Source organism: Nicotiana attenuata, unplaced genomic scaffold (genome assembly GCF_001879085.1).
Source record: "Nicotiana attenuata strain UT unplaced genomic scaffold, NIATTr2, whole genome shotgun sequence".
NCBI lineage: Eukaryota > Viridiplantae > Streptophyta > Magnoliopsida > Solanales > Solanaceae > Nicotiana > Nicotiana attenuata.
Window position 1 is genome coordinate 36626 of NW_017672198.1, and position 72089 is coordinate 108714.

The window sequence follows — 72089 nt, forward strand, 5'->3', positions numbered from 1 at the left end:
ATTTAAGTGGGCTAATGGATTGGGAAGAATGGGCTAAGGGTAATTTGATTGGACCATGTCTTTTGGGTTTGAACTTAGGCTAAAAAGACCAAATACTGCAATGTATCTATAAAAACATAAAAATCACTCTAAATTAAAATAAACTAATATAACACTAAATACTACGAGTGAAACTAATATTTTTTTTTTCAAATGTTATAATACTATAAATATAAATATACTAATTGACTTTAACCTAAAGATGAAAATATTTATTTATTTATTTATTTTGTAATTTTTATTTTTTGTGATAAAATAAAGTAAAGAAGTCAAAAATAGTTGAAATAGCTATATTAAGCCTAAATTAAATATTTAGTGCTAAAATATAAAAAATCTTGGGGAGGGTCAAAAATCACATGTCTACAACATATAAATAAGTGGAGCATGGATTAAATAAGACTAATGTATCTCTATGATATACCGGAACAATACCTGTAATGACAGAGTCAGATTCATTGCCCCCGTCCGAGCAGGAGGAGCATATTATCTAGCCTGGTCTCCCCCTCTAGGGAGACCTCTACCTGCCCGACCTCCACCTCGAGCTGGCTGAGCAGGTGGAGTGGTAGCTAGTGCTGAAACCACAGCTTGAGGATCCGGTGGGGCATGCGGTGCCTGAGTAGTCTGTGGAGGTGCACCCTTCCTAAGTCTGGGACAATCCCTCATCATATGCCGAATGTCACCATACTCAAAATAGGCTGTCGAAGAACGTTTCTATTACGGCTGGCTCGGGGCTAATCGACTGGACTGACCGTTGAATGCACCCCATACAGGAGGTGCACTAGACAATGGCGGTGCATAATAGGGAGCCTAGGGCCTACGAGTGGTCGGAATACTGTGGCAGCTGGAAGTGCTAAATGAACAGGGCGACTCACATAGCCCCTCCCCTAACGAGCTGCAGCTGGGGCACGAGTACCACTATAAGTGCCAGACTCTCGAGACCTCTTGGTCTCTCTCTCCTCTCTCTCCCGAGTCAGGATACCCTCGAAACTCTTGGGCCATCTCCAACTCTTGTATGCGATGTCCATCTCCAACTCTTGGGCCATGCTAAATCTGATCTTGGGGTTGAGTCCCTCGATAAATCATTGGTACTACTCTCTAACAGTAGCAACCAAGGCTGGTGCAAGCCTAGCCAAATCACTGAACTAGACCGCATACTCTGACACGGTCATAGAACCCTAGCGCAACCGCTCAAACTCTGCGCGCCATGCATCTCTGAGACTCTGAGGAACATACTCCCTCAAGAACATATCTGAGAACTGAGTCCAAGTGAGTGAAGCTGCCTCGGTCGGACTACCCAACTCATATGCATGCCACCACTGATAAGTTGATCCCCTAAGCTGGAACGTAGTGAAAGAAAACCCACTAGACTCTGCTACACCCATAGTACGGAGGATACAGTGGCACTCCTCAAGAAAACCCTGGCATCCTCTGACGCCAAGCCATTGAAAGTAGGAGGGTGGTATTTCTTGTACCTCTCAAGCCTGCGCTGCTCCCCCTCAGAAACAGCTGCCCTAACCTCGGGCTAGACTGGTACCGACTGTACTGGTATGACCTATGGAACCTAGTCGACCAGAACTCGCTGCTCTGGGGTGCGGGTGGCAGGAGTCTGTGCTCCTCCCCCAGCCTGAGATGTGGTAGCAGCAAGTGGGATCAACCCTGCCTGAGCTAAAGTGTCGAACATGCTCAGAAATCGGGCGAGGGTCTCCTGAAGAGCTGGTGCAATAACAGGCGTCTCAGTTGCCTGCGCTCCAACGGGAGCTACAGATGGATCCTCTGTAGCAGCTCATGCGGGTGCTCTCGCTACACCACGTGGACGTCCTCGACCTCTACCCCGGCCCCGGCCTCTCGTGGCTCTAGCAGAGGGCGCGGGTGTCTGGTCATCTGATTTGGCTGTACGTGTCCTTACCATCTGTGAGATAATAGAAAAATAGAAGTTTAGAATCCTGAAGTCAACAATTTCCCATGACAAGGAATCAAAGAAGTGAAATTTTTCCTAACAGTTTCATAGCCTCCCGAAGATAAGTACAGACGTCTCCGTACTGATTTGCGAGACTCTACTAAACCTTCTTGTAACTCATAACACCTATGAATCTAGAGCTCTGATACGAACTTCTCACGACCCAAGTTCCCATCCATAGGATGTCATGATGTCACCTAGACTCTAAGACTAGGTAAGCCTAACAAATATGCAGAAATAACTGAAATAATGACTAAAATCTCAACATATATATATATATATATATATATAACACTATCTCTCGGCGTGTACAAATAAAATTTGCAACATAGAGTATAAACAAATCCCAAAACCCGATAGATATAAGTCACAAGCTATAAATGGGAAACACTAAATATCTCTATACATAAGAGTCAAATGAGGATAAGGAGAAACAACATAATATGGATAGACGGGGACTTTGAGGTCTGCGGACGCTGGCAGATATACCTTGAAGTCTCCACGTACGGGCTAACTCACAGATATTTGGTCTGGTAGGAAGTACCTGGATCTGCACAAAATGTTATGCAGAAGCATAGTATGAGTACACCACAACGGTACCCAATAAGTGCCAAGCCTAACCTCGGTAGAGTAGTGACGAGGTCAGGTCAGGGCCCTACTGGAAAACAAGAAATAAGGCAGAAGATAAAACCGATACAATAGAAGGGCATGGAATGAAACAATAAGAATGTACGGAAAGCAACAACACGGAAATCAAGAAGAGAAATACAACACGTAAGGAAAGCAAATATCTTATAAGTTAAGGAAACATCAACTGCACGACAGAAACCTCGTGCCAAATAACACTTTGTACGGCAGAAACCTTGTGCTACAATAACAATCCGCATGGTAGAAACCTCGTGCTAAATAATACTCCGCACGGTAGAAACCTCGTGCCATAATAACAGCCCGCACGGCAGAAACCTCGGGCCACAATAACAGTCCGCACGGTAGAAATCTCGTGCCACAATAACAATCCGCACGGCAGAAACCTCGTGCCATAATAACAATCCACGCGGCAGAAACCTCATTCCACAATAATAATCCGCACGGCAGAAACCTCGTGCCATAACCAAACAATCATCTCAACAAAAATCACGGAAACCAAAACATAACAACTGAAAAAAAGATATTTCAAGGATGGAAATTTCGAGTAAGGAATCACACAGTTCAATAATGAATATGGAATCAAGAAAGCAGGTAATTCAGCTAAGCATGTAGAACAAATTGCAAATAAGAGATAAGGCAGGTAGACATGTCAAATTAGGCTAAACATGATGGCTACATGTGCTAAAATAACTCAATTAAGGCATAAAAAGGAAACTACTTAGCGAAAACTAGAATTTTCATCATTTAGCCCGTGTATGCACTCGTCACCTCGCGTACATGGCACTCACATAGCACAAATTATCACAACAGTACCAAATCCTAAAGGAATTTCCCCCACACAAGGTTAGACAAGTCACGTACCCCAAATCTCGCTCAATCAATCAATAAGAATGCCTTTACCTCGACTTTCCGACTCCGAATGGCTCAAATCTAGCCAAAAGCAATTACATACTATAAATACAACTACAAGAAACTAATTCAAATAATGAAATTATTAATTTAGCAAAGAATTAGAAAATCACCCCAAAAAGTCAACCCGGTTCCGCATCTCGGAATCGAGTAAAATTCACAAAATTCGAACACCCATTCAACCACGAGTCCACCCATACCAAAATTTCTCAAATCTGATACCAAAATCTCAATCAAAACCTCAAAATTCGGTCTAAGAACTTTCCTCCATTTTCTCCCAATTTTCCACCCCAAATCACTAATTAAATGATGAAATCAAAGACATAAACATGGAATTTAACCAAAACTAAGTAAGAATCATTTATCCCAATCAACTCCTTGAAAATTCCTTCACGAATCGACCAAATTCGAGCTCTCCAGATCCAAAAATGGATAATGAAATCAAACCCTCGAACTTAGGCCTTTTCGGTCCAGCGATTTTGCATTTGCGAACCCACAGCCGCAACTGCGGCCCCGCACCTGCGAAATTTCCATCGCAGGTGTGGACTTCACTTAAGTCCATTGAGTCCGCTTCTGCGAGCAAAGGGCCGCACCTGCGACAAAATGTGTCACATATGCGACCCCACTCGCTCCTGCGCATCTCCCCACCACAGAAGTGAAGCCGCTTCTGCGAAACCTTTTCCGCACCTGCGAGTCTGCTCCTGCTGCCACCGCAGGTGCGATGACACCAGAAGCTGGGAGCTTTCACTATTGCATAAGTCCAAAAATGATCTGATATCGATTTGAATCGCCCCCGAGGCCCCCGGGACCTCAACCAATTATACCAACATGTCCTAAAACATCATACGAACTTATTCAAGCCTTCAAAGCACATCAAGCAATGCTAAAACCATGAATTGCCTATCGATTCAAGCCCAATGAACTTTCGAACTTCTAACTTCTACATTCGATGCCGAAACCTCTCAAACCATGTCCGATTGACCTCAAATTTTGTACACGTCATAATTGACATTACGGACCTACTCCAACTTCCAGAATGGGAATCCTCCACTCCCCGTCAAACTTCCAAAAATTCCACCAATTTCTAACTTTTGCCAATTAACGCCGAAATGACCTACATACCTCCAAATCAACATCCGGACACGCTCCTAAGACCAAAATTATCATATAGAGCTATTGGAACTGACGAAACTCCATTCCAGAGTCGTCTTCATACAAGTCAAACTACGGTCAACTCTGACAACTTAAACATCAAACTTAGGGACTATGTGTCTCATTTCACTCCGAAACTCTCCTGAACCCGACACCAAGAACACTGGCAAGTCAAGTAACCACAAAATGAAATATAGAAAGCAACAAATAGGGGATTGGGGCTCATCTCTCAAAACGACCGGTCGAATTGTTACACTAATGTGCGAGGATGTGAGGAAGAAGGCAGTAAATAAAAGGGTTTAATGTGTTATTAATGGGTTTTAAAAATATAGGTCTTTTTTTTTTTAATTTGGTGGCTTTCCAATAAGTGGAGGGTATTTTTAAAAAGTCTGGCTAATGATAAAGGTAGATGTGACCCAAAAGTATAACAGAGAGTTGTAACAACTCGGACGATCATTTAGTGTAATTGCGCTCTGTTACCCTTTTTATGCTTCACATAAGTGTGTTTATGATTTTATGACTCTGTTACCCCTTTTTATGCTTCACATAAGTGTGTTTATGATTTTATGACTTGCAGGGTCGGTTATTTTTGTTCCGGGAAGCTTTTGAATTGATTTGGACCCTTTGATTTTTGACTTAGAAGCTTAAATTGAAATATTGGCCAAATTTTAACTTTTGTGAAAACGACCCCGGAACTGTGTTTTGATGGCTCTAATATCTTCGCATCGTGATTTTGGACTTGGGCGTATGCCCGGATTTGATTTTGAAAGTTTGTAGTTCGATTTTTGTTGTTTTGTCGAAATTTGGCAATTTAAAGTTAAAAAGTTTGACAGTAGGTTGACTTTTAGCTATCAAGATCAGAATTTGATTTTGGGACTTGGAATAGGCCCGCTATGGTGCTTAGAACTTGTCAGTAAAATTTAGTATTATTTGGAGTTGATTCGATAGGATTCAGACGTTTAGTTGTAATTCTAGAACATTTGAACTTTACTTTGAAATTCATGCGTTTTAGTATTCGTTTCGTAATTTTAGATGTCATTTTGTATTTTTATCGCGCGAGCGAGCGAGTTCGTATGATGTTCTTAAACTTGTGTGGATATTTAGTTTGGAGCCCCGAGGGCTCAGATGAGTTTCAGACATGTTTCAGAAGGTTTTAAACTAAAAATGAGTTTCTGGTGTTGCTGGTGCCCAGTTATCGCAATTGCGAGCACTAGACTCGCATTTGCAAAGGTGATAGTAGGGACTCAAATGTCGCAATTGCGACTTCCCCTTTGCATTTGCGAAGTCTGCCGGCTTTTGACTTAGTTCGCATTTTTAAACATTTGTTCGATTTTGCGAGGTTTCCAACTTTGCAATTGCAAAGCCTTTCGTCGCAATTGCGATGATGTTGAGGCTGTCAAGATTTGCAAATGTGAGCCCTGGTCCGCAATTGCGAGGGCTTGCAAATGTGAACCCTGTGTCGCAAATGCATCAACTGCAGCTGGTACAAAGGGCTGGGAGATGGAATTTTTCAAAATACTCTCTCATTTTTTAATCATAGACTCAGTGGGAGGCGATTTGGAGAGGGATTGTTTATCTACAAACATTGGGTAAGTTCTAATCTATTTCTAATCATATTCTATCAATATATCTTAGATTTTAACATCAAAATCATGTGAACCAAAGTGAAAATTTGTGAAACCTTGTCAAGTTTTTGAAAAATAAGAATTTGAGTTTTGAGAGTTGATTTGGACACGGATTTTAAAACTAATCACATATATGAACACATGAGGTCATGGGTAGTCGGAATCTACCATTGGACCCGGGTTTTGACCAGACGAGCCCCGGGTTAACTTTTAATGACTTTTGATAAAAAGTGTAAAGATCTTAGCTTTCAAATTGTAATTGATTTCTCTCGCATTGTTTGATGATATTAAGCCGATTTTGGTAAGATTTTGATCCATGTGGAGGTGAATTTTTGGGGAAAAGCTATTTCCGAGGGCTAGATTAGCCTAGTAAGCCAAGCATCTTGCCTAACTTTGTGGGGGGGGAACTACCCCTTAGGATTTGGGCTTGATTGTGTCATTTGTGCTATGTGAAAGCCGTGTACGCAAGGTGACGAGTGGGTACACGGTTGTACGTGGTATTTGACCGATTTAGGCTACATAGACTCTTTTCATGCTTTAATTGAAATGTCATATCATGTTTTAAATTTTCATAGTCAATCTATTCTTACTTGTGTTAGTCTATACTTACATGCCTTAAATGACGTGTTTAACACTTGTTCTACATCCTAAATGATAAATTGCTCTCATGCCTTAGTTGAACTTGTTGCCTCTTTTATTGTCACATGTTATCTCTTCATTGTTGATTATCATTATTTGAAGTTATTGTTCATGTTATCCCTTTCATTGTTGATTTACATTATTTTAAGTCATTGTTACACGTTATCTCTCCCATTGTGGGTTATTCTTCTTTTAATATTGTGGTTACACATTATCTTTCTCATTGTTTAGTTATTGGTGTTGAAGTTGTGGAAGCTGTATAACATGGAGGCAAAGTTGTTAATAGTTGAGATACCTTTCTTGTTGAGAATTTTACATTCGTTGTTATTTTTGATATTCTTGTACACGATATGGTGGGGCCATGGACTGTTATTGTGGAAACATTGATATTGTTGTTTGTTGGCAAGTTATGATATATGGGCACTTGTGGTGCGAGTTATTATTGTAATGTGATATTGACGTGCATGCGGTGGTATAAGGCTAGGGGTTAATGTGCATGCGGAGGTAAAAGCTGGGACTAAGGTGCGTGCTGCTTGTAAGGGAATTACGTGAAGCCACACGGCGTCATGAGGTGCGCTAAAGTGCGTGTAGCTATTTTTGAAAAACCATTTTCAAAACTATTTAAATGTAAGGCTCACGTGGCAGTATAAGGAAAGATTGTGATTGAGATTGTGAATTGTGAATATGAGGCGGTGCCTCGGTTGTGATTCTCATTGTACACGAAGCGGTACCTCGTTGTGATTCTTATTGTTCATCTCATGTTGCTAAGAGTTTTGGTGGGAACATTTCTTGTTGTTTCGTTCTTCCTTGTTTTATCAGTTGTTTTCTGTATATGAACACTGTGGTTCTTTTTAATTGATTCCTTTATGTTACTTCCATGCTTACAATTCCGGTATTAGTTCAAGCTATTAACTTGTTTCGTATCAGTTATTTTTCCGCTTTCCATTATTTATCCTTATTATGTTTTCATAATGTCTAATTATATCCTAGTAGGTGTCTTGACCTACCTCGTCACTACTCTACCGATGTTAGGCTTGACACTTACTGGGTTTCGTTATGGTGTTCTCATACTACGCTTTTGCACATATCTTTTTTGCATATCCAGGTACGTTTGCTCGTGCCGGACGTTAGTGATTGTCTGTTGGCTTCTTTACGAAGACTTCAAGGTATTTGTACCCGGCGTCCGCAGGCCTTGGAGTCACATTGACTTATCTTTACTTCCTGTTGTATTTTCTTTCATAGTTTTACTCTGTAGAGCTTATGAATCAGTTCCACCGGTTTTGGGAAGGTATTTGTTGAGATTCTGTTTCAGGAGATTTTATGAGTTTAATTGACTTGTTTTAGTATTTTGATTAATTATTTCTGTGAAAATATTATTGAATGTTAGGCTTACCTAGTCTAGAGACTAGGTGCCATCATAATATCCTACAGAGGGAATTTGGGGTCGTGACAAGTTGGTATTAGAGCTCCAGGTTCGTAGGTCTTATGAGTCATAAGCAGGTTTAGTAGAGTTTTGCGAATCGGTACGGAGATGTCTGTACTTATCTTTGAGAGGCTACAGAACTTTTAGGAAAATTTCACTTCTTTGATTCCTTATCGTGCGAATTGGTTGACTTCAAAAACTGAATCTTTGACTTTCTATTATCTCACAAATGGTGAGGACACGCACTGCTAGATCCAACGATCAGACACTCGGGCTCCTGCTAGAGCCGCGAGAGGCCGGATTCATGGCATAGGCCGAGGAGGGGCACGTGGTGCAGCTAGAGAACTTGCTAGAGCTGCGGCATAGGAGCCGCCGTAGCTCTAGTTGGGGGCATACACACGAGGCACCTGTTGCCACCCCTACACTTCAGGAGACCATCGCACAATTTTTGAGAATGTTCGGTACTTTTGCTCAGGCGGGGTTGATTTCACTTGCACCAGCCACATCTCAGGCTGGGGAGGAGCTCAAACTCCCGTGGCCCGTACACCAGAGCATCGAATCCATATTGATCAGGTCCTAGAGGTTATACAAATACTGTCAGTTGTTCCAGTTCAACCCGCGGTTAGGGTAGCAGCATCTGAGGAGGAGGAGCTTAGACTTGAGAGGTTTAAGAAGTACCACCCTCCTACTTTCAATGGTTTAGCTTCAAAGGATGCACATGGTTTTCTAGGGGAGTGCCACTATATTCTCCGCACCATGGGTATTGTTGAGACGAGTGGGGTTGCTTTTACTACATTCCAGCTGTCAGGAGCAGCGTATCAGTGGTTGCGGATTTATGAGGAGGGTAGCCGAGCTGATGCAGCTTCACTTATATGGACTGGATTTTCAGAGTTGTTCTTGAGAGAGTTTGTTCCTCAAACCCTTTGGGATACATGACACGCGGAGTTTGAGCAGCTGCGCCAGGGTACTATGACAGTGTCAGGGTATGTTGTCTGATTCAGTGATTTGTCCAGACATGCACATTCTTTGGTCTCTACGGTTAAAGAGCGAGTCCGCCGATTTTTGAGGGGCTCAACTATGGTATTAGATTCAGCATGACTCGAGAATTGGAGATAGATACCCTATATCAGTATATGGTAGAGATTGCACAGAGGTTGGAGAGTATGCGGGGCCGTGAGAAAGAGGACATGGAGGCCAAGAGGCCTCGAGGTACAACAGGATTTAATGATGGACGCTGCAGCTAGAGCCCGTCATGGTAGAGGCTATGTAAGGCTTCCAGTTTACTCAGCACTTCTAGCTTCTAGTGGTGCTCCGGTTATTCCCATATCTCAGGTTGCACACTTTGCTTAGCCACTTTCTAGTGCACCTCCTGCATGGGGTGCCTTCAATGGTCAGTCTAGACGACCAGGTTTGAGCCATTCCCAGCAGACATGCCCAACAAGAGCTTGATTTGTGTGTGGTGATACCCGCCATATGGTTAAAGACTACCCTAGACTCAGGAGGGGTGCACCTCTACAGACTACTCAGGCTCCACAGATTCAGTCAGGTCACAGACTTCTTAGGCCATGATTGTTTCCCCAATTGCCTCTCCACCCGTACAACAAGCTAAGGGTGGGGGACGGGGAGGGAGGGGGGGTAGAGGTTGCCCTAGAGGGAGAGGCCATGCCAGATTCTATGATAATCTGGATAGGACGGAGGTAGTTGCTTTAAACGCAGTCATTATAGGTATGGTTTTGGTTTGCCATAGAGATGCATCAGTCTTATTTGATCCGGGATCCACTTATTCATATGTGTCATCTTACTTTGCTCCATATTTGGATATACCTCGTGATTCTTTGACTTCTCCTATTTATGTGTCCACGCTTGTGTGAGATTCTATTATTGTGGACCGTGTGTATCGGTCGTGTTTAGTTGTCATTGGTGGTTTTGAGACCAGGGTTGATCTATTGTTACTTAGTATGGTAGAATTTGATGTTATCTTAGGCATGGACTAGTTGTCACCCTACATACTATTCTGGATTATCATACCAAGATGTGACACTGGCTGTGTTAGGTTTGCCACGGTTAGAGTGGAAGGGTGCATTGGATTATGTTCCTAGCAGGGTTGTGTTATTTTTAAAGGATCAGGGGATGGTTGAGAAGGGGTGTGATGCTTAGCTAGCCTCTGTGAGAGATGTCAGTGATGATACTCCTATCGTTAAGTCAGTTCCAGTAGTGAGAGACTTCCCAAATGTATTTGTAGCAGATTTTCGGGCATGCCGCCCGATAGGGATATCGATTTTGGTATTGACTTGTTATGGGGCACTCAGCCCATTTCTATTCCACCATATCGTATGACTCTAATGGAGTTGAAAGAATTAAAGGATCAATTGTAAGAGTTGCTTGATAAGGGTTTCATTCGGCCTAGTGCGTCGCCTTGGGGTGCTTCGGTCTTGTTTGTGGGATGGTTCTATGCGCATCTGTATTGATTATCGGCAGTTGAACAAGTTTACAATGAAGAATAGGTACCTATTGCCGTGCATTGATGACTTGTTTGATCAACTATAGGGTGCCATAGTGTTCTCAAAGATTGATTTGCAGTCAGGTTATCATCAGCTAAAGATTCGGGATCCGGATATTCTGAAGACTGCCTTTAGGACTCGGTATAGCCACTACGAGTTCCTTGTGATGTCATTTGGGCTGACCAACGCCCAAAAACATTTATGCACCTGATAAATAGTGTATTCCAGCCTTATCTTGATTCATTTGTCATTGTGTTTATTGACAACATCTTGATGTACTCCCGCAACTGGGAAGATCATGAACAACAGCAGAGGAACGTGCTCCAGACCTTGAGAGAGAAGATGTTGTATGCAAAATTCTCAAAGTGTGAATTCTAGCTTTATTTGGTGGCGTTTTTGGGTCATGTGGTGTCGAGTGAGGGGATCAAGGTAGATGCGAAGAAGATTGAAGCAGTTCAAAGTTGGCCCAGACCGTCTTCACTGAGATTCGGAGTTTCCTTAGTTTGGACGGGTATTATCGTTGTTTGGTAGAAGGTTTCTCATCTATTGTTGCGCCTATGACCAGATTGACCTAGAAGGGTGCTAATTTCAGATGGTCCGAGGAGTGTGAGACGAATTTGAAGACTGCTTTGACTACAGCCCTAGTGTTGGTGTTGCCTATGGGTTCGGGGTCTTATACTGTGCATTGTGATGCGTCATGTGTTGGTCTTGGCATGGTGTTGTTGCAAGATGGTAGGTTGATTGCCTACGTGTCTCGGCAGTTGAAGATCCATGAGAAGAATTATCCGGTCCATGACTTGGAATTGGCAGCCATTACTCATGCATTGAAGATTTGGCGGCATTATTTATACGATGTCCCTTGTGAGGTCTTTACCGACCACCGGAGTCTACAACATCCGTTAAAACAGAAAGATCTTAACTTGAGGCAGATGAGATGGTTAGATTTTCTTAAGGACTATGATATCACCATTCTATATCTTCCTAAGAAGGCCAATGTGGTGGTTGATGCCTTGAGTTGAAAGGTGGAGAGTTTGGGCAGTTTAGTATATCTACCGGCAGCAGAGAGGCCACTAGCCATGGATGTTCAGGCCTTGGCTAACCAGTTTGTTAGATTGGATGTTTCGGAGCCCAGTCAAGTTCTTGCTTACGTGTTTTCTCGGTCTTCTCTATATGATTGTATCAGAGAGTCAGTATAACGACCTCTATTTTCTTGTCCTCAAGGACACGATTCAGCATGGAGATGCCAAGGATGTTTCTATTGGTGATGACGGCGTGTTACGGATGCAGGGCAGATTATGTGTGCCCAATGTGGATAGGGTTACGTGAGTTGATTCTTCAGGAGGCCCATAGTTTGCGGCTCCATTCATTAGGTGCCGCTAAGATGTACCAGGATTTGAGGCAGCACTATCGGTAGAGGAGGATGAAGAAAAACATAGTGGAGTATGTAGCTCGTTGCCTAAATTGTCAGCAGGTGAACTATGAGCATCAGAGGCTGGGCGGTTTGCTTCAGAGACTTGAGATTCTCAAGTGAAAATGGGAGCGTGTCAACATGGATTTCGTTGTTGGGATCCCAGTGACTTAGAAAAAATTTGACGCGGTATGGGTGATTGTGGACAAGTTAACCAAATTGACTCATTTCATTCCGGTAGTGACTACCTATTATTTAGAGCAGTTGGCTCAGATCTATATCCGCGAGATTATAAGACTTCATGGCGTGCCGGTATCCATTATCTCTAATCGGGGTACGCAGTTCACATCGCGTTTCTAGAGAGTTGTACAACATGAGCTAGGCACATGGGTTCAGTTGAGTACATCATTTCACCCCTAGACGGACGGATAGTCCAAGCGCACCATTCAGATATTGGAGGATGTGCTTTGTGCCTATGTTATGAATTTCAGGGGTTCTTGGGATCAATTCTTGCCGCTTATGGAGTTTGCGTACAATAATAACTACCAATCGAGTATTCAGATGGCTCCTTATGAGGCCCAATATGGGAGACGGTATCGTTCTCCAGTTGGTTGGTTTGAGCCGGGAGAGGCTAGTTATTAGGCACAGATTTGGTTCGAGAAGCCTTGGAGAATGTCAAGTTGATCCAGGATCAGCTTCGTACGGCCCAATCTAGACAAAAGCGTTATATAGACCAGAAGGGGAAGTCTTGCTCCGGGTTTCAACCATGAAATGTGTGATGAGGTTCGGGAAGAAGGGCAAGTTGAGCCCTATGTATATCGGACATTTTGAGATCCTTGAGAGGATTGGTTAGGTGGCCTACAAGCTTGCATTGCCACCTAGTTTGTCTGTGGTTCATCCGGTGTTCTATGTTTCTATGCTCCAGAAGTATTATGGTGATCCGTCTCATGTTTTATACTTCAGCACAATCCAATTGGATGAGGATTTGACTTATATTGAGGAGCTGGTGGCTATCTTGTACATATAGGTCCGAAGTTGAGACCAAAGAACAATGCTTCAGTGAAGGTACAACGGAGGGGTCATCCGGTTGAGGAGGCAACTTGGGAGACCGAGCACGATATGTGGAGTCGCTATCCTCATCTATTCATCGCTTCAGGTATGTCCTTATGCACGTTCGAGGATGAATATTTCTTTTAAGAGGGGGAGAATGTAACGACCCGACCGATCATTTTGTCTAATTGTGCCCAGTTACCCCATTTTATACTCACACATGTGTGTTTCTGATTTTATGACTTACGGGCTCGGTTAGTTAAGTTCCGGAAAGCTTTCGGGTTGATTTGGACCTTTTGATTTTTGACCTAAAAGCTTAAAGTAGAAATGTTGACCAAACTTTGACTTTTGTGAAAACGACTCCGAAACAGTGTTTTGATGGCTCTGATAGCATCGAATTGTGATTTCATACTTGGGCGTATGCCCGAAATTGATTTTGAAAGTCCGTAGTTTTATTTGTGTTGTTTTGCCGAAATTTGGCAATTTGAAGTTGAAAAGTCTGATCGTAGGTTGACTTTTAGCTATCGAGTTCGGAATTTGATTTTGGGACTTGGAGTAGGCCTGCTATGGTATTTAGGACTTGTTTATAAAATTTGGTATCATTTGGATTTGATTTGATAAGATTCGGACGTTTAGTTGTAATTCTAGACATTTTGAACTTTACTTTGAAATTCATGCGTTTTAGTTTTCGATTCGTAGTTTTAGATGTTACTTTTGTGTTTTTATCGTGCGAGCGAGTTCGTATGATATTTTATACTAGTGTGGATGTTTGCTTTGGAGCCCCGAGGGCTCGAATGAGTTTTAGACATGTTTTAGAATGTTCTGAACTGAAAGTGAATTGCTGGTGTTGTTGGTGCCCAGTTATCGCAACTGTGAGCACCAGCCTCGCAATTGCGAAGGTGACAGTAGGGGCTCAGATGTCACAATTATGACTTCCCCTCCGAATTTGCGAAGTCTACCGGCTTTTGACTTAGTTCGCATTTGCGAACATTTGTTTGCTTTTGCGAGGTTTCCAGCTTCACAATTCCGAAGCCTTTTGTCGTAATTGCGATGATGAATGAGGTTGTCAGGGTTCGCAAATGCAAGCCCTGGTCCGCAATTGCGAGGGTTCGCAAATGCGAACCCAGTGTCACAAATGTGACAACTGCAGCTAGTACAAAGGGCTGGGAGATGGGATTTTTCAAAACATTCTCTCATTTTTAAACCCTAGACTCAATAGGAAGCAATCTGGAGAGAGGTTTTTTATTTACAAACTTTGGGTAAGTGATTTTAATCATATTACATCAATATATCTTAGATTTTAACATCAAAATCATGTGAATCAAAGCGAAAATTTGTGAAACCTTGTCAAGTTTTGAAAAATAAGAATTTGAGTTTTGAGAGTCGATTTGGACTCGAATTTTGAAACTAATCACATATATGAACTCGTGGGGTCATGGGTAGCCAAAATCTATTATTGGACCCGGGTTTTGACCGGGCGAGCCCCAGGTTGAATTTTGTTGACCTTTTGGGAAAAGTATAAAGATTTTAGCTTTATCTATTGTAATTGATTTCTCTTGCATTGTTTGATGATTTTCAGTTGATTTTGGTTAGAATTGAGCCCTTGTGGAGGCGAATTTTAGGGGAAAAGCTATTTTTGAGTGTTGAATTGGCCTAGTTGAGGTAAGCATCTTGCCTAACTTTGTGCAGGGGAACTACCCATTAGGATTTGGGATTGATTGTATCATTTGTGCTATGTGAAAGTCGTGTACGCAAGGTGACAAGAGGGTACACGGGTTGTAGGTGGTGTTTGACCGATATAGGCTACTTAGACTCTTTCCATGCTTTAATTGAAACATCATATCATGTTCTAAAATTCTCATAGTCAATCTATTCTTACTTGTGTTAGTCTATCCTTACATGTCTTAAATGACTTGTTTAACACTTGTTCTACATCCTAAAGTGATAAATTTCTCTCATGCCTTAGTTGAACTTGTTACCTCTTTTATTGTCACATGTTATCTCTTCATTATTGATTATCATTATTTGAAGTTATTATTCATGTTATCTCTTTCATTGTTGATTATCATTATTTGACGGTATTGTTCATGTTATCCCTTTCATTGTTGATTTACATTATTTGAAGTCATTGTTACACGTTATCTCTTCCATTGTGGGTTATTCTTATTTTAATATCATGGTTACACATTATCTTTCTCACTGTTGAGTTATTGGTGTTGAAGTTGTGGAAGCCGTATCACATAGAGGCGAAGTTGTCAATTGTTGAGATACCTTTCTTGTTGAGAATTTACATTCGTTGTTATTGTTGATATTCTTGTACACGTTGTGGTGGAGCCATGGGCTGTTGTTGTGGAAACTTTGATATTGTTGATTGGTGGCAAGATGTGATATATGGGCACTTATGGTGCGAGTTGTTATTGTGATGTGATATTGACGCGCATGCGGCAGTATAAGGCTAGGGGTTTATATGCATGCGGCGGTACAAAGTGGGACTTATGTGCGTGTTGCTTGTAAGGGAATTACGTGAAGCTACGCGGCGTCATAAGGTGGGCTAAAGTGCGTGTAACTATTTCGAATAAACTATTTTCAAAACTATTTAAATGTAAGGCTAATGCGGTAGTAGAAGGAAAGATTGTGATTGAGATTGTGAATTGTTAATACGAGGCGGTACCTCGGTTGTGATTTTTATTGTACACGAGGCGGTACCTCGGTGTGATTCTTGTTGTTCATCTCATGTTGCTAAGAGTTTTGGTGGGAACGTTTCTTGTTGTTTTGTTCTTCCTTGTTCTATCAGTTGTTGTCCGTATATGAACATTGTGGTTCTCTTTAATTGATTCCTTTATGTTACTCTCATGCTTACAATTCCGGTATTAGTTCAAGCTGTTAACTTGTTTCGTATCGGTTATTTCTCCGCCTTCCATTATTTATCCTTATTATGTTTTCATACTGTTTAATTATATCTTAGTAGGTGTCTTGACCTGACCTCGTCACTACTCTACCGAAGTTAGCCTTGATACTTATTGAGTACCGTTATGGTGTACTCATACTACGCATCTGCACATCTTTTTGTGAAGATCCAGGTACGTCTGCTCGTGCCGAACGTTAGTGATCGTCTCTTAGCTGCTATGCGAAGACTTCAAGGTATGCATGCCCGGCGTCCGCAGGTCTCGGAGTCACCTTCTCTTATCTTTACTTCGTGTTGTATTTTCTTTCCGATAGTGATGTAGTAGATATTCTAGTTTTACTATGTAGAGCTTATGACTCAGTTCTACCGGTTTTGGGAAGGTATTTGTTGAGATTCTGTTTCGGGAGATTTTATGAGTTTAATTGACTTGTTTTAGTATTTTTGATTAATTATTTATGTCAAGCTGTTATTGAATGTTAGGCTTACCTAGCCGTAGAGACTAAATGCCATCAAGACATCCCACAGAGGGAAATTGGGATCGTAGTAAAAGGGTATATTTGGCCTTTTACTTCTTAAATTTTAAGAGGTAGACAAATTAAAGTTGTCATTTTCAGTTTCTTGTAAAGTGACTACAACCATTAATATTAGATTTTAATAGGTAATAAACTAGTTTGTAGCTGATTGGCACAGTTGAGCGGGTATGCCATTGTTTGGATTCTGATAGCCAATGAGAATTGAAAGCAGATAGAGAAGATATAATCCCCGTCCACGCTGGCAAATTGGAAGATATAGAGAGAGGAACCCCAAGAGGATACTTCTCTTAATATAATAAGTAAAAAAGGAAGCATGTGGAGATCGGAGATGCCACGAGTGAAACATAGAGTCTCCACATGGCGAGCCATGGCAGGAACGTCGAGATCGCGCCCAACACCAACCTCTTATCATCAAAACCAAATCCCTCCCTCCTAAAACATAGTAATTGACTCCATTTTCTCTCACTATCTCTCTCCTTGGACAAAGAGAAGACCGTCTCTTTCATCTTTCGAGAATTGCCCGGGCTGCCATGTCCGCCATTGCTACTTCTGCTGCTCTGTCTTTTCCTTTCTCTTTTTGACGTTCTACCAAGACTTCTACTACAAGAAAGTACCTCTTTTACTACAAGAAAGGTACCATACTACTAAGCCATCCTGTTTCTTATGGAACAACATAGGGGACCCATAAGGTGACTTGGAGGACATAATGATCCCCGTGTCCAATATTTCCATCAACTGTCTCCGAAGCTCGGTGAGTTTGGGTTATGATATTCTGTAAGGCGCCCGGGCGGGTGGCTTCGCACCCGACACGAACTCAATATCATGGTCCACAGTGCGCCTAGGCAGGAGTCATTTTGGCATGTCATGTGGCATGACGTCTTTAAACTCCTTTAGCAGCTCTTTCATAGGTGCAGGATTGGGACCCGAAGAGCGTTCATTATCTTCAATACAGAGGGTATCAAGGAAGGTAGGTTTATGTCTTTTCACTCATTTCTTCAACTGCAAGGCCGATATGTTCTCTGCGGCAATCTTTATGGTTGTGCGTGGCTTGGACCCATTTGCTCCCATCATCAGCAACATATCTGCATAAGGTACATGAATAGATTTGGTTTACCTCATGAATTCCAATCCAACTATCAGCTCGAAGTTATCTATGATCACCACATGCAAGTTGAATTTTCCTTAAGGACCAAGCTTCACCGGCACTCCTTTGGCTATACCACCCACTGCCTGAGGCGGGAGTTGATAGCCTTGATACGACCTTTGCCCTTTCCCGGAACTAGACCAAAGCGCTCTACCTAAGTTGAAGCTAAGTAATTGTGAGTATCACCCGTGTCTATCATCGCTCGAATGGGCTTTCCATTAACTTTCATTTCGACGAACATCGGGGTCTTCTCTTAGTTAAGAGGAGACACCTCATCCGCCTTCATTTTATTTTTCTTGGTAGTTGGGCATGGGTCCTTCTTACAGACGCCGACACTTGTTCCAGCTAAGGCCTCAGAAATAAAACAAACAAGTGCTCTGAAGGCACCTATTGGTTCTGTCTGGTCAGCATCATCTGTGTCGTCATCCGTCCCATCATTAAAAGTTTGATGGACGTTCATTTGTGCCTGTGTGCATTCATTGTTCCAATGCAGCCCGTCGCAATGATGACATCCTGAAAGGGGCTTCCTCCCCTGATCGTTGTTATGAGATGCTGTACTATTGCTGCTTGAGAAAGGAGTCTTAGATTTGGTTGCACTCTAATATCCTCCACTTTTGCTAGGGCCACCACTTCTAGGATGGCCCCCTTTGTATCCTCCTCGGACAGGCGGTTGAGGCTTATCCTTCCGAGCTTCCACTTAGTAGTCCTCAAGGCATTCGGCTGGTTGGATCGCCTTGGGTAAAGTATCTATCCTTTGTGTTTGCAGCTCCATACGGGCATAAGGTTACCTTTCAGGAAGGTGAAGTCTTTGTCCCCCATACTCGTATGTTCCGCATGAGTGTGAAGAATTTCCGCACGTAATCCCGGACTGACTTAGTCTGGCGGAGCTCCTGGAGCTTTCTCCGCGCATTGTACTCGACGTTTTCGGGGAAGAACTGTAGGCGTATGGCTTCTTTCAGGTCTCCCCATATTTCAAGAGTATCTTCACCGACCCTTATGACTTCGGATTTCACTCGCCACCAGAGTTTAGCATCACCCTAAAGATACATGGTAGCAATTACTACCTTTTTTGATTCTTCTAACTCCCCCACATCATCAAAGTACTGTTCAATGTCAAAGATGAAGTTCTCCATTATTTGGAATTCCAAGCCCCATTATAGGGCTTTGATTCAAGAATCTTCACCTTTTATGTCACATGGGAGAGGTTCACAGCATCTCTGATGTGGTTTTCGCCTCCTCAGAGTAGGCCTTGTAATGCAACGTTGACAACATTAAACTAGTCTGTCAAGTTGTCTATGGTTTGCTGCATGGCAGTCACCTGGTCTGCTCTTGTGCCCTATAGGCTAAATCCTCGGTCTGCTCCTGTTGAAGCCCCTCGAATTTACTGAAAATTTTGGTTGCCTCTGTGGTTGTCATTTGCCGGTCTCTTTCAGAGTCGCGACTTATGTTGGCTATATCTCCTTTGGTCTGCCGCATCCTGCAGTGCAGGTCATCCAGCCTTTCCACTACGCTGGTTCTTAGATCAGGTACTATATTCGCAATGGGCTCCAATACATTAATCGTCTCTTCAAGGGGTGCAATGCGGTCCCCATGATTCACCATGGTCAGATGGTGGCAATGACAATATGTTCTCTCGTTCGATGTCGAGCCTAGGCTCTGATACCAACTGTAACGCGGCGCCTTCCTGAGATTTCTTGGAAGGGCGACAGAAGGCTAAGCAACCAATGTCTGTGCGATTACTATCCGCCAACTAGGGTCTCCTTCGTACGCTAGACGAGACTGTCAGTGCCGTACGGAAAAACAATGTCAAGAGAAATTGAGAGAATAGAAAAGAGAATGAGAATGAAAGAAAGCTTGATTGCATTAATGAAAGCTATTACAGAAAGGCAATACGGTATTGAGGGGGAGAGATAGCATTACACAGAATTGTTTGCTTGCTTGAAAGTGTGATTGCTTGATCCCCCTGATAATGCTTAAAAAGAATAAACCAAAGTTACAGGACTTGACATAACTAAGCTAGAGAGACATAATGAAAATACAGGAAGTAAAACTACTCTATATTTACAATAAAAAGGACTTAGGTTACTACAAGGTAGAAGCAGGTCCGTTGGTAGCAACCTTGCCTTTAGCATCAGAATCTGCGCGCGTGGTGCTGTTGACATCTGACTGCAGCTGGGCGGTGGCGAGGGCTATCGACGAGGCGACAGAGGAACATGCGTGCTTTTCATTTGGCGCGGGCAATACCACGGGGCCGTCCATGGCGCTAGGCGGTGTGAGGCTTGCTAGGATGCTATGGGCGCATCCAAGGGGTCATGGGGCGTGAATGGAAAGCCGCCCATGACATATCACATGTTAAAATTTTAACTAATGGTATAAAAAAAATCTTTATACACTCTAGTGCATGTAACTTAAGTCAATACTTATACGTCGTCTCAATTTATATGACATTTTTCACTTCTTGTGATTCAATTTGTCTAATCGTTGAAGCTAAATTGGATTATATCAACTTAATATGTTAAAATTAAAATTTAGATATTGAAAAACTATACGAAAAGTGCTATAGGTTTCAATTCTTCTCATGTCAATATAATTAAAAAAATATTTTAAAATATTGGTCAAAGTTCACATAATTTTGTATCTCGAGGAGCAAACCACAATCAGAATGGAGGGATCGGAGTCATTGGTTTTTTGACTTTTTACAAACTTGTTTTTAGTTTTATGACCCTACCTCTTTTTACACATGGGAGATTTACTTTTACACGTAAGAGATCTGCCTTTTACCCATAAGAGATCTAAAAAGATCATTTTTTTAAATTCAAAATTGTAAGGGTCCATAATGTACGAATAGCACCAACGCATTTTGCAGTTCTTTCTTTATGTCTTAAATATTTGAGAGGTAGACAAAGTACTCACTTTCAGTTACTTGTAAGGTGACTACAGCCATTAATATTAGATTTTAGTTAACAAACTACTGTTTCTAGCTGATTGAGACACTTATTTATTAGAGGATGTGCCGTTATATCAAACTAATAAAGAAGGATTCTGATAGCCAATGAGAATTGAAAGCAGATAGAAAAGATATAACCACGCTGGCAATAGAAGATATAGAGAATCGGGCCCCAAGAGACAGAGAGGATACTTGTCTTAATAAAAATAAGTAAAAAAGGAAGCATGTGGAGATCAGAGATGCCACGAGTGAAACACAGCGAGTCCACATGGCGAACCATGGCAGGAACGTCGAGATCGCGCCCAACACCAACCTCTTATCAACAAAACCAAATCCCTCCCTCCTAAAACGTAATTGACTCAATTATCTCTCTCTCTCTCGGACAAGAGAAGACCGTCTCTTTCATCTTCCCAAAATAGCAGATCCGCGATGTCCGCCATTGCTACTTCTGCTGCTCTCTCTTTTCCCTTCTCTTTCTGCCGTTCTACCAAGACTTTTACTACAAGAAAGGTACCTCTTTTTTACTACTGTTATAGCCTACCTTACGTTATACAATCTTTAAATTTAGCTGGATTTATCACATATCCACTTACGGTGAAAATAAACTTTTCAGCAATACTATATATTGCCTGCTCTAGAAGGTTACTTGACTTAATTTTTCAGGTTGCTAGTTAAACGATTATGAGCATTTGTTGGAAAACTAATTCAAAGTTGTAGTAGGATACCTTAATTATTTAGGATTTGATTTATTTAATTCATGTCTAAATAGGATTTGTAGTTAGAGCAAATATAGGAATAGGCCTTCCTGTTTCTAGTTGAAATATGTTTCATACTATTATAAATACGGATATTGATAGCTTATTTTATGTGTGGAGGAAATAAAGAATTGTAGAGATCTTTTAGAGATTTCTAATAAAATATTATTCCTTCATATTGGTATAAGAGCTTCTACGATCTTAGGAGAGAATCAAGTAGCTTCCGCTGCCGGCGGGCGGCGCTAGACAATGCGTGCCGCCCGTCGTGCCAAAAAATATGTTAGCAAAATCGTAGATAGTTGTCAACAAAATTAGGTTATTCGATGAAAAGTTTCAAGACAGATTCAAGAAAAAAAAAGTACCAATAATGCACAAGATGGAGAAATTCTTCTCTAAAAGTTGGAGAGAGGTTTAACAAAGCTGGAAGTTGATTATGTGTTTCAACAAAATTGAGTGTTGGTGACAAAGTGCATCAACGAAGATAGGTGCTTCAACAAAAATTGAGTGTTGGTGACAAAGTGCATCAACGGTTGGTGACAAAGTGCATTAACGTGAGTTGGAGACAGGTGCTTCAACAAAATTGAGTGTTGGTGACAAAGTGCATCAACGTGAGTTGGACACAGGTGCTTCAACAAATTGAGGGATGGAGACATGTGCTTCATCAAAAGTGAAAGTTGGAGAGAAGTGCTCCAACATAACTGCACATCGAACAAGTCAGACGTATACAACTTTGCATTATGGGAGAATGTTGGAAAACTAATTCAAAGTTGTAGTAAGATACCTTAATTATTTAGGATTAGATTTATTTAATTCATGTCTAAATAAGATTTATAGTTAGAATTATATAGGAATAGGCTTTCCTGTTTCTAGTTGAAATATGTTTCATACTATTATAAATAGGGGTATTGATAGCTTATTTTATGTGTGGAGGAAATAAAGAATTGCAGAGATCTTTTAGAGATTTCTAATAAAATATTATTCTTCAGTATTTACATTTAATATCGTTTAAGAGGACGTGCTAATGTAAAAGTTTTCCATTATCAATGCATACTAAAGTTAAACCCACAAGTTCTAAATTTTTTTCCCCTTAAAATTGTGCCGCCGTATAAAATGAAACAAAGGAACTAAGAGCCCGTTTGACCAAGCTGCAAAAATCTGCTTATTTTGAAAAATATTTTTTTCAGAAGTACTTATTTCAAAAGTACTTTTAAAGAAAACAGTTTGTGTTTGGCCAATTCATTTAAGAAGTACTTTTTGCAACATTTGGTAAACAAATTGTGTTTGGCCAATCTTTCGAAAAGTACTTTTGAGTGTCAAATTACCAAAAAGGATATTACCAAGGTCTTATAATTCTTTTATAGAGAAAAATGAACTCAAATATTTATCATAAGAGACTTTTATTATTTTTTATTTTATTTAATTAAAATATAAAACATAAAGTAAACAAATATATTAAAGATTTAAATCAATTTTACATATATAGTTATACCAAAGCATATATTATTATCTAGTATAATTACTTGTTGTTACATGATGATTTGAATAATCAAAAATACATCATTCAATATTAATTAGAAGTCTATTCCACAAATGACTATATATTGATAATCTACCATGAAATAATAAGTAAAGTCACTCACACATGATAATATTTCTCAACAATTTCATCTCTACGTCTATCAGACAACGCCTCCATATTAGTAGAATACTTGCCTTGCATTTCTAAAGGAATATCAGAAGGCCCAACTCCTTCCTCAATCTCTGCAGTAATGTTTTCATTAGCATAATAATTGAATTCCTTATCGGTAGAAGAATGTCGTCGGATGAAATTATGTATAGCCATGATAATAGTAACTAGATGATTCTGAGTATCAAACTTGAAAGATGGCATTGAGCGTAAAATAGAAATAATTTTAAATATATAAAAATAAATTTTTTTGTAAAAAAATAGTTAAGTATGTTTAAATTCAGATTCAAAAAGAGTAACTAATTATTAACAACACATAATGTATAATTTAAATTTTTTAAAATTTAAATTCAAAAAGAAACTAATGAGTATTACCTAACCTTACTAACTTTGTCCTAAATTGCTAAGTGGCCTATTGTCACTTGGCTTAATGTGTGATGCTTTTTCTTCTTCTTTTAATTATATATAATTAGATTATACGATGCAATTGTGAATTTATTACCTATTTGTAGGTAATTTTCACAAATTAGATTTGATAAATGTTTTAAAGATTCGAGAACTAACATATAACAAAAGAAATTATAAATGATTAATTGTAGGAAGAGAATTGATAATCCAGAGAAGATGTGGATAATTTGATTTAGTGTGAAGAAAGAGAAGATAATTTGGAAAGTTACAAGACATTACACCAAAAAAATCAAAAACAAGAAAAGTCAATAAAGAATTTAGAAAGTTACAGTTTGATTCATGTATACGATATCTTTAATTTTAAAGGGATGATAAACAAAAATGAAGAGAAAAAACTTAAATTAGTAAGGGATAATTTGGAAAATATAAATGTATGGTGATGATAGTTTTGTCTTGAATAAATTAATTTTCCACTTCTGCTTCTGCTTCTTGGAAGAAGCTACAACATGTGCTTCTTCCTAAAAGCAGAAAAATTGCTTCTGCTGCTGGCCAAAAGTACTTCTCTGTATTGTCCAAACAACTTAAATTTTTTAAAAAGTACTTTTTTGAGGAAAAAAGTACTTTTGACCTCCCAGAAGCTTGGCCAAACATGCTCTAAAGCTTACTAGACTCTGATGGCTCTGATCTTTCACTCAATGTTAATGCTTTGGTTTGTGGCATGTTTTTATGCTCTGGGGTGTCCGGTGTCGGGTATAATAAGTACAAGTAATTCACATAGTAATTGGTTGGGTTATTTGGGAAGTTATCTGAATGTGGAGAGACACATACATCACTTGCAATTTCTCTGTCTGATGACTTGTTGAGTGGACGATAATTGTGCAATTTTGTTCATTTTCAGTGTTTCAAAGGGGAATTTGGAGTGTTTGCAGTGTACGAGGAGGCAGGTGGGTTAACAAACAAGAAAAGCTCCTGGTTGACACTCTTTGATGTGGAAGATCCAAGGTCAAAATTTCCTCTGTCTAAAGGCAAGTTCCTGGATGCAAATCAAGCTTTAGAAGTTGCTAGATTTGATATACAATATTGTGATTGGCGAGCTCGACAAGACGTACTTACAATAATGCTCCTGCATGAAAAGGTTTGTTCTTGTAATAATGTGTATTTACCCCTGATTTTATTGAAGTTTGAAACTGAGTTGAGTTTAAGGATTCATTATATCTCTATGTACATAGAGCAATAGCTTTGTATATAAATATACTACTCCCTCCCTTTCAACTTATGTGACATAATTTGACTCGACACGGAGTTAAAGAAATAAAAGAAGACTTGTGAAACTTGTGGTCTTAAATATGCCATGTCATTTGTATGGCCATAAAAACTTCTCATTAAGGCTAAAATGGGAAGTTAAAGTTAAATTGTTTTCAAATATAGAAATGTGTCATTCTTTTTGTAATGAACTAATAAGGAATTAACGTCACATAAATGTTTCATTTCTGCTAATTAGTGACTGTTCCTTCTTTTGTAGCTGTTTCTATTTTTTCTGGTCATAGTTGTCTTCCTTTTTATCCTTCTACTAAGTGTTGTGCCTGGTGGATATTGTGTGAGTAGGTTGTGGAAGTATTGAATCCTCTAGCGCGTGAATATAAATCTATTGGGACCATGAAGAAGGAACTCGCGGAGTTACAAGAAGAACTTTCTCGGGCTCACCAAGAGGTATAGAATACTTTGATCCCATTGAACAAGCTTGTGTTGGTTGGATTCAGGCTACTCCTTTATAGATTTTGGGTAGAAATAATATATCAAATATTTTGCCATTATTATCGGTTAGTTAGGTCTATTTTCCTTTTATCTCTTAAACTTATTAAAGCAGGGCATGATTAACTACATAGATAAACTGGTTTAAAAATCTTGTCAAAAAAAGAATAACAAACACAAAAAGCAGGTTGGAGGATCTTGTGTATTTCACGGAAACCAAGTTCTGTATCTAAATTATTGATAGCAACAGGTACATATATCTGAGGTGCGGGTTTCTGCTGCTTTAGATAAGCTAGCTCACATGGAAGCATTGGTTAATGATAGGCTGCTTCCGGAGAAGAGTACAGAAGAATTAGATTCCCCATCTTCCTCCACCGGTACGTCTACAGTATCTAGAGATACTGCTAAAAGCAAGCAGCCTAGGAGAACCCTCAATGTGTCAGGTCCGGTCCAAGAGTACAGCTCGCATTTGAAGAACTTTTGGTATCCTGTCGCTTTCTCTGCTGATGTTAAGGAAGACACAATGGTAAGTCAATTACCTGATTTATGGAATAATCTCATTTTTCATAAATGCAGACAACATTTGATTACCAAGTTCTGTACTCTCTACGAATTAATAAGTCCCCCAGAAAAATAGATAAGGACAATGTTAAGCTACTTAAATGGACTGATGCAATATGTGTTGCCAACAAATAGAATGTTGTACCATCTCCTCTCTAACTTTCTGAAAGAGGAGAGAATATGACAATGAAAACCTAGATAGGAACTGGTATGTTAAGATTTTTATGCTTTTTGCAGTATAACACTGGCTGATCTTTTGATGGTAATTTGACTATAATGTTTCAGACACCAATTGATTGCTTTGAGGAACCGTGGGTGATTTTTCGTGGGAAAGATGGAAAACCTGGATGTGTCCAGAACACATGTGCACATAGAGCCTGCCCCCTTCATTTGGGTTCAGTGAATGAGGGTCGCATACAATGTCCTTATCACGGTGAGAATAAGAAGAATCAAAGCACTCTTCAGTGCAAATTTCCTATTTAGTCAATAAATAACACTTAATGAATTTGGTTCTTGATACGTGGAGAGTGCACGAAATAGCTGATATTTACTTTTATGTTTATTTGATGTTCTTTAGGGTGGGAATATTCAACAGACGGAAAATGTGAGAAAATGCCATCAACAAAATTTCTGAATGTCAAGATCAAAGCTCTGCCATGCTTTGAGCAAGAGGGAATGATATGGATTTGGCCTGGAAATGATCCTCCTGCAGCTACTCTTCCTTCTTTACTGCCACCTTCTGGATTTCAAATCCATGCAGAGGTTTGATATACTGCCTTTAGATTTTAGTAATTGTTTTTACACAAATATCTAAGGACAGTCTGTTAAGTTTTTCTGCCTCATTCCTGATGTTCTTGAAACTGGCAGATTGTCATTGAACTTCCAGTGGAACATGGGCTACTTTTGGACAATCTTTTGGATCTTGCACATGCTCCTTTCACCCATACGTCTACATTTGCTAAAGGATGGAGTGTCCCAAGGTTTGTTGTGTTATATTGATGCTAATTTGTCTAAAGTTAGAGTAACAGTGGTTTACTAGTATTCAGTTTTGAAATTAGAAAAAGATGCCGGCTGTTCTTGAAATTCCACTTTGGACACTAAGGAACTGAAGGCAAATTCTTGGTTCCTGCATAATTTCTTAAGAACTAGTGAATTACATGCCAAAATAAATAATAAATTATCTCACTGGATTGATCATGTTTGCAGTCTGCAGAATAACTCTTCTGACTCTCTTTCTTTCTCTCCCTATATATATATATATATAATCACCAAAACAATTTGGACCTGCATGCATATTTCATGTAAGAGGTCCATTATGTTATGTTGCTTCTTGGTTAACTTCCATAAGGTTGCTTACCTATTAAACTAATCAGAACTTTTCAATTACTTTGTAAATATGACTTTAATTGGGATTTGAACGAATGGGAAGAGATTCTTGACGAGCATACCAAATTAGATTAGTTGGTAATTCTTACTTTGCTAGTTAATAATTTCTTCACATCCCAAAATGAATTTCTATAAGAAGGCATAAAGAAATAAATCTTTGTAATCTTGTTAATTACAGTGGTCTTGTGCATTGAGTGGAAGGGAAAATATTGTGGAGCATTATTAGCTATGAACATGGAAAAGATGTTTCCAGTTTATGACAACCAGAATAGTGCAATACTATATTTCTATTGTTTACTTTTTTGTTTTAAGGGGGTTGGGGTGGAGGGCAGTGGTTCCTGTACTGTTTTGATGGATAATGTCTGGCAGTAAAGGCTCGAAGATAAGAACACTCACTAGTTACCTTTCTTTTCAGCTTTGTAAAATTTTTGACTCCTGCATCTGGTCTGCAAGGATATTGGGATCCATATCCAATAGATATGGAATTTCGACCGCCTTGTATGGTTCTATCAACCATTGGAATCTCAAAGCCAGGCAAATTGGAAGGGCAGAGTACCAAAGAGTGCTCTACACACCTTCACCAACTTCATGTATGTTTACCTGCATCTAAACAGAAGACAAGGTTGTTATATAGGATGTCACTGGATTTTGCTCCCGTACTAAAACACATCCCTTTCATGCAATACGTGTGGAGGCATTTTGCTGAACAGGTTAGATTCTATCCTTAACATTGGTAGTGTCATTCCTCATCTTACCATTAACACTTTGGGCTGTGGAACAAGCATTGCAAGATCACGTCTCAAAGCTCTCAGTGCAAAGCGGCTGAACTCTTGAGTTTTCCACATCTATTATTTAGACAACAAAATAATGATGAAAACAACTAAAGAAGCCCGCCAAAATGTAAAGTGGAAACTTATTTCCTAATTAAAAAGAAATTATCTACATTTGATTTTCTTGTAAACTGGATATTGTATTAAAGATTTTCCCACCTAAAAACTGAAAAGGAAGTATTTAAAAATATATGTTCTGATCGTTCTTTTGTGATCTATGCTTTGGGAAAACGTTTTCAGGTTTTAAATGAAGACCTACGGCTTGTGATTGGTCAGCAAGAACGGATGCTCAATGGTGCTAACATTTGGAACCTGCCTGTGTCATACGATAAGCTAGGAGTGAGGTATAGAATATGGAGAGATGCTGTAGAGAGTGGAGCAAAGCAGTTGCCATTCAGCAAATGAACATGGAACTAATTCAAGGACAGATTTTACCTCTCAAGATGATAATACACTCTAAACAATTTTAGCTCTTTAAAGAACTTCAGGATCTTTCTTGGTATATGACGCGGCTGCACACTTGTTGCTCGTGGAGATACTAGAGCATCCTGCTCTTGGTGTATGCCTAAAAGGAGATGATTTCAGCATAGCTTCCCATGTAAATTAAACTGTACACTAATTGCTTTTTGGTTCATGTACAGTGTAAACAACCTTGACCCCCCATCAATTCTTTCATGTTTGCCCTAGCGTCCCTCCTAGAAAATCTGGAGGTTTTTTTTCCAAGTCATGGAAATGGTCATCCATCATGTATCATAGTATCAACCTTCTCAGATTTGAATTGAATACACAATTTTTTGCCAAAATGAAGCAAAAGGAAGATCTGATTCTCTAGCTGGTTGATAGTTTGGCGCAAACTGTATTTTTGTCCTCAGAATTTATGTTTTTTCAGTGCTTTCAGAATCAAGAAACAAAGGGTTCCAGTCCATGCATGGAGCTACTTAAAACAAAATTTTTGTATCATTTATGTTGGTTCTTGATAAAAGAAATTAAGGGAAATAACTGGGAAGATGACAATAAAATAAAAAAGTATACTGGAATAGATGTAAAAGGAACTGAAGCTGAAAATTCTATATTATTTTACTGCATTTGGACTACAATTTATAAGAGAAATACTAACTTAAAAGACCTAAAAATCAGCACAAAATATGCTGAAAATAACTAACTCCTAGAGACTAGTTCACTCCTAAAGACTAGTTCAAAATTATTTCAAATTCAAACTAAATTACTGCAGTAAATAGCTGAAACAGTAAAATAATTTTACTGAGAGCAGCTTCTAAAGCATATTTCTAACACTCCTCCTTGCTTTTGAAGCTGCAAATTCTGAATTTGTCCCTTGTAAATCTTTAACTGGAAGCGTACTTTGTACGTAAATCTGCCAATTGATCTTTGGACTTGCAGTGAATCGAGTTCACTTCTGTATTTTGCTGCATCTCATAATTGTTAATGAAATAAGTTGGCTCGTTTTTCAGCTTCATTTGCATCTTGCCTTGAGACTTGTCAACTTTCTTCCAGAATTACATTTTCTGAAATATTGACAACTTCTTCCTTACCTTATTTTCACATATGTCCTCAGTTGGAGAATTACCTGCACTTAGTAGATTCTTTTGGCTCCATTCTTCATCTTCGGTTGGATCAAATGAGAAATTTTTACCTCTCATTTTAACCCTTAAAATCTCAAGTCCAGTTGCATCATAAATGAAACAGTATTTATCTTCAAAGGATACTTCAAATCCTTTTTTCATTAGTTGTCCAACACTTAATAAATTTTGATCAATATCAGGAACATAAAGAACATCTGAAATTTTCTTAGTACCTGAATTTGTTGGGATTGCAACAGTTCCTTTTCCTTTAGCAAGAATATAATCACCATTTCCAATTCTGACTTTCTTATTTCCTATAGACGTGAACTCTTTGAAAAGATTTCTGTCATATGTCATGTGGTTTGTACAACCACTGTCAATCAACCAAAAAAACAGATTTTTTGGTTGAAAGAATAGTTTCCACAAACAAGTGATCTTCTTCTTCTTCATTGGCGACTTGGGCATCTGCTTCATGCTTTTGATATTTGCCTTTGCAAATTACAGCTTCATGACCAAGTTGGTTGCAAATTTTGCACTTTGCATCTGGCCTCTTCCAACATTGAATGGTGGATGACCTTTTTTGCCACAGTGCTGACAAGGCGGGTAATTTCTTTTAACATTATTACCCTTGCTTTAAGTTTTGTGGTTGGCTGCCAGGGCTCCTTCAACCATACCATCTTGCCTCATAAGCCTCCTTTGCTCTTGTGCCTGCAATGTATTTAACAATTCTGCCAAGGTAATCTTGGATAGATCATTTGTATTTTCCAAGGTAGTTATAGATACTTCATATTTTTCAGGCACCGTAACAAGAATTTTTTCAACAATTCTTGAATCTTTAAATTTAGTACCAAGCAATCTTACCTTGTTAACAATGTCAAGCAACCGATCAGAGTATTCTTTGACGGTCTCAGATTCCTTCATTTTCTGCAACTCGAATTCCCTTATTAAATTCAGCACCTTCATGCCTCGAATTCTTTCATCTCCTATATATTCTCCCTTCAGATAATCCCAGATTTTTTTTGCTGATTTGAGAGCCATAACTCTCGTGAAAATTGTTGCAGACACACCAGCAAACAAAGTTGCTTTCGCCTTTGATTTCCTGGTCTTCTTTTCCTTGTGACTCTTGATCTGGGCCACCGTGGGATTGTTAGGCAGCGGAAGAACATCATAATCCTCTTCCACGGCCTCCCAAAGATCTAAAGCCTCCAAGTAAGTCTCCATTCTCACTGCCCACAGTTGGTAATTTTCACCATCAAAGACCGGAGGAGCCAATTGAGAAAAACTCATTTCAGTCTCCATCTCACTCAAGAAAAGATTTTACTTAGGTCCCTTAAGAAGATGGCTCTGATACCAATTGTTGGTTCTTGATAAAAGAAATTAAGGGAAATAACTGGGAAGATGACAAGATAATAGAAAAAATATACTGGAATAGATGTAAAAGGAACTGAAGCTGAAAATACTATATTATTTTACTGCATTTGGACTACAATTTATAAGAGAAATACTAACTTAAAAGACCTAAAAATCAGCACAAAATATGCTGAAAATAACTAACTCCTAGAGACTAGTTCACTCCTAAAGACTAGTTCAAAATTATTTCAAATTCAAACTAAATTACTGCAGTAAATAGCTGAAACAGTAAAATAATTTTACTGAGAGCAGCTTCTAAAGCATATTTCTAACACTCCTCCTTGCTTTTGAAGCTGCAACTTCTGAATTTGTCCCTTGTAAACCTTTAACTGGAAGCGACTTTGTACGTAAATCTGCCAATTGATCTTTGGACTTGCAGTGAATCGAGTTCACTTCTGTATTTTGCTGCATCTCATAATTGTTAATGAAATAAGTTGGCTCGTTTTTCAGCTTCATTTGCATCTTGCCTTGAGACTTGTCAACTTTCTTCCAGAATTGCATTTTCTGAAATATTGACAACTTCTTCCTTACCTTATTTTCACATATGTCCTCAGTTGGAGAATTACCTGCACTTAGTAGATTCTTTTGGCTCCATTCTTCATCTTCGGTTGGATCAAATGAGAAATTTTTACCTCTCATTTTAACCCTTAAAATCTCAAGTCCAGTTGCATCATAAATGAAACAGTATTTATCTTCAAAGGATACTTCAAATCCTTTTTTCATTAGTTGTCCAACACTTAATAAATTTTGATCAATATCAGGAACATAAAGAACATCTGAAATTTTCTTAGTACCTGAATTTGTTGGGATTGCAACAGTTCCTTTTCCTTTAGCAAGAATATAATCACCATTTCCAATTCTGACTTTCTTATTTCCTATAGACGTGAACTCTTTGAAAAGATTTCTGTCATATGTCATGTGGTTTGTACAACCACTGTCAATCAACCAAAAAAACAGATTTTTTGGTTGAAAGAATAGTTTCCACAAACAAGTGATCTTCTTCTTCTTCATTGGCGACTTGGGCATCTGCTTCATGCTTTTGATATTTGCCTTTGCAAATTACAGCTTCATGACCAAGTTGGTTGCAAATTTTGCACTTTGCATCTGGCCTCTTCCAACATTGAATGGTGGATGACCTTTTTTGCCACAGTGCTGACAAGGCGGGTAATTTTTTTTAACATTATTACCCTTGCTTTGAGTTTTGTGGTTGGCTGCCAGGGCTCCTTCAACCATACCATCTTGCCTCATAAGCCTCCTTTGCTCTTGTGCCTGCAATGTATTTAACAATTCTGCCAAGGTAATCTTGGATAGATCATTTGTATTTTCCAAGGTAGTTATAGATACTTCATATTTTTCAGGCACCGTAACAAGAATTTTTTCAACAATTCTTGAATCTTTGAATTTAGTACCAAGCAATCTTACCTTGTTAACAATGCCAAGCAACCGATCTGAGTATTCTTTGACAGTCTCAAATTCCTTCATTTTCTGCAACTCGAATTCCCTTATTAAATTCAACACCTTCATGCCTCGTATTCTTTCATCTCCTGTATATTCTCCCTTCAGATAATCCCAGATTTCTTTTGCTGATTTGAGAGCCATAACTCTCGTGAAAATTGTTGCAGACACACCAGCAAACAAAGTTGCTTTCGCCTTTGATTTCCTGGTTTTCTTTTCCTTGTGACTCTTGATCTGGGCCACGGTGGGATTGTTAGGCAGCGGAAGAACATCATAATCCTCTTCCACGGCCTCTCAAAGATCTAAAGCCTCCAAGTAAGTCTCCATTCTCACTGCCCACAATTGATAATTTTCACCATCAAAGACCGGAGGAGCCAATTGAGAAAAACTCATTTCAGTCTCCATCTCACTCAAGAAAAGATTTTACTTAGGTCACTTAAGAAGATGGCTCTTGATACCAATTGTTGGTTCTTGATAAAAGAAATTAAGGGAAATAACTGGGAAGATGACAAGAAAATAAAAAAGTATACTGGAATAGATGTAAAAGGAACTGAAGCTGAAAATTCTATATTATTTTACTGCATTTGGACTACAATTTATAAGAGAAATACTAACTTAAAAGACCTAAAAATCAGCACAAAATATGCTGAAAATAACTAACTCCTAGAGACTAGTTCACTCCTAAAGACTAGTTCAAAATCATTTCAAATTCAAACTAAATTACTGCAGTAAATAGCTGAAACGATAAAATAATTTTACGGAGAGCAGCTTCTAAAGCGTATTTCTAACAAGTTATTCAACAAAGTGATATATACTGATGGTCCCAGTACTGTAGTAAAACAGGATGAAACTTGATCATAGCAACAGATCTTAAAATCTGGTTCAGTGAAGAAAGGCTTCAGTCAGTAATGTATAAGACCATATATATCAAATTTTTATCGTACTAATAAAAGGTCAATTCTTAAGGTTATTTAAGACTATCAATTTTCGTCATACTAGTAAAAGGTCGATTCTTCCACTGGACGGTAGGGGTCTGTGTAAGTTGCTGGTTACAAGGGCATTTAAGTTCTTAAGCACGTCCACCTTGTTTTTAACAGAGAACCCTACTCTTCTTTTTCTATTAATGTGAATCCTAATTGTTTAGCTTGAAAATGGTAATAACAATTAGATTTGATTTTATGGTTCTAAAAATATGTGATCTATTTTTATGCTAGTTGTTAGGTAATAAATGCTAAGCGAAGGATTAGAAATTAAGATGATAGCTTGTAGATAGCCTAATAATCAAATCGAAATGGCTGGGAATCGAGGCCTCGAGCTTGCGTATGCGGGGCATCGAGGTCGAGTCGGATGTCCGACTAAGGGCGATCGGGGGAGAATTAACAGTTATGAGAGCCGCGATGGCGACTTTTTATGATCAATAATGAGCAATAAATAATGAACAATAAATAGAACACAATACATACAAGCGATAAATGAAAATAATGAAATCAAGGGAATATGTTTAGTTAGAAAGCAGAGAGTATGTTCTTGTATATTCAATGTTCTCCTTTACAAAATGGCAAGGATCCCCTTTTATACATGAGGGGAAAATCCCAATATGACATATGTGTAATTATTACATAAAGTAACCGGTACAACCACTCAATCAGCCTGATGCAGGCTATCACTGTTAGTGCAGGCTTTGTCAGAAAAATATCGCTCCTAGGGAACTTCCCGCTTACTTGTGATAACCACCGGTTCGTTCTGCCTCGACACCGGGCACGAAGAACCTTCGAAGACTTTGAACCCCGAACTATTCTTTGGGCCCTTCGAGATGAAATTGTGCAATGCCTCGCCGATCGTGAAATCGGTCTATCCGATTTTAGCCGCATATAGATAGTCCCTGCGTTTCTCAGAGTAAAACGAAGAGAAACGACCTCAAGATCTTGCCCCTCTGGTGTTTCCATCTAAGCAAGTAGCTGCGCCCTACCGAGTGACTGATGTAACAATTGGGCTTCTAAAGGTCGCATCCACACAGTCCTCAAAGCCTTTGAATTAATTACAGTGGTTGGCTGCCCTTTAGTCTGTTCCAACCGCACATGTTAGGCTTCTATAAATACTCGTTTCTTCGTCCCTTCCTTTCTACTGCCTCATCAGGCTCTCAACAGAGTTTTTCTTTCTTCTCACCTTCCCCTCGTGTTCTTTCCTGAAGCGCGATTTTTCGTTTCTTTTTTGTAACTTTTGGAAAAAATGGCGAACACTTCAACCTCTGTCCCTCAGGAAGATGTGCCTTCCTCTTCCACGCTCTCTTCTGAGGGTAAAGCAGCAGCGTCTCCTAGGGCTGGAGAATACGTTCCAGAGGCTTTTGAGACGACCTCTGATTTTAAGGTCGAAAGACCTTCTTCGAAGCCGGGGCGATGTGAACCCACATCTCGATACATCATTTTAATAACGTACATCGAGAGGGTGAAAGTCGATTGCCGCTGGGGAGATGCGGTGTTAGTGGAGGTTCCCTCTCGGTGGGAGGATGTAACGACGTATAAGGGCGACTTCCTCGGTGTATATACTTATCCGTTTACCCTTGGCCCGGCGGTGCCATTCATGCCTTCGATAGACCCCGTGATCCTCGACTTCTGCGAACGATACCAAGTGACTCTCGGCCAAATTCACCCGTCATTCTGGCGTATCGTTTACATGACCAGGTATTACGCGAATGTGATTAAGGGGATGCCTTTAACCCTTGACCATTTGATCAGAATGTACAGTCCCCGACTTTCCCGTGGGGGCCTGATTAAGCTCCGCCACCGGGCCTCGAGGGCCCTCTTTGCTTGTACCGACGAGGTCAGGAACGGGGGTGGATGAGCCGTTTTGTTCGAGTTAGGACTTAGGACTTGATCCCTGTAGAGAGGATGTCGTTCCCCGAAAGATGGAACATGAAGCGTAAGTAAACATACTTAATTAACTGCCCGTTTCTTTCCTTCGTATGCATTTTCTCATGAACTGACTTCCTCCGCTGATACAGCTGTCGCGTCGTACCCTGATGCGGTTAGGGATCTTTCAGACTGGGTGGCTAAACTGGACTCGATCTGTCCATAAGCTGAGCGCGTGTGGCGCGATTTATCCAGGGCTCGATGGGAAGCCAAGGATCACGGTGGGACTTTGTTTTCTGTTGTAGCTTCAATCTTACAAAAGTTATTGCTGATTGCGTTCTCATTTCTCGTACTTGTTTTGTATTTGGGTAGGTCTGGGGAGGTCTTCTTGATGAGAGAGACTCTGCCTGGTGGAGCGGGCGCCTCAAATCCCGGCGAAAAGAGGAAAAAACGAGGGAGGTCATCGACTTATCCTCTGGAGTCCAAGAAAACCAGAATGGAGGGTCCTGAGGATGATTCGATAGCTTTAATTCTAGAAGCGTCGGGGAGCCTCCGAGCTGGAGGCGAGAAGAAAGATGATCCTTTGACGGCACCCGAAGGGGGAGAGGATCTGACTGCTTCACACACTGTTGAGTTGGCGGCTTCCGAATCGCGGCTTGGTTCCATTGCCGCCCCGCCTCGAGCTGAAGAGGCCTACAAGGGTATACCGGGGGTACTGCCGAGCCGGCTGATGGCCAAAATTTTCCTCGAGCCGAGGTGCGCTTGGTAGGCGATCCGGGGGAGCCCAACCCCGAAGTTCTTTAGAAATAAGGGACGGCCCCGATTGATTCAGTCGAGGTCATTGAAGTGAGTGATTCCCCTTCAGAATTGGCTTTCCCTCCGAAGGAGATACAAGATGCCCCCAACACAGAGTCTCTCGATGTGGGGACGTCCGTTAATGATATAGATATGTTTGAAAAGCCTTCTGTTGCTCCTGAGGAAAAGCCTGAGCCTGACATTTCGCTTATTTTTAATGAGATCGACAGGCTATGCGAGCAGGTAACCTATTAGTAAATTCTGCTTTGTGCCCCGACCTTTGCCCCGCTAACCTTATTCCTTTCATGGTTTCAGGCCAAGGTGCTTTATAATCAAATGTTTGCCAATTTTGAAACCGAGCTGACTCGTCATGAGGGAAAACGTAAGAAGCTTACCTCGGAAGTTGATGAGCTTAGGGCTCTTTCTACCTAGAGGGAGGAAGAACTCCGAGACCTTCGGGATTGCTTGGAGGCGGTGTCCCGGGAGAAGGCTCGTCTTACTGAACAGGTTACATAGCTCCCGTTTGTTTTTTGTCTACAAGTCTAATTGACTTTAGTGTTTTGATATTTTTGGGTCGATTTTTGCAGCTTAAGGAGAAAGATGTCCTCATGGGGAAAGGACTCCGAGCCAGGGACTCCGAAATTTTCGAACTTAAGCGGCATTTGAGTGAGGTAAATCTCTGGGAGAGATGTCCTCCGGGGAGAGGTGGTTTTGACCGGGCGTCGCCTCGAAGATGCAAGGGCCGAGAGCAGTAAGTATAAGGATCTCCATACTGAGTTGGTTACTACACTATCCGAGGTCAGGGCCAAGGCTAAGGCGCTCGTGGCCTCGCATAAGGAGGATGCCGCTACTGCAAATGCTCAGGCCCGGAGGATGTTTGAAGAGGCTGAGCTGCGCCTGACCCGAGCAGTGGAGCATGCCTGATTAGAATCTCGGAGATAGACGCTCGAGGATATACATGCCGGGGGCGTTGATTTAATCGCCGAAATTGAGAGGGTGAAGACCCTAGAAGAGGAAGCTGCGGTTTCGCTTCCTTCCGAAAACGATTCGAGCAGTGACTCGGGAGGTGATGAAGATGGAGGCGAAGTCCCTGAAGGGGAGGAGGCCGTTGGAAACCCGGAGGTTATGGCCGAAGCTGCTGAAAGCGTACTTTCTGATGAGGCCGTCGAAGGCGTAGCTCCGGCGATAGATTAAGGTTTTCATTTGCTTTCTGTCTTCGTAAGGGCTCCAGATGCAGACTTTGTAATTGTACTTTTATGAATCTTTTTATATGTGTATCGACTCTTTACCTTATTCTGTTTTCCCTTTGAACGACTTGTGGCATTCGTTTGGCGATTGATCCGAAGTTGTGGGTCTCAATACTTAAACCCTTGGGTTCCTGCTACCGTCGAGCATTTCGCAATGGTCGAAAGTCGACCTGTAAGTTTTGTCGTGTTGGCTCCGAGGCCGTTTGCGCAGTTTTTTTTTAGACTCTCACGTGCTGGGTCGGTACGACCTTTGTAAGCTGGCGTCTCAGGTTCTTATGCATCGGGTCGGTACGACCATTTAATGTAAGCTGGCGTCTTAGGCTCTTACGCATCGGGTCGGTATGACCTTTTAATGTAAGCTGGCGTCTTAGGCTCTTACGCATCGGGTCTGTACGACCTTTTTATGTAAGCTGGCATCTTAGGCCCGTATGCTTTTGCTCTTAGGCATATTCAGTTAACTGTTTCGGGTTCAGTCTCCGGGTCGGGTTTCGACTCGAGCTCATTGACCCTTAAGTTTTTGAATTTTAAAGATGGCCCTTAGGCTCTTACACGTTCGGTCGGCATGACCTCTAATATTGGCTGGAGGTAGTGGCTCTTACGCGTTAGGGTCGGTACGACCTCTAATATAGGCTGGCGGTAATGGCTCTTACGCATTGGGGTCGGTACGACCTCTAATATAGGCTTTACTTTTCCCTCGTTACGGACTTTTTGAAATTGTGTTTGCCTGACTCTTCGATGGTTTGATAAAACCTCGATTGTGAGTCGTTATGCGGCGATAAATGAGCACCTCGGGAGGTTTTGCTCTGTGGCTGAGTGTTTCGAAGCCTATAGTTTGGAGCTGACATGGTCGAAGCTCTTTTGCCTATGTCGAGGGTAGCCTGTTTAACCGGTTCTTTTCGAAGTACTTTCGAAGTAATTGAAGGCCTGTGATTTTATAGCGATGGTCGGGCGTCCCCGAATCGCATTAGTTTGGCTGGTACAGCCTTGTGACTGTAGTCATTGTGTTTGGCCGGAGCCTTTCAGTCCCCGAATGAAGTAGTTTCGGCATATATATCGAGGGTATGCCTTTTTAGGGGTCTTACAAGTTCGAATATATAGCCTTAACTTTAAGGTCGGGATAATGCCTTTTTGTAAGGTCTTATAATTTTGACATGCCTTTGAGGTCTTACAGTTTTGGTTACTTGGTACAAGTACGGTTCATGCCTTGCTTGAGGTCTTACAGTTTTGGTTACTTGGTACAAGTATGGTTCATGCCTTGCTTGAGGTCTTATAGATTTTGGTGTTGCCTTATAAAGGTCTTACGAGGTCGAGGTTGCCCGCATGGGGTCTCATGGCCTCGGATTTTGATAAGTCGATGGGATGGCAATTGGCGACAGTCCCCGAGACATTGAAAGTTTTCCTGGCTCTGGAGCCGTTTTTGAAGAATTTGATGTTGCCTCATTGAGGGCTTACGATTTTGAAGCTTCCGACCCGGGGGTCATATGGTATCAAGTTTTTGACGCCAGTCCCGAGTGTTGGGGACGTTTTTTGCTTCTGGGGTCGTTTTTTATGTTGCCTCATTGAGGGCTTACAGGTTCGAAGCTACCGACCCGGGGGTTATACGGCTTCGAGTTTTTAACGTCAGTCCCCGAGTGTTCGGGACGTTTTTTGGCTTCTGGGGCCGTTTTTAATGTTGCCTAATTGAGGGCTTATGAGTTTGAAGCTTCCGGCCGGAGGTCAGACGGCTTCGAGTTTTTGACGTCAGTCCCCGAGTGTTCAGAACGTGTTTTTGGCTCTGGAGCCGTTTTTGTAAAAAATACCGAACTTCTTTGAAACACGAAATGCTTTGATGGAGGGGGAAGTATTCTTTGATTACTTGGTACAAGTATACACGCTTTCGCTGTCAAGGGCTCGATTATTCTATACGGACACGGTTCGTTTGACCGTTTGTCCCGGTACATCATTTTCTTATCGAGACCCCATTTAGCACATCTTGGTTTCTCCGAGGAGGTGACCTTCCGGGGGGATACCCCCCAGTATTCGAGGTTGATTGAAGAAAATCCTTGAATACTTGTTGAGTCTTCCTTAGGTAGCATATAGGTGTCGCCTCGTTAAAAACTTTGTCGGTGAAAAACCCTTTTTTGGGATGAAAAAACCCGACCGAAGGAGAAGAGTGCAACGCATGCCTTTGAAACCTAAGGCCTTTGAGCTTTGATAACGCCAAACGATGCCTTATAAAAAGACACACACGGACGTAGCAAATATAGTCTGAGTAATTCTGCCCAGAGTCGAACCACAGAGAATTAACCTATCAATTACTTTTGTCGAACTTACTAAATTCACAGAATCAATTTCCCCAAACTATGTAATTCACAATTGATGATATATCTAACAACTAAACTGAAAATAAATAACAGTTGAAAGTTAACTAAGCTTGCTTGTATATAATTGGAATAAGGTCTAAGGTAATGGTTTCCCCCGTTGTTGATTTCCTTGGTTGAATATGTTTTATAACTGAGACTTAGTTATCTCCATCAATCATGAACGCTCCAGCTATCATAAATCTTTCTCAAGTAATTATGATAATTTACTAAACGCACTTTCTCAAGCTACGCTAGCTAGATTCACATTACGGTTCACTTAGATTGCACCCGAGGTATCGTTATCTCTAATCCAACCTCTAAACCCTCGGTTATGACTCTCGTCTATACTCTGGGAGTGATGTTGTTCATACAATCACCTAAATATGCACTCTCTCTCAAGCAGATACATACTAATAGGGACGGATAATTGAGGGCCCTTTCAACTAACCACAATCAAAACGTAGATGAACAAATAGAGATTAACAACCAATTCAAAACAATATTAATATAACAACCAAGTCATCCCAACGGGTTTCACCAAAACCTTAGATTAAAGTATTTAGCAACTCATAACAACGTAAGATAAAACTACTAAATTATTCATAATGGAAGAATTGCAAGAAAAATAGAAGAAATAAAGAACTATGATGTTTTGGGTGATCTCTCACACTTGTTCTTCTTCCAAAAGTAATCTCAAAAATAAGCTTCAACTATCTTGGGCGAGTTTCTACATCTTATAAGGGTTTTACAAAAGTTTCCCCGAATTGACACTTTGGCCCTTAAATTTCTGGATCGTGAACAGTTCACCGCGGCCGCGGCATGGACCGCGGTGAACATTGCCTGGGCCTATTTTTGTGTTTTGTCTCCGCGTTCTGCTCCGTTGTCCATCGCGGTCGCGGTGGACTTTTGTCCAGTCATTTTCTTTTGCTTTTTTGTGTTCGGGTACTTCTTGAGTGGGTGTTTTCTTCACATTTTTGCCTCCAAACACTTCATGTTGCTTCCTCACATATAATATTCCCTGCGAAACCAAATAGCACCTTTTAAAGCATTTTATTGGCAAATTACCTTATAAAACAACAACAAAGCATGGGCAATTAAGGTGTAAATATCAACTATATAGCCTATTATCAACACCCCACACTTAAATTATTGCTAGTCCTCGAGCAATTCACCACGCTCCATCAAAATTCCTTCCCTATGCTTTTCCCTCAACGACTCACACCATGAATATTTTACAAAAGTTACACTTAGTAGTGAGCAAACTTTTACTCAAGAATCAAATTTTTGTACCCCGTAACATTTGCACTTACTCAAACCACTCTACATAAGAGTCAAGACGTACCTTTCCTTTGTGAATCACATGCCCTCACATCACACAAGAGAGTAGTTCCATATATAATGATAGTGATAACAATTAGGAACTAAAATAGACAGAATTCGCTCACTCTCCAAAAAGAACATTCACATGCCACAAAGATGCACCATAAGCTTGCCCGTAGTATAGTACTCGACTAATCAAGCTCATTCAATCTTGGATCAATTAGGACTTTATTTGGTTGTAATGTAGGCTACGAGACGGGTAGGATATATTTAGATATAAAAGTGACTACACCTCCCTAAGCACTTTAATACATACAATTTAACATTCAAACCCCATACTTATGTCAAACCAAAATTCCACCTTCACATCAATGTAAATTACCCCATTCTTCTTTAAGCACACTTACGTCAAGAGCCACCACTTATCAAAAAATATTTTTTTTTTTCAATTCAAGTGGGTCTTCCTTTTTCAAAACAGTGCACCTTTCTCCTTATTCAATTATTTCCACTCAAAAGCCAAACCAACCACCCCACACTTTAACTTTTACAAAGTTCATAACAATTCAAGTGCTCATGAGAGGTGAAAAGGTTCAAATAGATGGTTAATTCAAACAAATGGGTAAGGCTTGTAATGTGGTTGCCAAAGAAAAAGGCTTATAGGCTCAAAGGGGTTAACTACGATACATAACAATTAGGTGGGTAAAATATACATATCTGGCTCAACAAAGAAATGCCTATATCACTTTTAAAACTGATGAAGCTACCATTTCGCTTTGCAAACACACAGGGCAAGTTCTAGGCATCAAATGTACAGCATGGAATACAGTAACACTCACACACACATGGCACATGACTCACTCTGGATTAGTTTATCAAGACATTCTCTTTGAGTATTCAAGTTAGGTACAAACATACAATTTTTAAGGCACTTAAATAAGATTCAACCCTTGAAGCTAAGCGCTACACTCTAGCGTCTATCGTGTTCAGGTGTAAGAACGCTGAGGGTTTTTTTTCTTCTTCAATTCTAAGCTCGTCGCTGATTAATCCTAACCTAAAACAAAAACAAGAATCTACCTATACCCGGTTCAAGCTAAACCCTTGGAAAAGAACAGTGGCCCAAAGAAAAACCAAGGGGGAGTTACTACACTACCTAAAAAATAAAAATAAAAAAAAAATCTTTTTTTGGTATTTTTTTTCTCGACTTAGTCCCTCAAGAATCCCGCCGAAAGAGATCCATCGTCGGGACAAGTCACTTACTATTTTAACTTTCCTAAAGAACTGTTACTCTATCTCTAAAGCAATTAACGCAAAACAAAACCAAGAACAACAAACAGTTAATTTTTACAAGTACAAACATACAACAAAGTTTCCCCCACCCCACACTTAAAATGAAGACATGTCCCCATGGCCTAACAATATAAAAAGCAGTGAGGTAAAGGAACTTCCTTGAGGGGTCACTCTTGATCTGAAACTGTGTCTGAGTTCACGTTGCAGGCGCGACCCAGATCTCTCAACCAGCCCATGAATTTCTTTTCCGACTTCACCTGTCGGTCAGCCACCGTATCAATACGGGTACCCAAGTCAGCAACGGAGGTTCGCAGCCCAGTCATCTCCTGCTCCAAAGCGGCCATGCGAGTGCTCCGGCGTGGCTGTGATCGTCCTGCCTCATCCCCTCTCGGAGGAGCTGTGATCTCAATAACCCCAGCATCATCATCAGACTCATCAGATGAGTCATCACTGTGTGGCATCGGCACTCTTCCATCTAGTCCAATTTTCTTCGCCCGAAAGGGAGCCTTCAGAGGTAATTTTCCGTCAACTTGAAGATTCTCAGGCACCCTAGCAAGGCGGCACAGTCGGGTGACTAGCGAAGGGAAGTAGTGGCCCTTGATTACCTCCGGCGATCTAAAACATTTCATCATGGAGGACTCGGGCGACATCAAACCCTTGGTGAGTCATAAAGCAGTAGATCATAGCGGCCCGTGGCCCATTCATATATGTGGTATTGCTGGATGGTAGCAAACGAGTGTTGATGATAGTGAGCCAACACTTGGCCTCCCAAGTAAGAGACTGTGAGTGTAGAGTCGTCGGTTGTGCTACCCATTTGGGCATTCTGCCAGGTATACAGATTATCTCCTGAAGTCTGTCCCAGTCAACTGTCAGGCGATGAGACATGATGTAGTGATCATCACCCGTGAATGTGGGGAGGCGATACGCTCTGCGGATGGCCTCTATAGAAGCATTAACCCGGGTGTTGCGCACAGTCACAACCCCATCCTCGTTTTCTGGCAGATTTGCATAAAACTCTCGCACTAGCTGAATATTGGCCTCCTCGGGAGCCTCAAAGAAGATGTCCAGCTGACACCTCCTTAGCTCATTAAACATATTGGGGCACTCTTTCACCAATGCGGTCCGATCGATATGGACCTCATGGAGTAACTTCTTTGCAGTTTTCTGATTATACCTTGTCTCTGCTGATTGAGAGACAAACCGATTGCTATCGAACTGAGGGGCACTGGCTTGGCCCCGAGCTCGTGAGGAGCCTCCAGAACCACTAGTAGAGGACCCGGTGTTTTGTCTCTTACGGAATGAACTCGTAGCACCTGTCAAAACAGAGAAACGCGTATTAGGACGGGCGTAAAATGTGTGACTATGGGTGGTTACTCAGACTTCACCGCAACCATGTCACAACATCTCCTTATATCTCCATTGAGGCAATTTCCCAAACACCTTGTGGTCAAGGCAATTATCTTCATATACATGGCCCATAGGAATCAAGAAAACTTCCCCAATTCAACTATCCACTACACCCACACACCCCACACTTGCTCTAAACAATCACCCACCAACAACACCCTTTCAATATTCAATACACAGCCCCTTCACCAATATATGCCAACAAAAACGAAATTACACTAGAAAAGAAGAAGAAAAAAAAGCTAAACAAAAATCCTAGCACTAATACTACATTATAACAACATTGAACTAGCATACAACACAAAAGATAGAAGGAAAAGAGAAGGGGGGGTCGGAATTCATACCTTTGCGGAAGAGGATGAGGGGTATTGTGAAGGAAGAAGAAGAAGAAGAAGAAGAGAGTATGGAGGGGAGGGTTAGGGTTTAGAGAGAGAGGGAGATTGGGGATTATTTTCTTTTTGTTTTGGGGAGGGCGTGTGTGTTGGGTGAAGATTGAGGGGGTTGTGTTTTGTTTTAAAATTAAAAGAAGAAGAGAAGGAAAAGGAAAAGAACAGAAAAAATAAAAAAATTAAAAAAAATTTCAAACCTGGTATCCCCCCGCGGTCGACCGCGGTCGTCAGCGCGGCCGCGGAGGAATTTAATTCGGAGACAGTGTCTCCCGCGGTCGTCACCGCGGTTCTGGCCGCGGTCGCGGTGAATTATCAATGCTCCAGTGATTTACGCGGTCGTCACTGCGGTCCTAGCCGCGGTCGGAGGCAGTGTTGCCCGCGATCCTACCGCGGTCCGCGTCGTGGTCGCGGTGAACGGGCTTTTTTTTTAAACATGAAGTTACATACTACACTTACAACACATTCGTGGGTTGCCTCCCACGCAGAGCCTGATTTAACGTCGCGGCACGACGCAAGTAGTTGAGCCATCACTCCTCATTCGCGTACTGGGGTTCTTTCAAATTGATCACCACTGTATCCCCTTTTGTCTTCAGCTATTCCAAGGTAATGTTTCAACCTTTGCCCATTTACTGAGAACTTGTTTGTCCCATCTTCTGATTCGATCTCAACAGCTCCACTTGCAAACATTTGCACCACTCTAAATGGTCCTGACCATCGGGACTTTAACTTACCCGGAAACAATCTCAACCTTGAATTATACAGTAATACCTTGTCACCGGGTTTGAAATCTCTGTCCACAATGTGTTTGTCATGCAGCTTCTTCATTCTTTCCTTGTATAGCCTCATGCTTTCAAAGGCTTGATATCGAAATTCTTCCAGCTCATGCAACTCTGTCAGTCGATTTTGTCCAGCTGCGTCAGGATCCATGTTCAATTGCTTCAGTGCCCACCAAGCTCGATGTTCTAGCTCCACAGGCAGATGACAGGCCTTCCCAAATACCAACTTGTATGGTGACATACCTATTGGTGTTTTGAATGCAGTTCTATAGGCCCAGAGTGCGTCATCAAGCTTCTTTGCCCAATCAGTTCGTGTGGCATTCACAGTCTTGGTTAGTACACTCTTTATCTCCCTGTTGGACACTTCAACCTGCCCACTGATTTGCGGATGGTAAGGGGTAGCCACCTTGTGGCGTACATCATATTTTGCAAGTAGTTTCTCGAAGGCTCTATTACAGAAGTGAGTGCCTCCGTCACTGATGATCGCTCTTGGTGTCCCAAACCGGGTGAATATGTTCTTTTTCAGAAATCCTACCACCACTCTTGCATCATTAGTGGGTAACGCTGCAGCCTCTACCCATTTAGACACGTAGTCCACAGCAACAAGGATGTACTTATTGCCAAATGAGCTGACAAACGGACCCATAAAGTCAATCCCCCAAACATCAAACACCTCTACCTCCTGAATCGGGTTCATAGGCATCTCATGGCGACGGAAAATGTTCCCGGTCCGCTGACATTCATTGCAGCCCTTTACCCAGAGGTGCGCATCTCTAAACAAAGTTGGCCAAAAGAATCCGGCCTCTAGAACTTTCGCAGCTGTCCTGACCCCTCCAAAATGTCCTCCGTATGCTGATGCGTGACAAGCCTGCAAAACCGAAAATTGTTCTATCTCGGGGACACACCTCCGGATAATATTATCAACACATATTCTAAACAAATAAGGCTCGTCCCAATAATACATGCGGCAATCACAATAAAACTTTTTCTTTTGGACAGATGAAAGGTCGTATGGAACTATACCGCAGGCCAGGTAGTTTGCAAAGTCTGCATACCATGGTGCTTCCTCAAGACTAGCTGCGAGCAGTTGCTCGTCTGGAAAGGTTTCCAGAATCTCTTCGACCTCGACTGATTTTTCAGCTCCTTCAAGTCGTGATAGATGATCAGCGACTTGATTTTTTGTGCCCTTACGGTCACGAATTTCGAGGTCAAACTCTTGCAACAGCAGCACCCAACGAATCAGGCGCGACTTAGACTCCTTCTTCTCAATCAGGTACCTGAGAGCTGCATGGTCAGTATATACAATTACCTTGGAGCCAATCAGATATGATCGGAACTTGTCAAAAGGAACACCACCGCTAACATCTCCTTCTCCATCATAGTGTAATTGAGCTGTGCACCGCTTAGTGTTCTGCTTGCGTAGTAAATCGGGTGCATCAGCTTATCCTTTCGCTGCCCCAAGACTGCTCCTATGGCATAGTCGCTTGTGTCACACATGAGCTCAAATGGTTGCTCCCAGTTGGGTGCAACAATGATGGGTGCAGTTACCAACCTCTTCTTTAGTTCCTCAAATGCCAACCTGCAATCATTAGAAAACACAAAGGGCTGATCCTTTTCAAGGAGTTTGCATAATGGGTTAGCAATTTTGGAAAAATCTTTTATGAAACGCCGGTAGAACCCGGCGTGTCCAAGAAAACTTCTCACCGCCTTGACTGAAGTGGGCGGTGGTAGCTTCTCAATCACGTCAACCTTAGCATGGTCGACCTCAATTCCTTTACTGGACACTCGATGCCCCAGGACTATCCCTTCCTGTACCATAAAATGGCACTTCTCCCAGTTTAGCACTAAATTTGTCTCCACACATCTTTTAAGCACTCTCCTTAAGTTGTGAAGACAGTCTTCGAATGAATCTCCCACCACGGAGAAATCATCCATAAAGACCTCCATAATATCCTCCACCATATCTGTGAAGATGGCTAACATGCACCGTTGAAATGTCGCTGGTGCATTGCAAAGCCCAAAAGGCATTCTCCGAAAGGCAAAGCTGCCATACGGACAGGTGAAGGATGTTTTATCTCTATCTTCGGGGGCTATTGATATCTGATTGTACCCCGAATATCCATCCAAGAAGCAGAAGTGCGATCGCCCGGCCAGCCTGTCCAATATTTGGTCAATGAAAGGCAAGGGGAAATGGTCCTTCCGGGTGGCTGTTTTTAATTTTCTGTAATCCATGCAAATTCGCCATCCCGTGACTATCCGAGTTGAGATCAATTCATTGTTCTCATTTTGCACAACAGTCATTCCCCCCTTTTTAGGCACACATTGGACAGGGCTGACCCAATTGCTATCAGAGATGGGGAAGATGATTCCCGCATCTAACCATTTGATCACTTCCTTCTTTACTACCTCTTTCATGTTCGGGTTCAGCCTTCGTTGATGTTCTCTGGAAGGTTTGTGCCCTTCTTCCAAGAGAATCTTATGCATACAGAAGGCCGGGCTACCCTTAATGTCTGCCATAGTCCAACCAATGGCAGTCTTGCTTTCCTGCGGTACCTGTAAGAGCTGTTCTACCTGCACATCTAGCAAACCGGATGATATAATAACAGGCAAAGTAGAATTGGGGCCTAAGAAAACGTACCTGAGGTGTTCTGGAAGTGGCTTCAACTCCAGCTTGGGTGGTTCCTCTATTGATGGCTTTGCTGGAGGTGTAGCCCTTTTTTCTAACTCAAGGGACTCAAACTGAGGTTCCCTTTTCTAGAATCATTGGCCTTCAAGTGCCATGACCCATTCAGCTAACCCTTCACCATCCATCTCTTCCAAATTTGTAAGACATGCCTCTAATGGATCTTTAACAGTCAGGGCCACATCATCTTCTTGCAGGATCACATCTACTGCCTCCACTAGTGAGCAATTAGCATATTCGCTGGGTCACCTCATAGATTGTTGAACATTGAATATGACTTCTTCATCATTCAGTCTCATTTTTAATTCCCCAGTCTCACAATCGATCAATGCTCTGCCAGTGGCCAAAAATGGTCTACCCAAAATGAGAGGTATCTCCTCATCTACCTGACAATCCAGAATAACAAAGTCTGCTGGGAACACGAACTTCCCCACTTGCACCAACACATCATCAAGAATACCAGTTGGCATTTTCACCGTGCGGTCAGCCAGCTGTAGCAGCATCGAAGTCGGTCTAGCTCTGCCAATGCCCAGCTTGGTGTACACTGCCAGCGGCATCAGATTTATGCTGGCTCCCAAATCACATAATGCCTTTGCGAAGGCATAACTCCCAATTGTGCATGGAATAGTGAAGCTACCTGGATCAGACATCTTTTGAGCCATCGGTCTTGTTACTACTGCGCTGCAGGTCTTTGTCAGAGTCACAGTGGACAGATCCTGAAAATCAAACTTCCGCGACATTAGATCCTTCATCATCTTGGCATAACCGGGCATCTCCCTCAGAGCATCCATCAGCGGAATATTCAACTAAATTTGACACGGCATCTCCATGAATTTCTTGTATTGGTCTGTCTTCTTTTGTTTTACCAGTCTCTGAGGGAAGGGTGCAGGTATCACCCTTTGTGCATTGATTGCTAGTTTCTCTCTGTTGGAATTTTCTGGCACAAGAGGTGCCACCTGTTCTGCAGCTTGCTCATTCATCTTTTCTTTGCCTTTTTCCTCCTGACTCTGCTCAACCACCACTTCAGTAAGCTCTGTTGGTTCCTCCACCTCTAATGGCGTTGGAGTGACTGTCGTATTCTCCTCACTGGCTTGTATAATCTCCTGTTCTCTGTCTAAATCTCTCCCATTCCGGAGACTTACTGCCATCAGCTGATTTGGGTTTTGCTCCTCGGGGTTTATGTTAGTGTCTGCAGGCAAGGTTCCCTGAGGGCGGTTGTTTAAAGCCATGGACAGCTGTCCCAGCTGCGTTTCAATGTTTTTTATAGCTGAATCATGCACTGCCAACTTTTCCTGCACTTTATTATTTGTCCCAATGAGTTGCTGAAGCATACCCCTGATTTCTATCATGTTGTTATCTTGCTGAGGGGGTTGTTGATATGTTAGTTGCTGCTGATTTTGCTGTGGATAGCCCTGTGGTTTTTGATATGGTACTAGCACCATTTGGTTTTGAGGGTGCATACCCCCAGGCTGTTGCATGTTAGGCCTATACTGCTGATTTTGCGGCGGTCTCCATTGTTGTGCTCCTTGTCTCTGACCCCCATAATTGTTGACATAATTCATATCTTCCCTTGCCCCTTGATTTTCGCCTTCTCCGCTCCATGAACACACATAAGACCGGTTAATACAAGGTGTACACAGTCCTCCATTTGCTGTATCAACAATGTGCACCTGTTTTATGCCCATCTCATCAATCTTCTTTGTCAATATGCTCATCTGGGTCATGAGTGTGGCCATATTCTCTACATGTGAATTATTTGGGTCAAGAGGAACTGAATGCACTATAGGTGCCAGTGTTGTAGCTCTAGTCATCCACCCCAAATTTTGTGACATCTTGTCAAGAAGGATTTTGCACTCGGTGAATGTCTTACTCAACAGTGCACCTCCAGCTGAAGCGTCCACATTTGCTTTTAAATTGTCAGCTTAGCCCATGTAGAATCTCTGGCCGAGCATCTGGTCTGGAATGCCATGGTGAGGAAACTTCACTAGCATCCCTTTAAATCTTTCCCAAGTTTTTTGTAAGGACTCAGTCGGTTGCTGCTTATACTGCAATATTTCATCAATCTGTCTTGCAGTCTTGTTTGGCGGATAGAACTTGTTCAGGAACTGCTTGACTAATTCCTCCCAGGTGGCAATGGAATTGATAGGGAGTGAATTTAACCAAGTCTAAGCTTCCCCGGTCACAGAGAATGGGAACAGTAACAGCTTGATAGCTTCCGGGGTCACATTTGGCTGCCTTTGGGNAAATTAAAAGAAGAAGAAAAGAAAAAGGAAGAAAACGGAAAAAAATTTAAAAAAATAAAACAAAATACAATACCTGGTACCCCCCCGCGGTCGACCGCGGTCTACCGCGGCCGTGGAGGGATTTACAATACCTGGGCAGTGTTCACCGCGGCTCACCGCGATCCTCGCCGCGGTCGCGGTGGATTTTTTTTCGCCTGAGGCAGTGTTGTCCGCGGTCCTCACCGCGGTCCTGGCCGCGGTCTCGGGGCTGGCAACATTTTTTTTTGTTTTGTTTTTTTTTGTTTTTATACATGAAGTTACATACTACAATTTACAACATATTCATGGGTTGCCTCCCACGCAGCGCCTGATTTAACGTCGCGGCATGACGCAAGTATTGGATCATCACTCCTCATTCGCTTACTGGGGTTCTTTCAAATTGATCACCACTGTATCCCCTTTTTCTTCAGCTATTCCAAGGTAATGTTTTAACCTTTGCCCATTTACTGAGAACTTGTTTGTCCCATCTTCTGATTCAATCTCAACAGCTCCACTTGCGAACATTTGCACCACTCTAAATGGTCCTGACCATCGGGACTTTAACTTACCCGAAAACAATCTCAACCTTGAATTATACAGTAATACCTTGTCACCGGGTTTGAATTATCTGTCCACAATGTGTTTTTCATGCAGCTTCTTCATTCTTTCCTTGTAGAGCCGCATGATTTCAAAAGCTTGATATCTGAATTCTTCCAGCTCATGCAACTCTGTCAGTCGATTTTGTCCAGCTGCATCGGGATCCATGTTCAATTTCTTTAGTGCCCACCAAGCTCGATGTTCTATCTCTACAAGCAGGTGACAGGCCTTCCCAAATACCAACTTGTATGGTGACATACCTATTGGAGTTTTGAATGTAGTCCTATAGGCCCAGAGTGCATCGTCAAGCTTCTTTGCCCAATCAGTGCGTGTGGCATTCATAGTCTTGGTTAGTACACTCTTTATCTCTCTGTTGGACACTTCAACTTGCCCACTGGTTTGTGGATGGTAAGGGGTAGCCACCTTGTGGCGTACATCATATTTTGCAAGCAATTTCTCGAAGGCTCTATTACAGAAGTGAGTGCCTCCGTCACTGATGATCGCTCTAGGTGTCCTAAATGGAGTGAATATGTTCTTTTTCAGAAATCCTACCACCACTCTTGCATCATTAGTGGGCAACGCTGCAGCCTCTACCCATTTAGACACGTAATCCACAGCAACAAGTATGTACTTATTGCCAAATGAGCTGACGAAGGGACCCATGAAGTCAATCCCCCAAACATCAAACACCTCTACCTCTTGAATCGGGATCATAAGCATCTCATGGCGACAGGAAATGTTCCCGGTCCGCTGACATTCATTGCAGCCCTTTACCAGAGGTGCGCATCTCTAAACATAGTTGGCCAAAAGAATCCGGCCTCTAGCACTTTCGCAGCTGTCCTGACCCCTCCAAAATGTCCTCCGTATGCTGATGCGTGACAAGCCTGCAAAACCAAAGATTGTTCTATCTCGGGGACACACCTTCGGATAATATTATCAACACATATTCTAAACAAATAGGGCTCGTCCCAATAATACATGCGGCAATCACAACAAAACTTTTTCTTTTGGACAGATGAAAGGTCATAGGGAACTATACCGCAGGCCAGGTAGTTTGCAAAATCTGCATACCATGGCGCATCCACAAGACTAGCTGCGAGCAGCTGCTCGTCTGGAAAGGTTTCCAGAATCTCTTCGACCTCGACTGATTTTTCAGCTCCTTCAAGTCGCGATAGATGATCAACGACTTGATTTTCTTTGACCTTACGGTCACGAATTTTGAGGTCAAATTCTTGCAACAACAGCACCCAACAAATTAGGCGCGACTTAGACTCCTTCTTCTCAATCAGGAAAATTGCAAACTCCTTGAAAAGGATCAGCCCTTTGTGTTTTCTAATGATTGCAGATTGGCATTTGAGGAACTGAAAAAGAAGTTGGTGACTGCACCCATCATTGTTGCACCCAATTGGGAGCAACCATTTGAGCTCATGTGTGATGCAAGCGACTATACTATAGGAACAGTCTTGGTTCAGCGAAAGGATAAGCTGATGCACCCGTTTTATTACGCAAGCAGAACGCTAAGCGGTGCACAGCTCAAGTACACTGTGACGGAGAAGGAGATGTTGGCGGTGGTTTTTGCTTTCAACAAGTTCCGATCATATCTGATTGGCTCCAAGGTAATAGTATACACTGACCAAGCAGCTCTCGGGTGGCAAAATCTCGGTAGAATCCGGCGTGTCCAAGGAAACTTCTCGCCGCCTTGATTGAAGTAGGCGGTGGTAGCTTTTCAATTACGTCAACCTTAGCATGGTCGACTTCAATTCCTTTACTGGACAGTCGATGCCCTAGGACTATCCCTTCATGTACCATAAAATGGCACTTCTCCCAGTTTAGCACTAAATTTGTCTCCATACATCTTTTAAGCACTCTTCTTAAGTTGTGAAGACAGTCTTCGAATGAATCTCCCACCACGGAGAAATCATCCATAAAGACCTCCATAATGTCCTCCACCATGTCTGTGAAGATGGCTAACATGCACCGTTGAAATGTCGCTGGTGCATTGCAAAGCCCAAAAGGCATTCTCCGAAAGGCAAAGATGCCATACGGGCAGGTGAAGGATGTTTTCTCTCTATCTTCGAGGTCTATTAATATTTGATTATACCCCGAATAACCATCCAAGAAACAGAAGTGCGATCTCCCAACCAGCCTGTCCAATATTTGGTCAATGAAAGGCAAGGGAAAGTGGTCCTTCCGGGTGGCTGTGTTCAATTTTCGATATCCATACAAATCCGCCACCCTGTGACTATACGAGTTGAGATCAACTCATTGTTCTCATTTTGCACAACAGCCATTCCCCCCTTTTTCGGTATACATTGAACAGGGCTGACCCAATTGCTATCAGAGATGGGGATGATTATTCCCGCATCTAACCATTTGATCACTTCCTTCTTTACAACCTCTTTCATGTTTGGGTTCAGCCTTCGCTGATGTTCTCTGGAAGGTTTGTGCCCCTTTTCCAGGAGAATCTTATGCATACAGAAGGCTGGGCTGATACCCTTTATGTCTGCCATGGTCCAGCCATTGGCAGTCTTGTTTTCCTGCAGTACCTGTAAGAGCCGTTCTACCTGCACATCTAGCAAACCAGATGATATAATAACAGGCAAGGTCGAATCAGGGCCTAAGAACACACACCTGAGGTGAATTGGGAGTGGCTTTAGCTACAGTTTGGGTGGTTCCTCTATTGATGGATTTGCTGGAGGTGTAGCCCTTTTTTCTATTTCAAGGGACTCGAACTGAGGTTCCCTTGTCCAGAATCCTTGGCCTTCAAGTGCCATGACCCATTCAGCTAACCCTTCACCATCCATCTCTTCTAAATTTTTCAGACATGCCTCCAATGGATCGTTAACAGTTAGGGTTGCATCGTCTTCTTGCAGGATCACATCTACTGCATCCACTAAAGAGCAATTAGCATATTCGCTGGGTCTCCTCATAGATTGCTGAACATTGAATATGACTTCTTCATCGTTCAGTCTCATTTTTAATTCCCCAGTCTCACAATCGATCAGTGCTCTGCCAGTTGCCAAAAATGGTCTTCCTAGAATAAGGGGTATCTCCTCGTCTACCTGACAATCCAGAATAACAAAGTCTACAGGGAACACGAACTTCCCCACTTGCACCAACACATCGTCAAGGATACCAGTTGGCCTTTTCACCTGCGGTCAGCCAGCTGTAGCAGCGTCGAAGTTGGTCTAGCTCTGCCAATGCCCAATTTAGTGTACACAGCCAGCGACATCAGATTTATGCTGGCCCCCAAATCACATAATGCCTTTGCAAAGGCATAGCTCCCAATTGTGCATGGAATAGTGAAGCTACCTGGATCAGACATCTTTTGAGCCATCGATCTTGTCACTACTGCGCTGCAGGTCTGTGTCAGAGTCATAGTGGAAAGATCCTGAAAATCAAAATTTCGCGACATTAGATCCTTCATCATCTTTGCATAACCGGGCATCTCCCTCAAGGCATCCATCAAAGGAATATTTTACTGAATTTGACGCAGCATCTCCATGAATTTCTTGTATTGAACTTCCTTCTTTTGTTTTACCAGTCTCTGAGGGAAGGGTGCAGGTATCACCCTTTGTGCACTGCTTGCTGGCTTCTCTCTGTTGGAGTTTTNCCATTCCGGAGACTTACTGCCATCAGCTGATTTGGGTTTTGCTCCTCGGGGTTTATGTTAGTGTCTGCAGGCAAGGTTCCCTGAGGACGGTTGTTTAAAGCTATGGACAGCTGTCCCAGCTGCGTTTCAATGTTTTTTATAGCTGAATCATGCACTGCCAACTTTTCCTGCACTTTATTATTTGTCCCAATGAGTTGCTGAAGCATACCCCTGATTTCTATCATGTTGTTATCTTGCTGAGGGGGTTGTTGATATGTTAGTTGCTGCTGATTTTGCTGTGGATAGCCCTGTGGTTTTTGATATGGTACTAGCACCATTTGGTTTTGAGGGTGCATACCCCCAGGCTGTTGCATGTTAGGCCTATACTGCTGATTTTGCGGCGGTCTCCATTGTTGTGCTCCTTGTCTCTGACCCCCATAATTGTTGACATAATTCATATCTTCCCTTGCCCCTTGATTTTCGCCTTCTCCGCTCCATGAACACACATAAGACCGGTTAATACAAGGTGTACACAGTCCTCCATTTGCTGTATCAACAATGTGCACCTGTTTTATGCCCATCTCATCAATCTTCTTTGTCAATATGCTCATCTGGGTCATGAGTGTGGCCATATTCTCTACATGTGAATTATTTGGGTCAAGAGGAACTGAATGCACTATAGGTGCCAGTGTTGTAGCTCTAGTCATCCACCCCAAATTTTGTGACATCTTGTCAAGAAGGATTTTGCACTCGGTGAATGTCTTACTCAACAGTGCACCTCCAGCTGAAGCGTCCACATTTGCTTTTAAATTGTCAGCTTAGCCCATGTAGAATCTCTGGCCGAGCATCTGGTCTGGAATGCCATGGTGAGGAAACTTCACTAGCATCCCTTTAAATCTTTCCCAAGTTTTTTGTAAGGACTCAGTCGGTTGCTGCTTATACTGCAATATTTCATCAATCTGTCTTGCAGTCTTGTTTGGCGGATAGAACTTGTTCAGGAACTGCTTGACTAATTCCTCCCAGGTGGCAATGGAATTGATAGGGAGTGAATTTAACCAAGTCTAAGCTTCCCCGGTCACAGAGAATGGGAACAGTAACAGCTTGATAGCTTCCGGGGTCACATTTGGCTGCCTTTGGGTCACACAAATTGACGGAAAATTTTTCAGGTGCTGCTGAGGGTCTTCAATGTGTGACCCGGAGAACAATCCTTTATTCTGCAGTAGATGCAGCATATTGTTGGTAATCTGGAAGGTCTCCGCTTGGATTGCGGGCACAACTATGGCAGTGGCCAAGTTATCAGCTGTGGGCTGTGCCCAGTCATAAAGTGCAGCTTCGGGCACAAGAGGTGCCACTACTCTTACGTTGGGGTTTGCCGGCAGATCCTCAACGTTTCCAATGACGTTGTCTGCGTCAGCCATGTCAAATTCGAGCTGGTGTGATTGTTGTGATTGCTGGAGCCTCTTGTTGGCACGGTTTAATGCCCTAAATGTTTTCTCGGGGTCTGAAAGTCCTTGTAGCAGTTCTCCAGTCCTCGAGGAACTTCTAGGCATACACCTGATTTCCACAAAAGTTCAAACGTTAGAATTTCAATGAAAAGATTGGGTATAGAGAAAACTGACTACAAGTATACACGCTTTCACTGTCAAGGGCTCGATTATTCTATACGGACACGGTTCGTTCGACCGTTTGGCCCAGTACATCATTTTCTTATCGAGACCCCATTTAGCACATCTTGGTTTCTCCGAGGAGGTGACCTTCCGGGGGGATACCCCCCAGTATTTCAGGTTGATTGAAGAAAAGCCTTGAATACTTGTTGAGTCTTCCTTAGGTAGCATATAGGTGTTGCCTCGTTAAAAACCTTGTCGGTGAAAAACCCTTTTTTAGGATGAAAAAACCCGACCGAAGGAGAAGAGTGCAACGCATGCCTTTGAAACCTAAGGCCTTTGAGCTTTGATAACGCCAAACTATGCCTTATAAAAAGACACACACGGACGTAGCAAATATAGTCTGAGTAATTCTGCCCAGAGTCGAACCACAGAGAATTAACCGATCAATTACTTTTGTCGAACTTACTAAATTCACAGAATCAATTTCCCCAAACTATGTAATTCACAATTGATGATATATCTAACAACTAAACTGAAAATAAATAACAGCTGAAAGTTAACTAAGCTTGCTTGTATATAATTGGAATAAGGTCTAAGGTAATGGTTTCCCCCGTTGTTGATTTCCTTGGTTGAATATGTTTTATAACTGAGACTTAGTTGTCTCCATCAATCATGAACGCTCCAGCTATCATAAATCGTTCTCAAGCAATTATGATAATTTACTAAACGCACTTTCTCAAGCTACGCTAGCTAGATTCACATTACGGTTCACTTAGATTGCGCCCGAGGTATCGTTATCTCTAATCCAACCTCTAAACCCTCGGTTATGACTCTCGTCTATACTCCGGGAGTGATGTTGTTCATACAATCACCTAAATATGCACTCTCTCTCAAGCAAATACATACTAATAGGGACAGATAATTGAGGGCCCTTTCAACTAACCACAATCAAAACGTAGATGAACAAATAGAGATTAACAACCAATTCAAAACTATATTAATATAACAACCAAGTCATCCCCAACGGGTTTCGCCAAAACCTTAGATTAAAGTATTTAGCTACTCATAACAATGTAAGATAAAACTACTAAATTATTCATAATGGAAGAATTGCAAGAAAAATAGAAGAAATAAAGAACTATGATGTTTTGGGTGATCTCTCACATTTGTTCTTCTTCCAAAAGTAATCTCAAAAATAAGCTTCAACTATCTTGGGCGAGTTTCTACATCTTATAAGGGTTTTACAAAAGTTTCCCCGAATTGACACTTTGGCCCTTAAATTTCTGGATTGTGAACAGTTCGCCGCGGCCGCGGCATGGACCACGGTCGACCGCGGTGAACATTGCCTGGGCCTATTTTTGTGTTTTGTCTCCGCGTTCTGCTCCGCTGTCCATCGCGGTCGCGGTGGACTTTTGTCCAGTCATTTTCTTTTGCTTTTTTGTGTTCAGGTACTTCTTGAGTGGGTGTTTTCTTCACATTTTTGCCTCCAAACACTTCATGTTGCTTCCTCACATATAATATTCCCTGCGAAACCAAATAGCACCTTTTAAAGCATTTTATTGGCAAATTACCTTATAAAACAACAAAGCATGGGCAATTAAGGTGTAAATATCAACTATATAGCCTATTATCAAGTTTAGCAGTAGTAGCGTTTGAGCATTGATATATTCCAATTTCTTGGAATCTGTTCGCCTTCCATGGTGCCGAGTTTGTAGGACCTTTTGCCAACTACCCCGAGGATGCGATACGGTCCTTCCCAGTTCTGACCCAGCTTTCCTTCATTAGGATTTCGAGTATTCAAGGTGACTTTCGTTAGGACTAAGTCCCCAATTCCAAAATGTCGGAGATTTGTTCTCCTGTTATAGTATCTTTCGATTCTCCATTTTTGTGCGGCCATTCTGACCAGTGAGGCTTCTCGCTTTTCATCTAATAGTTCAAGAGCAGTAGCCATGGCCTCATTGTTCGAGCTCTCGGTGGTGTGTCAGAATCTGGCGGTAGGTTCCCCGACCTCGACCGCTATCAAAGCCTCGGCGCCATATACCAGGGAGAAAGGCGTTTCTCCCGTGCTTGATTTTGGAGTTGTTCGATATGCCCAGAGCACTTCGGGTAATATTTCTCTCCATCTTCCCTTTGCGCTTTCCAACTTCTTCTTTAAGTTTTGAATGATGGTTTTGTTTGTGGACTCAGCTTGGTCGTTTGCACACGGGTGGTAGGGCGTCGACAGGATCCTTTTGATCTTGTGGTCCTCGAGGAACTGAGTCACTTTGCTTCCGATGAATTGCTTCCCGTTATCGAACATTATCTCGGAAATAGTTCCGAATCAGTACATGATGTGGTCCTAGATGAAATTAATGACTTCTTTTTCTCTTATTTTTTCGAAGGCCTGCGCTTCAACCCATTTCGAGAAGTAGTCAGTCAAAAATAAATCTAGCTTTACCTGGCGCCGTCAGTAGAGGTCCGACGATGTCCATCCCCCATTTCATGAACGGCCATGGCGACAAAACTGAATGTAGTTGTTCACCAGGTTGGTGAATCATTGGGGCGAATCTTTGGCATTTGTCGCACTTGCGGACGAATTCTTTGGTGTCTTTCTCCATGTTGTCCCAATAGTAGCCTGCCCTGATTATTTTTTGAACCAAGGAATCGGCACCGGAGTGATTTCCGCAGGTGCCTTCGTGGATCTCTCGGAGCACATAGTTCGTGTCTCCTGGCCCCAAACATACTGCTAGGGGGACATCAAAATTTCTTCGGTAAAGAGTTCTATTTTCGTCGATCGAGAATCGGGCCGCTTTGTTTTGCAGGGCCCTCGACTCCTTTGGGTCTGCGGGTAGCTTCCCGCTCTCCAAATAATCGATATATTTGTTTCTCCAATCCCATGTTAGGCTAGTAGAGTTGATCTCGGCATGGCCTTCCTCGATCACTGATTTGGATAGTTGAACCACAGATCCGGGGAGTATGTCATCTTCCTCGACAGACGATCCTAGGTTTGCCGGGGCATCGTCTTTGCTATTTTCCTCTCGAGGTATTTGGACCAGAGTCCATTCTTTGAAGCGGTGCAATGTGACTTGAATTTTATCTAAGTATCTTTGCATCCTGTCTTCCCGAACCTCGAAGCTCCCATTTAACTGATTTACCACTAGGAGGGATTCGCATTTTGCTTCAATGACTTCAGCTCCTAGGCCTTTGGCCAATTCCAGACCTACAATCATAGCCTCATACTCGGCTTCATTGTTAGTTAACCTTGTGGTCTTTGTAGATTGTCTAATCACGCCGCCCGCAGGTGGCCTTAGAACTATGCCGAGCCTGGACCCTCTTACGTTCGAAGCGCCGTTGGTGAACAGGGTCCATATCCCGGAAGATGTGCCCGTTTTTTGCAAAAGTTCTTTCTCGACCTAGGGTACAAAGGAGGGAGCAAAGTCGGCTACGAATTCTGCCAAAATTTGAGACTTGATAGTCGTTCGAGGCTGATACTCAATATCATATCCCCCGAGTTCGATGGCCCATTTGGCCAGTCGGCCCGATAATTCAGTTTTATGCAATATGCTTCGAAGGGGATACGTTGTTAAAACGCAAATATGATGGCATTGGAAGTAAGGTTTCAATTTTCGAGACGCACTTATTAATGTAACAGCTAGTTTTTCTAGGTGCGGATACCTCGTTTCGGCATCACCCAGGGTCCGACTTACATAATAAATAGGGAATTGCGTACCTTGCTCTTCTCGAACCAGTACACCACTTACCGCTATCTCGGATACGGCCAGGTATAAATACAATGTCTCACCCTCTTTTGGGGTGTGGAGCAAAGGCGGGCTTGTCAGGAATTGCTTCAACTCCTCTAAGGCGCGTTGGCATTCCGGAGTCCATTCAAAGTTGTTTTTCTTTTTGAGCAAGGAGAAGAAATGGTGACTCCTGTCCGACGACCTTGATATGAACCAGCCCAAGGCTGCTATCCGCCCGGTCAGCCGCTGCACGGCCTTTACGTTATTTACCACCGTAATTTCTTCGATGGCTTTGATTTTGTCGGAGTTGATCTCAATTCCTCTATTTGATACCATGAAACCTAAGAATTTTCCCAATCCTACCCCGAAGGCGCATTTCTCGGGATTAAGTTTCATGTTGTAACTTCTGAGGATGTCGAATGTTTCCTACAAATGAATCAAACGGTCCTCTGCGCACAGGGACTTAACTAGCATGTCGTCAATATAAACTTCCATGGACTTGCCTATTTGATGTTCGAACATCTTATTAACTAGGCGTTGGTATGTGGCCCCTGCGTTTTTTAGCCCGAAGGGCATTACATTGTAACAGTACGTACCATACTTCGTGATGAATGGTGTCTTTTCTCTATCCTCGGGGTTCATCTGAATTTGATTATACCCTGAATAGGCATCGAGGAAAGTGAGGGTTTCATGGCTGGCCATGGCATCGATCAAACGATCGATTTTGGGCAGCGGAAACGAGTCCTTTGGGCACGCCCTATTTAGATCTTTATAATCTACCCATATTCTTAGTTTAGTCCCCTTTTTGGGAACTACCACCACATTGGCCAGCTATTCGGGATATTTTACTTCCCTAATAGACCCTATCTTGAGGAGCTTCGTGACCTCGTCTTTGATGAATGCATGCTTTATCTCGGACTGGGGTCTCTTTTTTTGCTTCACCGTTTTGTATCTGGGGTCGATGCTGAGTCGCTGGTAGTTATCTCGGTGGGATCCCTGTCATGTCTAAATGGGACCAAGCAAAGGAATCGATGTTGTTAATAAGGAGTTGAATGAGTTTTTTCCAGAGTTCGGGGGTTAATCCCATCCCCAGGTATACCTTCCGATCTGGGAGGTGCTCGACCAATACGGTTTGCTCCAGCTCTTCGATAGTCGACTTTGTTGCATCCGATTCTTCGGGGGCAATGAAGGTTCTGGGAGCGAGGAAATCCTCTTCATCATCTTCGGGGGTTTGTTGGCTTTCCAACTCTTCCGAGGCAGAGTGCACAGAATTCGGTACCTCTTCACGGACCGCGAACATTTCCTTCGCCGCACGTTGCTCTCCACACACTGTTTTTATTCCATCCTTTGTTGGAAACTTCATTATATGATGCAGGGTCGATGGTACCGCCTTCATGTTATGTATTCATGGCCTACCGAGCAAGGCATTATACCTCGTGTCACCTTTAATGATGTGGAACTTGGTATGTTGAACTGCATAGGATATGTTAACCGGGAGGGTGATCTCTCTTTCTGTCGCTTCGCCGACCATATTGAAGCCGTTGAGGATTCGGGAGGTAGGTATGACCTGATCGAGCAATCCGAGCTGTTCTACCACTGTTGATCTAATTACGTTGGCCGAGCTACCTGGATCCACGAGTACACGTTTAATTTGGATGTTATTTAAGAGAAACGAGATTACCAGCGCATCGTTGTGTGGATGAGAGAGTCTCGAAGTCTTCTTCGCTGAACGCAAGGATGTCCTCAGATACCCGGCCCTTGGTTTGTCCTTGCATTGCCTCAGAAACCTTTATCCTCTTGATTACGCGCCCCTGGGGAACGTCGGTCCCCCCGATAATCATATGAACGATGTGCTGAGGTTTTCTAACTTCGCTTCCCCTGTTTGCCTCTCTTTCTTCCTGAGTGCCTTGTTGATTTTCTCGGCGTATACTCCTGTTGGTGTGGGAACTTATTTCGACGTGTTGAGCGTTGCGCGAGATCACATCCACGGGAATTGGTTCTGGTGCATCCTCGGGGTTTCGTGGTGGTACGCCAACACCTGGAACAGCCACACCATTTTCTCTGTGGTCCTCAAGATTGTTGTTTTCACATGCGTTTACTGAGTTAGACATTTTGACCTAAAATCAAAGATCTTGGACAAGAGAAAGTGTGAAGGTAACTTGCGTTATGTAGTAAACCAGCAAGAAAATAATCACTATTATTTTTAGCCCCACGGTGGGCGCCAAACTGTTTACCTTGAAAATGGTAATAACAATTAGATTTGATTTTGTGGTTCTAAAAATATGTGATCTATTTTTATGCTAATTGTTAGGCAATAGATGCTAAGCGAAGGATTGGAAATTAAGACGATAGCTTGTAGATAGCCTAATAATCAAACCGAAATGGCTGGGAATCGAGGCCTCGAGCTTGCGTATGCGGGGCCTCGAGGTCGAGTCGGATGTCCAGCTAAGGGCGATCGGGGGAGGACTAACAGTTATGAGATCCGCGATGGCGACTCTTTATGATCAATAATGAGCAATAAATGATGAACAATAAATAGAACACAATACATACAAGCGATAAATGTAAATAATAAAATCAAAGGAATATGTTGAGTTAGAAAGCAGAGAGGATGTTCTTGTATATTCAATGTTCTCCTTTATAAAATGGCAAGGGTACCCTTTTATACATGAGGGGAAAATCCCAATATGACATATGTGTAATTATTACATAAAGTAACCGGTACAGCCACTCAATCAGCCTGATGTAGGCTGTCACTGTTAGTGCAGGCTTTGTCAGAAAAATACCGCTCCTAGGGAACTTCCAGCTTACTTGTGATAACCATCGGTTCGTTCTGCCTCGACACCGGGCACGAAGAACCTTCGAAGACTTCGAACCCCGAGCTATTCTTTGGGCCCTTCGAGATGAAATTGTGCAATGCCTCGCCGATCGTGAAATCGGTCTATCCGATTTTAGCCGCATACACTAATCTAGCTTTGGCATTTGTCCACCTTGTTTATGAGTTCATTTTACGTATGATTTTTTCTATTAATGTGAATCCTATTCTAGCTTTGGGATTTGTCATCCTTGTTTGAGTTAATTTTTGTATGATTTTTGTCATCAACCTAATTAAGTTTTACCGACATAACAGTAAAATTATAAAAATATTTGTCACATTACAGTGTTAAACTATGTGTAATTAAATTGGTCAAAGTATACAAACGATGAAGAGTAAATTATTAGTCTTATGACACGTTATCACCTATCTGTGATCGAAGAGAAAAAAGTGTATATACAAGTGGGTGTCTAGCGGGTGGGCCGGGCCGGGCCGGACTTGGTAGGAAAAATTAATAACTGTACGGGTTGGGGTACGGGTTGGGGCTTACCGGGTTTAACGGGCTCGGATTCATACGGGTAAAAAATAAACCGTAAGGGTTACGGGTACAAGGGGCCGGGTCGGGTCGGGCCAGGTTAGTGTAATATTTAATTTTTTTTTTGTATTTTGTATAACTATTGTAAGTTATATTAATATAAAGTAAAAATATAAAGAATACAATGAAGATGAGAAAAAATTGCACTTATAAATTGCAAGTGCTACATTTATTTCAAAATTCAAACTTCCAAATTGAAAGGTTTACATTTAACAACAAGTAAATTAACCAAAAAAGAGTAAAATTCAAAGGTTTTGCATTGCCTTAGTAAGTTCGTCATAATCAATATGAACTGAGTGGCCTTCTTCTAGAGTGTTAAATTCGGATGGGTTACCATGTGTTAATATATCTCCAAGTTCCTCGTCTTCTGGGCTATCAACATCTTCACGTCCTTGATTTCCTCGTTCCGATCTAATCCAATCTCTGAAACATACTAAAACTTCCAAAGCATTGCTTCCCAATGAGTGACGGGTGTCTCCAAGTTGTTGTCTTGCTTGGCTAAATGCACTCTCTGATGCAACAGTTGAAATTGGCACATTCAGCACGTCCCGAGCCATAGCGGAAAGAACAGGAAATTGCTTTCCATTCTCATGCCACCATCCCAACGGTGAAAATTCCTTTGTGCGAGGCTCTTTTTGCTTCTGCAAGTAGAATTGAAGTTCATCAATGTTCCTGCTACTGGTTTGAGTGTTAGAAAATGTAGAAAAAATATTAAAACTATCAAGGCCTTCATCATCATCCACAGTAGTAGAAGTGGTACAGTGCATAGTGGGATTAACATTGCCTACATTAAGAGCAGCATCATCAATTACATTTGCATAATAATTATATAATTGTTGTAAAGAATCATTTACCTTGTTCATACAAGCATATATATCTGGGGTTTCAGTTGGTCCAATCTCCATATAAGTATATAAAGCATTCATTAATTGGTGACAATCAGACATCTTAATAAAAGGATTTAAAACAGCACCAATTAAGTAAATCGGAGGAATTGGAAAGAAATATTTTTTGAATTTTGCTTGCATTTGTTCAACAACATCCCTATATTTTTCTTTCTTCTTAAATTCAAAGAGTAGAAAAGAAATTTCAGCTATATGTACTAAAGCCATAGTAACAGTAGGGTAATATGCTCCAGAAAACTCAACGGTAGTTGTATAAAATTTATGTAAAAATTTAACAACATCATTAATGACCTCCCAAGTAGTAGTTGTTAACATACGGTTTTGATCAGTACAATGCGCATTAGCAACTTCAGTTATTGGGAATCTATATTTGTAGCAACATTTTAAAAATATATATGTATAATTCCATCTAGTAACAATTTTGTCTTGCATGAATCTGGGTTTAAGGTTAGGATACACTTATTCTTAAATTCCTTTATTCTAGATTGTCTATTATTTCCTTGAATAACACCAACTGCTCTTCTAACATGAGTAATCTCAGTTGAAAATAAATCAATGCCACTTTTAACAATTAAACTATAAACATGACATGCACACCTAACATGAAAAATTTCGGCAAGTGGTGGTTGCAAATGCAGTTTTAATATTGAAATTGCGGCATTCTTGTTAGAAGCATTATCAAAAGACATACACAATACTTTTTGCTTGAGATTATAAAATTCAACAACTTCACAAATAGTAGTACTTATAAACGCAGTAGTATGACTCTGATCTTCATCATATTTAAAAGCGATAATATGTTTTTGCTTACAATAATTATCATCTATCCAATGACATGTAATTGTCAAATAATCATTTCCATTAACAGCATGGCCTATATCAGAAGTTAGAGAAACTCTACAAGGAAGGTGGCTAAACAAATAACGTATGTATGTTTGATATTGTCCATGAAGTCTAAAGATATCAGATCTACAAGTACTTCTAGGGATACCTTTAAATAAAGGATTGTAAATCCTTTGAATATACATAATAAAATATGAGAAGAAGCAAAAGAAAAAGGTAGACAACCCAAAGGAATAATTTTTGCTAACTCCTCACGATCCTTCATTTTATCATATTTCATAAGACCTCCAGTAGTAGGGTTTAGAGTTGTTTGATTTCCATCTCCATCAGAGCCCCATTCTATAGGATGCTCAATTCTCATATGTCTACTAAGTGTCTCAGTCCCCCCTAATTGTCCTCCAGTCTTATGTTTAAAAGTATCATTACAAAGTTTGCATTTAACTCTATCAGCACCTTCTATTTCGTCAAAAAAATTTCAAACCTTACTTCTTTTTCTCCGATTACTAATCGGGGCCATAGGTGGTCTACTACTACCACCACGACCACCACCCCTGCTACCAGCTCCAACACTACTAGGTGTAAGTGGTATCTCATCTTCCATTTCTAATTCATTATCTTCTATACCGAAATCTTCCTGGAATTGTTCATAATCTATATTATTATCAGGTAATGTTTCAGGAATATTTGTAGAGTCATTTAAATTACTACAAGATGCTGAAGCAGAAGTACTACCTCTTTTTTTATTTCCCTGATTAGTAACCTTATTACAAACTCTTTTTGCAGCATTAAACATATTGTAAAAATTTAACTACTAGCAACAATTAAATATGCAAATAAAATAGTAAATCAGAGAAAGAGTTGGAGGGAGTGCACCGAATTCGGCAATAAATTGAGCACTTGATGATTTCGCAACTCCAATGTTACCACGAAAAAACGTCAATTGTTCCAATTTTGAAGTTCAATTGTTCAAACTTCAAATAATGAATACTACGATAAATTAAATTCCAAAAAAAAAAAAGAGCCAAATAGTTGATTGCACTTTAGGTGAAGATTGAAGAATGAGAGAATATGATAATTGAGATTGAGAAATGAGAAATGAGTGAAGAAATGAAGAAGAGGGGGGGTGTATTTATAGTTTTTCAAAGGGTTAAATTTGTAATTACAAAAGTGTTAATTTTTATAAAAAAAAGACCCAAAAAGGGCTAATTGTGCAAATCAGCCGTTGGGCAACGGCTCCTTGGCAGGTGACCGTTTCCAACGTTTAACATGGGCTGCCCAATCAATAATTTTTTTTAAAAAAAAAAAAAAGAAACTAGCCGTTAACCGATCTGGGCCGGTCCCGGGCCGGTTTAACCGGTTCTACAGTATTTCTGTTGATCGGGTTTGATCGGTCCGGTTAACCGGTTGAAAATAGGTGAACGGACCAAACCCCCTACCCCTTTAACCCAGCCCCACCCGGCCCCCTTGTACCGATCCGGGCCGATTTCGATTTCAACCGGTCTGGGCCGGTCCGAAAGCCTGGTCTTCCCATTGGGAGCAGACGAAGGCATACTAGTAGAAGTAGCAGTACAACCAAAAGAAGTCATTACAGGGTTGCCCAACATGGCCAAATTATTTAGTACAACAGTATTAGTAGTAGTAGTTCTAATAACTGTGAATCCTTCTTTATCAGTACGCACAGCTTCTTTAAGATAGTCCGATACTGGTAGATATATCTGCTAGGTATTAGACACCCTTATATACAACACAAACAAAAAAGATTTTAGAATCACCAATATTAATATTCTAATATGTAAAGTTCAAGTTATTCTTATTAGGCTTGACGATCAGCAGAGAAACTTTTGTTTGTTTTTTTTTTAAATTTTTAGCCCGCGCCAGAAATTATTTATATTTGGCAGTCCAAAAAGTGTATAAAATTTATATAATATAACATATATATACAAAAATATATATTTTTTGGACTATTATTTTGAGAACAGTTATACTAGGGGTGTCAATGGATATTTGAAAACCGACTAAACTGACCGAACCGTACCGCACCGAATCGATTTTTAGGTTTCTTTTAAAGAAACAGTAGGTTTTTATATAAATCTATAACCATACCGATAATTAGGGTAAGTTTTTTATTTTGTAAAAATAAACCGAAAAAATACCGAACAGTACCGAATAAATTTTATATGTGAAAAATATATTTATATAGTAAGCTTAAAACTAATAAAGCATTAAATCTTTCATTGGGCCTTGAAATTATAAAAACTGTTACAAGCCAACAAGTAATTAAACTCAAAATACTAGTTCTTAAAACCTATTATCCTACTTATACTTAAACTAAGTTATTTCAAGTATTTTTATTAGCAAGACACAAAGTATTCCAGCGATTATGAGTAGCAAACTATAATGTATTGGATATGTTTCCCTTCATATAATTTAGATTTATCTTTTTTAATATTTAATATAGACTTTATTCTTGAGTCCCAGCTTGGTTAATATCTTTCCACTTGTGTGATTTATATTTTCTTTGCTTTTACTTGGTTTCTTTTACATTGTTGTCGAATAGTTGATGTATCTATACTCTAGCCATCTTTCATTTTTTTTTAATTCATCACCTTTTAAACCGTAAAAATGTCTAGAGAGTTTTGCTAAATCCTATAAAAGAACGCATGTTATTGCATTCTACTTTTACAGGAGAATTTTACATGACATTTAAAAAAATACTGAAAATTAACCGAACCGTACCGATACCGAAGTGAAACCGACATGATTGAGACGGTTTCGAAAAGTCTAATTTTGGTTATGCATAATAGAATAACCGAAAAATTGATATGGTACAAATTTTATAAAATAACCGACCGAACCGAACCATTGACACCCTTAGGTTATACAATATCAATTTCTCGAAACTTTTCCAAATGCCCGACCCGACTGCTAAAGTCGACCGAACCCTATAAGTAGCCATCCCTTTCCCACTCCCACTCGGAACTGGGAAGTTGATCGGGAGTAAAACCCTATGCTTTTTCTCTCTATTTCTCTACTTCTCCTACAATTCGCTTATACCCGTTTGATTGGGTAGAAATCTTGGTCTGAAGTCTGTGTTTATCAATCGAGCAATGGTGTGGTGTAGTAACTGTGAAGAGAACAGGGAACCCGCGAATCTGGATGGTAAAATAAGTTGTTCCTCCTGTGGAAAAGTTCTCTACGAAGATAACTTGTCAATTGAGCCAACTTTCTTTAAGAATTCTTCTGGTCAGAGCCAATTGTCAGGAAAACTTGTGCGGTCTGTCCAAACTGATTTCTCAGTTTCACGTCAAAGAACAATAGATGAAGCATATAATGATATAGAGAGTATGGGATATGCATTAGGAATTTACGGTGGTGAATCAATATATAGTCCGGCGTCGCGTCTCTATACGCTAGCACTTGAGAGGAATTTCACAAGGGGTCGTAGGAAAGAGCAAGTTGAGGCTGCTTGTCTTTACATTGCATGTAGGCATAACAATAAGCCATTCCTACTTATTGATTTTTCTGAGTACTTGAGGATAAATGTGTATGTTTTAGGTGCTGTTTTCCTACAGCTTTGCAAACTTCTAAGCCTTGAACACGATCCAATTGTTCAAAAACCTGTGGATCCTAGCCTTTTCATTCATCGATTCACTGATCGTTTATTCAGGGGAAGGAAGCCGAATATATCTAGAACTGCACTTCACATTGTGGCAAGCATGAAGCGAGATTGGATGCAGACGGGGAGAAAGCCAAGTGGAGTATGTGGAGCTGCACTTTATATTGCTGCTCTTTCACATGGACTGAGTTGTTCTAAATCAGAAATTATCAAAGTCGTGCATATTTGTGAAGCAACATTGACAAAGCGATTGATTGAATTTGAAAACACAGAATCTGGGAGCTTAACGATTGATGAGTTAAATACAAGAGCTCAGGAGCTTGAGAAAGAAGAGAGGCTAACCCTGCAACTTTATTCCAGGTCAAAAGGATCTGGGATCGCAGAAGTGCTATGTGAACACAAGAAAAGTGTGGAGCTGCCCTTTGCCCATGGTCTATGTGAAAGTTGTTACATTGATTTTGTAAAACTTTCAGGTGGGATTGATGGAGGATCTGAACCTCCCGCCTTCCAACGCACTGAGAAAGAAAGATTAATGGCAAAAGAAGCTGCTGAAGACCCAAATTTTCCCATGTCCAATCAGGTGGAGAACAATGGCCGCGAGTATTTGGAGCCTGAAAAGGGAGAACAAGTGCAGATATCAGGCTCTGAGCATAATGCGAGTTGTGATACATTACATGGCACGGAATGTATGGGTCCTGATGAACATGATGAATCAGGTAACTTTTTGGATATCGATGATGTAGAGGTTGAGGGTTATCTTCTAAATCAGGAGGAGAAGCAGTACAAAGAGATCATTTGGGTAAAAATGAATTGGGAATATGAGGAACAAGCAGCTAAGGAAGCAGCTGCATTAGCTGCACAGAAGGCTTACGAGGAGTTCACTTTAGCTAACTGTTCTGAAGATGTGCAAGCTGCACAGAAGCTTGCTGCTGATGCTGCTGCCGCTGTTGCAAAATCAAGAAAGGAAAAACGAGAGAAAAGGGCTGCAGAACTGAAAAACTCCGGTCCTGCTCAAACCGCTGCAGAAGCAACGAAGCAAATGTTAACTAAAAAAAGGCTGAGCTCTAAGATTAACTATGATTTGCTAGAGAAGCTTTTTGATGAAACTGCAATACCTGAGAATCCAAAAAAAGTCAGGAAGGTGGATGATTCAACATATGATAACGTGGTAAAGATCAGCAAAATTGATCCGGAAGTAGAAGAGACAAATGAAGAAGCATTTGGCGAGCATCTGCAGTATGATGGAGATGTTGGAGGATATGACTATGATCAACAATATGATTATGATGAGTATTGAATTAATCTGCTTTCAATATGACCAACAATTCCCCTTCGCTTATATATTAGGAATTGTTGGTCCTGGTAGCTAAATGCTTCTCAAGTTATATTTTTTTCTTCTAATTATAATTGATTAATTTATTTCCAGGGAACACTTTCAATACTGCCATGTTTAAAGTGCTCTACAGTTTTAGAGCCATCAAAATGGGCACTAATTAATTGGTTTAAGTAATTACACATCTATATTAGTATGTAGTAATCCAGTCGTCATTTTCTACAGTATGTACTTTATAAATTTCCTAACATTAGATCATTAATTACTCATATATTATATTACACTATCAAAACAGAACAACCTAATTTATTCCTCAAACTCACACTTATTAAAAGAAAGAACATAATTACAAACATTTATACGAATTCAAACCCTGAAGCGCCTGTTATATATCAGAAATTCACAGTGCATTACCACAGAAGGGGCAGAATCGGAATTCGCCATCCACTTCCCGGCGACAGAACTGACACCTAAGAACTTCCGGGACATCGGCCATGGACGACGGTGGTCGCGACGGAGGAGTTAGAGATTGAGGGAAGAAAAGATTGCAGTCGTTGCAGTACATCACCGGCTCTTTCCCCGGCCATCTCCATACCGGAACAAAGAAGAGCTTCAGAACCTTCTCGTAGTCGACGAGGTCAGCACGTGATCCGCATGCTATACACCTTCCTACCCCGCTCTTCAATACCTGTCTCGCCTGCTGCTCTAGCCCTCCTACAAAGAAGAAAAACATTGTTTTTTGCCTCTGATAACTTGTTTGATTTTTCGTTTGCGATTTGCTGAATGGTTTTTGGTATGAATTGAAGCTTTTGAAGAGGGAGAAGAGAGCTGAAGAAAAGTGGAGTAAAGTTTCTGGAGGATTCGGGGTATTTCGGTTGGCTTGAGAATAAAGTAATTCGGGAATCGTTCTTGGGTCATACTTAAGTCCAGCTCATTAGTGTACCCGGCCCTTTAGCCCATTACATGTGCAGTAACAAGGATAATGTGATGATAATTTATTTACACTAAGGGGCCATTTTTGTGACTTCGTATTTAGAAAGTTGGCCATTTGAAGAAAAAAAATTAGATACACGGTCTGCATATTAATTATGAATGAATGGGAAGATCTGAATTTTGCCCTTGAATAAATGATTTAGATTTGTCATCCGTTAATGTTCGGGGTCGGATTTAGCCTTGCCGTTCAAAAATGGGAAACTTATACAAATATTTCAAATAAGTCTCAACTTACCAAACTCTAGCCATTGGTCATAGATTTACCAGAACTAGCCGAGCACATATAAAAATTGAAAAACCAAATAAATAAGGTTCTTTCTCTCAAAGAATCGAATGCAAAAATCTCCTTCCATATTTTTAAGCGTGATTAGCAACATTAGATGTAAGACAGAAAAAAAACTTCATGGATGAGATAGCAAATAAGGTGATGAAATACAAAAAAAAATACACAATATTCCAAAAATCTAAGGAAAAAAGGAGCTTTTTCAATGGGTATAGTTGAAATTCATTGAAAACATATAGATAAGTCAATATACAAAATTTGAGGAAGATTGGAGGTGATTTGACTGGTTTTGTATCAAAATTCGTAATTAAATCGAGTTCAAAAAATTCTTCTGCAACACATGTATCACGCATAAATCTCACACACAGGTATACATGTGATACACAATTGATACAAATATGATACATATGAGATACACAAATGATACACAGTGTGATACACATATCGTTTTTTTATGTTCAGTTTTTACTTCGAATTTTCAATTCAAATCACCTCAAAACTTCACCAAATCATCCCAAAATTGAGATTCAAGCTCCTTAAGATGTACCCAATCTATTATAATAACACCCACTCAAAAGAAAGCAAAAAATTGACCTTTTTTTTTGACAAATAGTTAGTTGGCTAATATTAGTAATATTTTATGAATCGGCCGATTTTGATAATGAGCTACTTATAAATGAACAACCGATAGTTTTCCTAAAAAATGAGCTAGATTTGTCTTTATTGACTAACAATAAAAGCTTTCTAACACGTGAGTCTTTTACCAAAGAGAAAAATGATCAAAATGCCCTTAACTATACGAAATGGTCCAACTTTGCTCCCTCTAAACCAGATCATCACCACCCAATTTGATTCTTTCAAGTCTTAAAAACATCACCTAAAGATGACATTACTCCATCCTCACTTCACTCCGACAACACTCATAGAAGGAACAAACAAAAGTTCCACATAAATATCACCCCATTAAGACGATCTCTCTCGCACGTTCACCTTTATTATTTTTTCCAATCACTATTTTACCTCCGCAAAAGACCATCACGCCTCCAGCCTTATTATATAACCTCGACTGCCATAATATTACTGCAAATAATTTAGGAGCCGAATATTGTGTACTCGCATTTGGCTTAGCAT

The 72089-nt window shown here is 41.1% G+C and overlaps 4 protein-coding genes across 5 annotated transcripts; 2 read left to right on the forward strand and 2 right to left on the reverse strand.

Moving 5' to 3' along the window:
- The first annotated feature begins 17410 nt into the window (after window positions 1–17410).
- LOC109212272 (chlorophyllide a oxygenase, chloroplastic) lies at window positions 17411–29090 on the forward strand. 2 transcript variants are annotated; one of them, XM_019375906.1, is made up of 9 exons: window positions 17411–17422; window positions 24629–24865; window positions 25336–25440; window positions 25733–26008; window positions 26329–26476; window positions 26621–26805; window positions 26911–27023; window positions 27845–28139; window positions 28500–29090. In XM_019375906.1, the coding sequence occupies exons 2-9, from the start codon at window positions 24848–24850 to the stop codon at window positions 28662–28664; spliced, it is 1305 nt and encodes a 434-aa protein (XP_019231451.1). In that variant the 5' UTR covers window positions 17411–17422; window positions 24629–24847; the 3' UTR covers window positions 28665–29090. The 2 variants fall into 2 exon arrangements, with proteins under 2 accessions (XP_019231451.1, XP_019231450.1); XM_019375905.1 differs by lacking the exon at window positions 17411–17422 and adding an exon at window positions 21144–21390.
- Window positions 29091–29602: 512 nt separating this feature from the next.
- Window positions 29603–30313, reverse strand: LOC109212265. Its single transcript, XM_019375898.1, has 2 exons — window positions 29810–30313; window positions 29603–29764 (listed from the first exon to the last, which is right to left on the reverse strand). The coding sequence occupies exons 1-2, from the start codon at window positions 30311–30313 to the stop codon at window positions 29603–29605; spliced, it is 666 nt and encodes a 221-aa protein (XP_019231443.1).
- Window positions 30314–67575: 37262 nt separating this feature from the next.
- On the forward strand, window positions 67576–69646 carry LOC109212266 (transcription factor IIIB 60 kDa subunit-like). The gene has a single exon (XM_019375899.1). The coding sequence runs from the start codon at window positions 67841–67843 to the stop codon at window positions 69644–69646; it is 1806 nt and encodes a 601-aa protein (XP_019231444.1). The 5' UTR covers window positions 67576–67840.
- Window positions 69647–69940: 294 nt separating this feature from the next.
- Window positions 69941–70558, reverse strand: LOC109212273. The gene has a single exon (XM_019375907.1). It carries the CDS (start codon window positions 70413–70415, stop codon window positions 70083–70085), a length of 333 nt encoding a protein of 110 aa, XP_019231452.1. The 5' UTR covers window positions 70416–70558; the 3' UTR covers window positions 69941–70082.
- Between the last annotated feature and the right edge of the window lie 1531 nt (window positions 70559–72089).

What these genes read in the sequence shown, in the direction of transcription:
- LOC109212265 (XM_019375898.1), bottom strand. Translation starts at nt 30,313, where the DNA reads ATGAAGCAGATGCCCAAGTCGCCAATGAAGAAGAAGAAGATCACTTGT. An exon ending in AGGACATATGTGAAAATAAG is followed by an intron (nt 29,765 to 29,809) that starts GTAAGGAAGAAG and finishes TAATTCTGGAAG; the next exon opens with AAAGTTGACAAGTCTCAAGG.
- LOC109212266 (XM_019375899.1), top strand. Translation starts at nt 67,841, where the DNA reads ATGGTGTGGTGTAGTAACTGTGAAGAGAACAGGGAACCCGCGAATCTG.
- LOC109212272 (XM_019375905.1), top strand. Translation starts at nt 21,310, where the DNA reads ATGTCCGCCATTGCTACTTCTGCTGCTCTCTCTTTTCCCTTCTCTTTC. An exon ending in TAATGCTCCTGCATGAAAAG is followed by an intron (nt 24,866 to 25,335) that starts GTTTGTTCTTGT and finishes TTGTGTGAGTAG; the next exon opens with GTTGTGGAAGTATTGAATCC. An exon ending in TTTCTCGGGCTCACCAAGAG is followed by an intron (nt 25,441 to 25,732) that starts GTATAGAATACT and finishes TGATAGCAACAG; the next exon opens with GTACATATATCTGAGGTGCG.
- LOC109212273 (XM_019375907.1), bottom strand. Translation starts at nt 70,415, where the DNA reads ATGTTTTTCTTCTTTGTAGGAGGGCTAGAGCAGCAGGCGAGACAGGTA.